Source organism: Hylobates moloch, unplaced genomic scaffold, assembly GCF_009828535.3.
Source record: "Hylobates moloch isolate HMO894 unplaced genomic scaffold, HMol_V3 SCAFFOLD_13, whole genome shotgun sequence".
NCBI lineage: Eukaryota > Metazoa > Chordata > Mammalia > Primates > Hylobatidae > Hylobates > Hylobates moloch.
This window is the reverse complement of record NW_026652288.1, coordinates 96,552,731-96,624,819: the sequence shown is the minus strand read 5'-3', so window position 1 is coordinate 96,624,819 and position 72,089 is coordinate 96,552,731. Positions and strand designations below refer to the sequence as shown.

At 41.3% G+C, this 72,089-nt stretch overlaps 1 protein-coding gene across 2 annotated transcripts; it reads left to right on the top strand.

Moving 5' to 3' along the window:
- The first annotated feature begins 30,816 nt into the window (after window positions 1–30,816).
- RPL39L (ribosomal protein L39 like) lies at window positions 30,817–49,200 on the top strand. 2 transcript variants are annotated; one of them, XM_032171881.2, is made up of 4 exons: window positions 30,817–31,106; window positions 42,149–42,210; window positions 48,506–48,677; window positions 48,824–49,200. In XM_032171881.2, exon 4 carries the CDS (start codon window positions 48,852–48,854, stop codon window positions 49,005–49,007), a length of 156 nt encoding a protein of 51 aa, XP_032027772.1. In that variant the 5' UTR covers window positions 30,817–31,106; window positions 42,149–42,210; window positions 48,506–48,677; window positions 48,824–48,851; the 3' UTR covers window positions 49,008–49,200. The 2 variants fall into 2 exon arrangements, with proteins under 2 accessions (XP_032027772.1, XP_032027770.1); XM_032171879.2 differs by lacking the exon at window positions 48,506–48,677 and having other exon boundaries at window positions 30,818–31,106.
- The last annotated feature ends 22,889 nt before the right edge of the window (window positions 49,201–72,089 follow it).

The following is a 72,089-nucleotide window of genomic DNA, read 5'->3' as shown; positions in this document are numbered from 1 at the left end:
TTGGTGCATAGATGTATACATGTGTTATAGGAGTACCACAAAACAAGCTCTATGGGCCGGGCGTGGTGGCTCACGCTTGTAATCCCAGCACTTTGGGAGGCCGAGGCGGGCGGATCACGAGGTCAGGAGATCGAGACCACGGTGAAACCCCGTCTCTACTAAAAAATACAAAAAAAAATTAGCCGGGCGTGGTGGCGGGAGCCTGTAGTCCCAGCTACTCGGAGAGGCTGAGGCAGGAGAATGGCGTGAACCCGGGAGGCGGAGCTTGCAGTGAGCCGAGATTGCGCCACTGCACTCCAGCCTGGGCGACAGAGCGAGACTCCGTCTCAAAAAAAAAACAAGCTCTATGTTTACAGCTACCAATGTGAGAAGGGAGAGAAAAATAGTGAGAAAGTGCTCAGTACCTATTCAGCAAAAACAAACAAGATTTTTAGGTAGAGCATCATTCTAGTGTTAGGTCCTGAGCAAATCCTCTGCCCTGGATCATCACTTAAAACAAACCCAGGACAGCTGCCCTTTTTAATTTGATTCGCCAAACATTTAAATCCTTTTCTCCATACCCCAGCTACCTGAACTATATAAGACCGAAAGATCCCTCATCATTTAAGAGACATTTGTTGAACTCTACTATATTTCAGTATGTGTGGTAAGAGTAAAGTATTTATTTACAAAGAAGGCAGGCTCTGCTGTCAGCTAACTTAGAGTCTATAGTGATTTGCTGACATTCATATAACCATCAGATCATGCCAAGATAGATAGGTCATGAGAGCGAATAACAAAGATCTCTGGAAGTAGGAAGGATTCCACTTCAAATTCTCAGGACAAGTTAAGGTTTCTTACAGAAACACCGTAACTGTGTGTTGTTAGCACAAGATGGGTTTTGCTAGGGGTGGCATTCCACATAAACCAAAGGCAGGGGTGGTCTACACATCCTTCTGAGGTGCTTAGTAAATGACCTCCCCCCTTATCCAAGGTTTTGCTATCCATAGTTTCAGTTACTCATGGTTTGAAAATAGGTGAACGCACAGCAATAAGATATTTTGAGAAAGGGAGACCACATTTACATAATTTTTATTAGAGTATATTGTAATCATTGTTCTATTTTATTATTGTTGTTAATTTCTTACTGTGTGTAAGTTTTATTTGTTTGTTTGTTTTGTTTTCTGAGATGGAGTCTTGCTCTGTCACCTAGGCTGGAGTGCAGTGGCGCGATCTCGGCTCACTGAAACCTCCACCTCCCAGGTTCAAGCGATTCTTCTGCCTCAGCCTCCTGAGTAACTAGTACTACAGGCATGCACAACCACGCCCAGCTAATTTTTGTATTTTTAGTAGAGATGGGGTTTCACTGTGTTGGTCAGGATGGACTCAAACTCTTGACCTCGTGATCTGCCCGCCTTGGCTTCCCAAAGTGCTGGGATTACAGGCATAAGCCACCACACTCTGCCCACTCTGTGTAATTTATAAATTATCATATATGATATAATTTATCATAGGTATGTATGTATAGGAAAAAACGTAGTATATATAGGTTTCGGTACTATCTGCAGTTTCATGTATCCACTGAGGATCTTGGAATGTATCTCCCACATATAAGCGGGGACCACAGTACAGAGACAAGCATTAAATTCGTGTTTACAATTGACCATCAATCAGAAAAATTACGCAAAAATTTTGGTAGGCTCCCACAGTGGTAGAGATGTTTATAGGGTTCGAGGACCTTTAATGACTATTCTTCTCCTTCAAGTAAAACTGGTAAGTTATTAGTTAGTAAGACAGTAGCAGGAGCTTTAGTTCATTTGGTAGTATTTGTCCAGCTCTTGAGGTGAATATAGTCTCTGTGTTGACTTTTAGAAATATCAGATTTCTACAAAGTCAAGTCTATATAGATTATTTTGTTTATGCGTACATATATAACATGTGAGTTATTTGATTAAATGCATATATGCCTAAAAAGGTATATCCACATGTAAATATGTATTTATATGTATTACACATAAGCACCTAATTTGTGTATACATCCATGGCGTTATTTTTAAAAACTTAATGAGATTGTCTATTCTCAGTGTCTAGAGAATTATTCAATATGAGCTCTGTAGCAACACATAAGTGATAAAGTCTATAATGAAATGGCATCTCTCGAAAGCCAGCCTTGGGCCCTGTCCAGGTAGCTGAAACATTTGGCTGCCCAGTGCTCTGGAGGATTGCTAAAATTAGCTAGAGAGAAAAGAGGCAAATATATCTTAAGGATGGCTGGGAGCTGAGTCTAACTTCACTTCTTTTCCAATAAAGTGACTGTCAAAAACCAAAGATCTGGGCTAAAAAGGGCTTCAGAAAGCCATTTGATTTCAGTTCCAGCTGATGTGTGAATTTCTTGTATGGCACAAAATTAGTTATCTATTGCTACATAAAAAGTTGTCCTAAAACTTGGCTTAATTCACCCAAAGCAGTTATTATCTCATAAAGTTTTTGTGGGTCAGGAATTAACACATGGCTTAACTGAGTCAGTTGGGCTCAGGGTCTCTCATCGGGATGCAGTTAAGATGTTGACCAGGGTCATAATGACCTGAGAGTTTGACTGGAGTTGGAAGATCCATTTCTAAAACAGCTCATTTGCATTGCTGGCTGTTGTTAAGAGGCCTCAGGTTTCTAATCTCATGGGCCTCTTCAAAAAGCTGCTAGAGCATTCTCCTGACATGATGACTGGTTTCTCCAGATTCAATAATCTAAATACCAGGGAGGTAGAAACCATAATGTCTTTTATAACCTAGTACCAGAAGTAACACTGTCATTTCCGCAGTATCTTATTGGTTACATAGCTAATACTATTCACTAAACAAGGTATGAACACCAGGAGGCAAGACTCCCTGGGTGCCATCAGGAAGTCTGGCACACTCACCCACAGGCCTCCCACTGTTGCTTGAATGCTTGCAGTAATGGAACCTCATTCCACAAGGCAGCCTACCTTACCATTAGCCACTCTGATGGAAATTACTCTCTTGCTTTGGGTTGTGATATGGTTTGCTTGTGTCCCCACCCAAATCTCACCTCAAATTGTAATAATCCCCATGTGTCAAGGGTGGGGCAAGGTGGAGATAATCGAATCATGGAGGTGGTTTCCCCCATATTATTCTCTTGTAAATGAATAAGTCTCATGAGAACTGATGGTTTTATAAATGGGAGTTTCCCTGCACACGCTCTCTTGCCTGCTGCCATGAAAGACGTGCCATTGCTTCTCCTTTGCTTTCTGCCATGATTGTGAGGCCTCCCCAGCCATGTGGAACAGTGAGTCTATTCAACCTCTTTCCTTTATAAATTACCCAGTCTTGGGTATGTCTTTACTAGCAGTGTGAGAACAGACTAATACAAGTTGTAAATATTATCCCATATTTTTAATTCTTCTCTGTATTGGGAGGCTGAGAAAACAATGCTAATCCTTCTGTGAAAAAAAAAATAGTCCTTCAGATATTCGAAGATGGTAATTCTGTACCTTCTAGTCATCCTACACTATGCTCCACCCCATTCTCCAGTTCCTTCACTTCTTTTTATCTATGTGGGGAGCTTTAAGACAAGACTCCTTATCCCAAAATATTTATTTAAGAATAGGTGAGGGCACTTGTCCCCTCCCCAACTTTTCCTTTACCTGCTGTCCAGCCATTGTGTCAGTGTCCTCACCTCTCCTAAGCAGGTCATCTACCCTGTGGGAGTGCCCACATGCCATCTTATCAGCAACCAAAGCTCAGTTTTCAACCAGGAGTTTCATCCTTCTTTAAAAAGGTCAACTGAATCCCATACAAATTTTATGTGGTAACAAGAGAAGGAAAAGAGAGCCCTGGCCCAGTAGGGCTTCTCATCAACTTCATGACCCACACTAACTCCAGTGATCACTAACATAAGACACAAAGATCTAAGCAATAAAGAACTCTGTCTTGGGGCAGTCTATATTCTAGGGTGATGGGAATATTTCTGTCTGCAATAATTTTCTATTTTACCATCCTACTTCCCTTTTTGTCACCTAGATTCGTTTTTCTGCCCAGCAGTCAGAATGACAGCTTTGAAATATAATTTAAATCATACTGCTCCCCTGCTCAATTCTCCAATGGATTCACATCACTTTCAGAGTAATATCCAATTTTCTCATCGTACATACAAGGCCCTACCTATCTTTCCATCTCATCTCTTGCTACTTCAGCCTTCCTCACTCTGCTCTTACCATACTGATTTCTTGCTGTTCTTCAAACATACCAGACTCTTTTCACCTCAACACTTTTGCCCTTGCAGTTTCTTTTACCTACACTCTTCCCTGGACCTTCCCATGGCTTGCTGTTACTTCACGTTTCTGCATGTCACCCTCTGAGTGGTTTCCATGAATCACCCTATTACCCTCTATTTATTTACCATTAGTTCATTTTCATGTTAGTACTTATCACTAACTAGCATTATATTGCAGTAGTTGTTTGCCTATTTGCTTATTGTATTTGTTCAGTTTTGTTTTCTAATGCCAAGAACAGTGTCTGGCACTCAGTAACATCAAGTAAATAAAAGAATGAGACATCCATTAAAATGAATTTTCCTAGCCTGCTTTCTGAGTAGCGCTTGGTATCTGAGTTAGTGATATTATAAAATACATCTTTTTTGGTACGTGAGTACCTGCTAACTGTATCTTGGTAAGTCTGTTCATGCCAAATTTCTTTCTGTCCTGATGATTCAAACCTTAGCAGTCAGACAGAGCTGAACTTGGTGCTGGTAACAAAAGCCTTTCCCTTAGGAGAGCTCTTTGCAACTGAGAGATGTGGTCTCCTAAACCCCGAGGTGTGATTTGAACGATCAGGCCAGGTGAAACCCGAGCTGGTAAGAAATAAGAAATAATACAAATGATGATATTGTTATGGCTGTTCTAAGACACAAGGGGGCAGCAAATCCAGCTCTTATTTATTTAACCTGGTAAGAATTTTTTTTTTTTTTTCAACTCTTATTTTAGATTCATGGGGGATATGTGCAGGTTTGTTACCTGGGTATACTGTTTGATGCTGAGGTTTGGAGTACAAATGATCCCGTCATTCAGGTACTGAGCATAGTACCCAATAATTATTCAACCCTTGCCGCTGTCCCTCCCTCCTCGCTCTAGTAGTCCCCACTGGCTATTGTTTCAGCTCTTATTTTTAAAGGTAAAACAGGAATTTTGACAACTATTATTAGTTATCAAAACTGATGGAGATGTTGAATAGATTAGATAAATCTATGGAGATTCAATCGATTAGATAAATCTCAGTATGTCCACACAGTGAGTTTCTTCTGGAGGAATGCAGTAATAATTTTAGCTAAAATTTAAACCGTGGCCTAAGTTATAAAAGGACTGATAGGTCAAGGAGTGAGGGCTTAACTGTCACCAGGGAGACAGCCCATGTGTTCTCTAGGGCCACTGGGAACTTGGTGAGGAGGTGAGCCACAGGAGAACATGCTTTCTGAGCAGGAAGTGGGGCTTCTGTGGAAATCAGGGTTGTCAGACGCTTAAACCTAACTGCCACCCCGTTGGGCCTACGCACTGGGGCAGGAAACTTACCAAGTTGTCCTTGTCAAAACGTGCTTTGGAGCCCACACTCTTAGCTCTTTTTCCACCTAAACTTTATGAAAACATCAAAAAGTTCAAAAATATTGAGTAATCACCTGTAATACCCTGAACAACAAGGAATAGTGTCATGAATGGACCAGAAACTTAAAAACATTTTTTTCAGGAAGTGATCCAGATGGGAAGAGATTGCACAAAGTCTTGACCGACTAGTCACGTGTGAAAAGAGGGCCTGAGAGAAAAGTAAGTGAATAATAAACCCCTTCCCAGAACCTGAGAAAACCATCAACGTAGAGCAGAAACGCTCAGGGTGAGGGCAGGTGTGGGCAGCTGAGGGAATCTGACTGAAGGAAGATGGGATAGAAAGAAAGTTGTCCCATCCCAGCAGGTATAGCTAAAAATAAAAATAAAAAAATAGAAAGTCATGGAAAGCAACAATGTAATCATTGTAAACATAGTTACGAAACAATGTTAGGTTACTATATAATTCTTGAGTGATAAAGTATGCTGCAAAAAAATCAATAATCTATATAACTTAATGCTAGATAAGCTTTATTGAGCAACTGCTATGTAGGGGCACCATGCATGCTAAGTGCTTGACATGCATTATCTCATTTAATCTTAATATAATTACCTACACGGTAAATTCCATGGTTATAGCCACTTAAAGGATAAAGAAACAAACTCAAAGAGAACTTGACCAAACCCACACAGCACCAAAATGCTATGTAGGCTGGTCTGACTCTGAAGCCCACGCTTTTCATGACTATAGGCAAGCCACACCTTGGCATCTCACTCTGCCATCACCATCTTCTCGCTGCAGCCCATTGCGACTAAACAAGCCACAACCTCGCCACGGATTCCTACCTTCCAAGCACCTACAGATTTCTGCCTTCAAGTTATGAGCCCAGAAATTCCCTTGGTACTTCATCCCTACTTCATACTACACACCTATTAATTTCTTTCTTTCTTTCTTTTTTTAAGAGAGGGTCTCACTCTGTTGCCCGGGTTAGAATGCAGTGGCATGATCATGGTTGCCTGCAGCATCAACCTCCTGGATTCAGGCAACCCTCCCACCTCAGCCTCCCAAGAAGCTGGGACCACAGGTGTGCACCGCCATGACTGCTAATATTTTTTATTATTTTTGTAGTGACAATGTCTCCCTATGTGGCCCAGACTGGTCTTGAATTTCTGGGCTCAAGTGGTCCTTCCACTTTAGCCTCTCAAAGTGCTGGGATTACAGGCATGAGCAACTGTGCCTGGCCTATTAATTTCATGGATCAGAATTTTCGTACCCAGCAAAGCATAGGATCTACTGACCAGCTTTAACAAAACCTCCAAGAGACCTCCACTGCTTCTCTCCCCATCTCTAACTGTTAAAGCAAATCCATCTTTCGGGGGTTAGCTCAAAAGCCACCTTTTCCCAGAAGCTTTCTGATTCTCCCAGAAACAATTTTTCTCTCTCAACTCTGACTCCAGGAGTCAATTGTGGCTTTCCCTTGTAGCCTTCATTCATCTAGATAGAGGTGCAGCATCACACAATCCTAGCAGCATGCACAGAGCCTATCAGAGAAAGCACTAGCTATAGGTTCAGGCTCAGCTATAGGTAGATTACTCATATGGTCCCAGACTTTGCCACTGTGTCCATCCTGATGGGCTCACATTAGCAATCATAATTTTTCTGGCTTAATGGGTACCTTACCCAAGAAGCAGCTATATCAGGAAGACCACGTCAGCTGAGACATGGGCAATGTGGGATACACAGCACAGGACCTACCCACAACAGGGCCTCCTCTCAGCCTCAGCTAAATATGTATTCGGAATGGAGAATACTCACTGATCACATACATAGTCACTCCCTAGAAGGAGGTATAAGCAAGAGTATTCAGGAATCATTGCAAAGAGAATGCAAGCAGACTCGAATCTTCTTGTTGCCTATATAAGGCCAAGCTAAAGGGTTCTTAGAGGCTGCCTGATCAATATTAGAGCTGAGTAGCTCAAAGTTCCAGAGGCCTGAGAGAGCATGACCATGGCAGCTGTTCCCTCATAAAATTCACCATTACCAAGATTTTTCAAGGAGGTGCCTTTGCACATGTGCAGGAGGAGAGAGGAGAAGTTAAGGGAAAAACAGTTTGCTCCACATGGACTCCGACTTCATGCAGCAAGCAGGCCCCACTCTGGATGCTCCTCAAGATGATCCCTCTCCCTGGGGGTGGGGTCCTGACTTCTTTGGCCTCTCTCAGCATTGCGAATACGACAGCCAAGGTCATCCCCCTGCAAGCCTGGACCTATTAACACTGCCCAGAGGGGAGCAGCCGAGCGAGAGGCCCCAGAACAGGAAAAAGTCCCAGCATCATAAACCCACAAGCCAAAAAGAAGGAGGTAGCAGCTACAGGACTTCACTGTTTTTCTTGGCTAGGGTGGCTGGAGGAGATGGCAGATCACAGCAGGGGAGAAAGTAAGAAAGGAAAATGGGGAGAGGAAAGTGGATGGAGAGGAAGGAAGAAAATATAATAGTGATAAATGGGCAAAAGGGAAGAAGAAAGGAAGGAGAAAAGGAGGGTCAAAAAAAGGAGCACGAATAAGAGGGAATCTTTAGGAAAAATAAAGCAGAGACTCAGAGAGAGAAACAGAGGGAGAAAGTGTAATAAAAAGAAGAAGAGAAGCCAAGGAACAGTCAGAAACAAGAACAATAGGAAGAAATAAAGGGGAGAGAGAGCCAAAAAAAAAAAAAAAAAAAAGGAAAGGACAGAACTTCACTGTCCTTCTTGGCTAGGGTGGAAAGACCAAGAAACAGAAGAGCAAGAAGAAAGCCACTAGGGGAAGTAGAGGTAGGAAGGGCAGGAATGGAGAAAGAAGAAAGCAAGAGACAGAGTCAGGAAGATTGAGAGACAAAGAGAGACATGGGGAAGGGGGAGGGAGAGTCCTTGAGATAAGTGAGATAGAGTGGAATGAAGAAAGGAGAGAAGAAGAAAGACAGTCTAAAAATACCAAAAAGAACCAAAGGGAGAAAGGAAGAGAAAAGAAAGAGAGAAAAGGGCAGAGAGCGTGAAATAGGAGGAGGGAATTCAGAATGCGGAGACAAAAGGCCAGGGAGAAACAGGAAGCTAGAGAAACAGAAGCACAGAGGGAGAATTTGAAAGGGAAAATTTCTTCCCTTAACTCTCTACCTACACACCTGGACATTATCCCCTCCCAAGGGACCTCTTAGGAGTCAGTTGCCTTGATGAACTAAAGGGGCTTGAAAAAGTGTAGATAACAGGAGTGGGTGTTAAGGAGAAGAAGGAAGCGGAATGGAAATGACAAACAGAAAAAAGAGAAGAGCAAATGAGAAAGGGTTGGGTTAGAAACAAGATGCAGGGGCTTTGTCCACCCATTGTCTAATCGCAATCCTGTCTGAGCTTCAATTTTCTCGCCCATTAAATGAAATGCTTACTTTACTAATTTTTTAGGACAATTAAACTCAAGAATGTACATAAAGCACCTGAAATGCCATACTCTCCTAGTGATTCTTTTTATTTTGTGGGTTGTAGTTCTGATGCCAACAATGAACTAGGTTACAGGAAAACAGGATTTCATTTTACTCACCTTTATATACCCATCACCTAACACACACCCTGTTACTTAGATGTATCTAATGTGTGTCAAATGAATTGAACAAAGACAGAGAAGGGAAGATACAGAACTCTTAGCAGGAAAGAAGAAAAGAGAAATGGAGACAAGAGAGACGAAGAAGAAAAGAATTTTTTTTTTTAATGGAGGAAGAGAAATAATGTAGAAGAAAGAGAAAAAAGACGCAAGGAACTTTGCTTTGGTGACAACCAGGCAGCTCAGTACAGAGCTCCCACTCACAGTGAAATCTGTAGTTCTGTGGATCTCACCCTGATGTAAAGCTGCCAGACTGACATTGAAGCCACTTTTGCAAAATTATGACTGAGACAGTGAAAGAGATCTAACTTAATCGACTCGACTCCATCTTGCTTCTAGCCTCCAAGCTGTCCTTGTTCCTTCTTGGCTGTAGGCTGAACTAACTTTGGAAGAAACTTCGTTTATAATTTATAGTTTAAAACAAAAATGATAACAGCTCTTTCCCAAGGCAGATCTCCTTCTTGCCTGGGGACTAGACTGTCTTTGTAGTACTAACATTAGCCACAAATTAGAAATTATGGTTTGGGAGTCATGCAGCTGGAGGCTACAAGATTCTGACCCTCCCTAAACTGTTCCTAAGATCAGTGCTTGAGATATTTTGCAGACTCTGCACATGATGGATCAGCTGGCACCACCCAGATCAATAAACTGGCTCATCCAATCTTGTGGCCTCCATCCAGGAACTGACTCAGTGCAAGAAGACAGTTTTGACTGCCTATTATTTCATCCCTGATGAATCAGCACTCCTGAATCACTGGCTTCCCCTTACCTCCCAAGTTGCCCTTAAAAACTCTCCTCCCTGAATGTTCTAGGAGACTGATTTGAGTAATAATAAAAATCCAGTCTCCCACATAGCTGGCTCTGTGTGAATTACACTTTCTCTATGGCAATTCCCCTGTCTTGAGAAATTGGCTCTGTCTGGGCAGCAGGCAAGGTGAACCCCTTGGGTGGTTACAACATGTCTGCCTGAGACCTGGATCTGCCATAAGTGCCAAGGCAGGAGGCAACCCTGAGGACAGTCACAGGGATGTGTGGAGAATTGAAGAGTAGCTCACAACCATCTGTCACCTTTTGGGATGAAATTAAAACAAAACCCTCTGCTAGCCTGACTTCTTCAAGCTCCATCTCATTTCACCACCTATTCCCAGGCAGTAAGCTCTGTTTGTCAGAGCCACGCCATCATCCTGCTGAGCACTAGAGAGCTCAGCCCATGGCAACCTTTAGCAGAAGGTGAAGTTACGAAGTTAGTGAGGGCTCAGCAACCATCCCACCAAACAGAGAAGTTTGCTCCAAACTACAGAAGAACTAGATGGGATTGATTAATGAATGAATCAGCCAAACACTTCCCTTAACTCTTTGCCTGCACACCTGGACATTATCCTCTCCCAAGTGACCTCTAAGGAGTCAGTTGCCTTGATGAACTAAAAATGGGGCCTTGGTATCAGAATCTATACTTTGTGTTAGTACATCTCTGGGTAAACAGTGAATTGGTTAAATGAGCTCATTAAAAGCAGTGATAATGAAAAACAGGGGAGAAGTTTGGGCAGAAGAACTTGATAACCCAGTGACATCAGACGGGAAGGGGCCATTCTGAGTATAACATGTTGTTTGTCATGTGTCCTGGGAACAGGGTTGGGATAGAAACTAGAATGAAAATTAAAGAACAATTTTGCTAGATACCATGTGGAACACTGAGGCACAACATCATGGTCATGGTGCCCAGTGGCCAAATATAACACCCAAAAGAGAGGGATGTTCTCTCCCATAGAATGTCAAGGAGTTCTGTCATATGACAGCCCCACTGCATCATGGTCACCAATCCTAGTGGGAGTTGTGGCACCCAGGAGACCAGCAGCAATGCCCAGTAAGGCAAGCTATCCAATGGGAAATGGTAGTTCCTGAGAACTACCACCGACAGCCACAAAAAAGGATTTTTGCAAAGGAGCAATCTCTTCAGGACAGGCAGATTGCAGGGCTTTGCTTCCAATAGCACCATGTAAAGTGTCTCTGTGTGGTTTCATTTCAGGCGTTCCTAGAAGGTAGGAAACATTGAAGTCCATTGTTGGGCAAAGACTCAGGGTACATCAAGTGTGTCTCTGATAACAGGGATTTTTTAGGTGGCTCACAAATGACATGGGATCTAGTGAGACAACAAAAGTTGTGATAATATGCATCACACAGGGAACAGGGAACCCAGGAAAAAGACATCCTTTACCCAGGCTATGAGATAATACCACGTATCTGACTAGAAGTGCTCATTGCTAGGACAAAGGCCAGAGAAGAGTCACCATAGTAGATATTCAACAGGAAATGTGCAGTAAGACAAATATCTACTGCTATAGCTTATATGTTTGTGTCCCCCACTCACCCCCAAAATTATGCTGAAACCTAATCCTCACTGTAAGGATACGAGATGGGGCATTTGGGAGGTGATTAGGTCATGAGGGTAGAGTCCTTATAAATGGGATTAGTGCTCTTATAAAAGAGACTCCAGAGAGCTCATTTGCCCCTCCACCATGTGAGGAGGTAGCAAGAAGATGCCATCTATGAACAAGGAAGTGAGCCCTTTCCAGACACCAAATTTCCTGGTGCCCTGACCTTGGACTTCCAGCCTACAGAACTGTGGAGAATAAATTTTTGTTTTTTATAAGCCTGTCTGTATTAGTCTGTTGTTGCATTGATATTAGGAACTACCTGAGACTGAGTAACTTATGAAGAAAAGAGGTTTAATTGACTCACAGTTCCATGGGCTGTACAGGAAGCATGGCTGGGGAAGCCTCAGGAAACTTACAATCATGGCAGAAGGTGAAGGGAAAACAGGCACAACTTCCCATGGCAGAGCAGGAGAGAGAGAAAGTGAAGGAGGAAGCGCTACATGCTTTGAAACAACCAGATCTTGTGAGAACTCACTATCTCAAGAACAGCGAGGGGGAAGTCTGCCCCATGATCCAATCACCTCCTATGAGGCTCTTCTCTAACACTGAGGATTACAATTCAAAATGAGATTTGAGTGGGGACACAGACCCAAACCATATCATTCCACCCCTGACCCTTCCCATAGCTCATGTCCTTTTCACATTTCAAAACAAAATCATGCCTTCCCAACATTCCCCCAGAATCTTAAGTCATTCCAGCATTAACTCAAAAGTCCAAGTCCAAAGTCTCATCTGAGACAAGGCAAGTCCATTCCGCCTATAAGCCTGTAAAATCAAAAACAGTTGCAGTTCTTTTTGGCGACCCCATTTTTGAATGAGGTGAGGTTTTCCTTCATCAGACATTTATACTGTATATAAGAGACTCTTAAAACAAAGGGGTCAAAAACTTTGAAAGTAAAATGGTGGGCAAACATATATGTACTAGATAAGTGGAGGAAAAAAAGTGAAGAAAGGGATCACTCTCTTACATCAGATAAGATAAATTTAAGGAAAACAGTATCAAATGGGATGTCTCAAGAAGTGCTTTTATAGGCCAGGCACAGTGACTCACACCTGTAATCCCGGCACTTTGGGAGGCCGAGGCGGGCGGATCACCTGAGGTCAGGAGTTTGAGACCAGCCTGACTAACATAGTGAAACCCCGTCTCTACTAAAAATACAAAATTAGATGTGCATGGTGGCGCATGCCTGCAATCCCAGCTACTTGGGAGGCTGAGGCAGGAGAATTGCTTGAACCCGGGAGGCAGAGGTTGCAGTGAGCCGAGATCACGCTACTACACTCCAGCCTGGGTGGCAGAGTGAAAAAAAAAGTGCTTTAGAGTGTTAAAGTATACAAATAACGAAAGTGGTAATTACGAATATTTATGCATCCGTATCAATATCCATAAACAAAAACTGCAAGAGTTATAAGAAAAAACAGATTAAAAATATTTTAGTAGAAAGAGGCTTCATCACTCTTAGTCCAAGAAATTCTAAGTAAACAAAAATGAATAAATAAGGATACAGAGGACCTGAACAGCATAATAACTTGTTGATGCATTTTATACCAAATTACACAGCTTGAGGGGGAATACTCACCTTTCTTCTAAGAAACCACGGAAGGGAACAGTCATGAAACTTGATCACTGCCAGACACAGTTGCCCAAGCCTATAATCCCGGCACTTTGGGAGGCCAGCACAGATGGATCACTTAAGGCCAGGAGTTCAAGACCAGCCTGGCCAACATGGTGAAACCCCGTCCCTACTAAAAATACAAAAATTAGCCAGGAGTGGTGGTGCATGCATGTAGTCCCAGCTACTTGGGAGACTGAGGCAGGAGAATAACTTGAACCCAGAAGGCAGAGGTTGTAGTGAGTTGAGATCGTACCACTGCACTCCAGCCTGGACAGCAGAGTGAGACTCCCTCACACACACACACAAAAAGCTGATCACCTATTAGGCCACAAGAAACCATCAATAATTTTTTTAAACAGAGAAATACTATTAATAGACAACTTTCTCTAATAATAAGTATGAAAACTAGCAATATATAAGTTTTTAAAACAAAATTCTAACACCTGGAATTTTTTTCCCCATAAGTTATGGGGGTACACGTGGTATTTGGTTGCATAACTTCTTTAGTGGTGATTTGTGAGATTTTGGTGCACCCATCACCCGAGCGGTATATACTGCAGCATATTTGTAGTGTTTTGTCCTTCATCCCTCTTCCACTCTTCCCCTCAAGTCCCCAAAGTTCATTGTATCATTCTTATGCCTTTGCATCCTCATAGCTTAGCTCCCACGTATCAGTGAGAACATACAATGTTTGGTTTTCCATTCCTGAGTTACTTCACTTAGAATAATAGTCCCCAATCTCATCTAGGTCACTACAAATGCTGCTAATTCATTCCTTTTATGGCTGCATAGTATTCAATCATATATATATACCACAGTTTCTTTATCCACTCTTTGACTGATGGGCATTTGAGTTGGTTCCATGATTTTGCAATTGTGAATTGTGCTGCTATAAACATGAGTGTTCAAGTATCTTTTTCGAATAATGACTTCTTTTCCTCTGGATAGATACCCAGTAGTGGGATTACTGGATCAAACTGTAGTTCTACTTTTAGTTCTTTAAGGAATCTCCCCACTGTTTTCCATAATGACTCTACTAGTTTACATTCCTACCAGCAGCGTAGAAGTGTTCCCTATTCACTGCATCCACGCCAACATCTACTGTTTTTTTGATTTTTTGATTATGGCCATTCTTGCAGGAGTAAGGTGGTATCATATTGTGGTTTTGATTTGCATTTCCCTGATCATTAGTGATGTTGAGCATTTTTTCTTATGTTTGTTGGATATTTGTACATCTTTTTTGAGAATTGACTATTCATGTCCTTAGCCCACTTTTTGGTGGAATTGTTTGTTTTTTTCTTACTGATTTGTTTGAGTTCATTGTAGATTCTTGTTATTAGTCCTTTGTCAGATGTATAGATTGTGAAGATTTTCTCCCACTCTGTAGGTTGTCCGTTTAATCTGCTGACTGTTCCTTTTGCCATGCAAAACTCTTTAGTTTAATTGGGTCCCAGCTATTTGTTTTTATTGCATTTGCTTTTGGGTTCTTGGTCAGGAAATCCTTGCCTAAGCCAATGTCTAGAAGGGTTTTTCCAATGTTATCGTCTAGAACTTTTATACTTTCAGGTCTTAGGTTTAAGTCCTTAATCCATCTTGAGTTGATTTTTGTAAAAGGTGAGAGATGAGGATCCAGTTTCATTCTCCTACATGCGGCTAACCAATTATCCCAGCATCATTTGTTGCAAAGGGTGTCCTTTCCCCACTTTATATTTTTGTTTGCTTTGTCAAAGATCACTTGGTTGGCTGTAAGTATTTGGGTTTATTTCGGGGTTCTTTATTCTGCTTCATTGGTCTATGTGCCTATTTTTATACCAGTACCATGCTATTGTGGTGACTATGGCCTTATAGTATAGTTTGAAATCAGGTAATGTGATGCCTCCAGATTTGCTCTCTTTGCTTAGTCTTGCTTTGGCTATGCGGACTCTTTTTTGGTTCCATATGAATTTTAGAACTGTTTTTTCTAATTCTGTGAAGAATGATGGTATTTTGATGGTGAGTGCATTGAATTTGTACATTGCTTTTGCAGTATGGTCATTTTCACAATATTGATTCTACCCATCCATGAGCATGGGATATGTTTCCATTTGTTTGTGTCCTCTATGATTTCTTTCAGCAGTGTTTCGTAGTTTTCCTTGTAGAGGTCTTTAAACTCCTTTGTTAGGTATATTCCTAAGTATTTTTTTAATAGCTATTGTAAAAGTGGTTGAGTTCTTGATTTGATTCTCTGCTTGGTTGCTGTTGGTGTATAGAAGAGCTACTGATTTGTGTACATTAATCTTGTATCCAGAAACTTTGCTCAATTCATTTATCAGTTCTAGGAGCTTTCTGGAGGAGTCCTTAGGGTTCTCAATGTAAACCATCATATCATCAGAAAATAATGACAGTTTGACTGCCTCTTTACCGATTTGGATGCCTTTTATTTCTTTCTCGTCTGATTGCTCTGGCTTGAACTTCCAGTACTATGCTGAAGAGGAGTGGTGAGAGTGGACATCCTTGTCTTGTTCCAGTTCTCAGAGGGAGTGCTTTCAACTTTTCCCCATTCAGTATTATGTTTTCTGTGGTTCTGTCATAGATGGCTTTTATTACGTTAAGGTATGTCCTTTGTATGTCGATTTTGGTGAGAGTTTTAATCATAAAGGATGCTGGATTTTGTCAAATACTTTTTCTACATCTATTGAGATAATCACATGATCTTTGTTTTTAATTCTGTTTATGTTGTGTATCACATTTATTGACTTGCATACATTAAACCATCCCTGCATCCCTGGTGTGAAATCCACTTGATCATGGTGGATTATCTTTTTGATATGTTGTTTGCTTTGCTTAGCTAGTATTTTGTTAAGGATTTTAGCATCTATGTTCATCAAGGATATTGGTCTGTAGTTTCTTTTTTGGTTATATTCTTTCCTGGTTTTGTTATTAGGGGTGATGCTGGATTCAGAGAATGAACTAGGGAGGGTTCCTTCTTTCTCTCTCTCCTGGAATAGTTTAAAAGGATTGGTATCAATTCTTTGAATGTCTAGTAGAATTCTACTGTGAATCCATCTGGTTCTAACTTTTTTTGTTGGTAATATTTAAGTTACCATTTCAATTCTCGCTGCTTATTATTGGTCTGTTCTAGGTATCTAATTCTTCCTGATTTAAGCTAGGAAGGTTGTATTTTTCTAGAATTCATCCATCTATTCTAGGTTTTCTAGTTTATGTGCATAAAGGTGTTCATAGTAGCCTTGAATGATCTTTTGTATTTCAGTGGTGTCAGTTGTAATATCTTCTGTTTCATTTCTTAATAAGGTTATTTGGATTTTCTCTCTTCTTTTCTTGGTTAGCTTTGCTAACAGTCTATCTATTTTATTTATGTGTTCAAAGAACCAGCTTTTTGTTTCATTTATCTTTTGTGTTTTCTTTTGTTCCAATTTCATTTAGTTCTGCTCTGATCTTGGTTATTTTCTTTCTTCTGCTGGGTTTGGGTTTGGTTTTTTCTTGTTTCTCTAGTTCCTTGAGGTGTGACCTTAGATTGCCTGTTTGTGCTCTTTCAGACTTTTTGATGTAGGCATTTAGGGCTATGAACTTTCCTCTTAACACCTCCTTTGCTGTATCTTAGAGGTTTTGATAGGTTGTGTCATTATTGTCATTCAGATCAAATAATTTTTTAATTTCCATCTTGATTTCATTTTTGACCCAATGCTCATTCAGGAGCAGGTTATTTACTTTCCACGTATTTGCATGTTTTTAAAGGTTCCTTTTGGAGTTGATTTCAAGTTTTATTCCACTGTGGTGTGAGAGAGTGCTTGATATAATTTCAATTTTCTTACATTTATTGAGGCTCATTTTACGGCCTATCATATGGTCTATCTTGGAGAAAGTTCCATGCGCTGTTGAATAGAATGCGTATTCTGTGGTTGTTCCATATATATCTGTTAAGTCCATTTGTTCCAAGGTATAGTTTAAATCCGTTGTTTCTTTGTTGACTTTCTTGATGACCTGTCTAGTGCTGTCAGTGGAGTATTGAAGTCCCCCACTATTATCGTGTTGCTGTCTATCTCATTTCTTAGGTCTGTTAGTAATCGTTTTATAAATTTGGGAGCTCCAACGTTTGTTAGGTGCATATACATTTAGGATTGTGATATTTTCCTGTTGGACAAGGCCTTTTATCATTATATAATGTCCCTCTTTGTCTCTTTTAATCACTGTTGCTTTAAAATTTATTTCATCTGATATAAGAATAGCTATCCCTGCTCACTTTTGGTGTCCATGTGCATGAAATGCCTTCTTCCACCCCTTTACTTTAAGTTTATGTGAGTCCTTATGTGTTAGGTGAGTCTCCTGAAGGCAGCAGATAGTTGATTGGTGAGTTCTTGTCCACTCTGTGTTTCTGTATTTTTTAAGTGGAGCATTTAGGCCATTTACATTAAATGTTAGTATTGAAACGTGAGGTACCATTGCTTTCAACGTGCTCTTTGTTGCTTGTGTACTTTGGGGCTTTTTGTTTTTTGTTTTTGCTTTTTCACTTGTATTTTTGTCTTACAGGTCTTGTGTGATTTATGCTTTAAAGAGGTCCTGTTTTGATGTGTTTCCAGGATTTGTTTCAAGATTTAGAGCTCCTCTTAAGCAGTTCTTATAATGGTGGCTTGGTAATGGCAAATTCTCCCAGCATTTGTTTATCTGAAAACGACTGTATCTTTCCTTCATATGTGATGCTTCATTTCACCGAATACAAAATTCTTGACTGCTAATTGTTATGTTTGAGGAGGCTGAAGATAGGTCCCCTATCCCTTCTAGCTTGTAGGGTTTCTGCGGAGAAATCTGCTGCTAATCTGATAGGTTTTCCTTTATAGGTTACCTGCTTCTTCTGTCTCACAGTTCCTTCATCTTAAGTTTGGATAACCTGATAACAATGTGCCTAGGCAAAGATCTTTTTTGTGAAGAATTTACCAGGTGTTCTTTGTGCTTCTTGTATTGAGATGTCTAGGTCTCTTGCAAGGCTAGGGAAGTTTTCCTCGATTATCCCTCCCAATATGTTTTCCAGGCTTTTAGAATTCTCTTCTTCCTCAGGAGCACTGATTATTCTTAGGTTTGGTCATTTAACATAATCCCAGACTTCTTGGAGGCTTTGTTCATATTTTCTTATTTTTTTTCTTTGTTGGATTGGGTTAATTTCAAGACTTTGTCCTCAAGCTCTGAATTTCTTTCTTCTATTTGTTCAATTCTATTGCTGAGACTTTCCAGAGCATTTTGCATTTCTAAAAGTGTGACTAAAGTTTCCTGAATTTTTTTATTGTTTTTTCTTTAAGCTATCTATTTCCTTCATTTTTTGTATCACTTTTTGGATTTCCTTGCATTGGGCTTTGCCTTTCTCTGGTCCTTCCCTGATTAGCTTAATAACTAACCTTCTGAATTCTTTTTCAGGTAAATCAGGGATTTCTTCTTGGTTTGGATCCATTGCTGATGAAGTAGTGTGATTTTAGGGGGGTGTTGAAGAGTCTTGTTTGGTCATATTACCTGAGTTGGTTTTCTGGTTCCTTCTCATTTGGATAGGCTCTGTCAGAGGGAAGGTCTAGGGCTGAAGCCTTTTGTTCAGTTTCTTTTGTCCCACAGGGTGTTCCCTTGATTCTCCCCGTTTACCTACAGATGTGGCTTCCTGTGAGCCAAACTGCAGTGATATTTGTCTGGGTCTAGCCACCCAGCTCCAGGCTGATGCAGGGGGTTGTCTGCACAGAGTCCCATGATTTGAACTGTCTATGGTTCTCTCAGCCATGGATACCAGCTCCTGTTCCAGTGGAGGTGGCCGCTGGTGCAATGGACTCCATGAGGGTCTTTAGATTTGGTGGTTTAATGCTCTATTTTTGTGCTGGTTGGCCTCCTGCCAGGAGGTGGCGCTTTCCAGAAAGCATTATTTGTAGCAATGTGGAGAGAGACTGGCAGTGGGAGCGGCCCTAGAACTCTCAAGGTTATATGCCCTTTGTCTTCTGCTACCCAGGTGGGTAGGGAAGGACCATCAGGTGGGGGCGGGGCTAGGCATGTCTGAGCTCAGACTCTCCTTGGGCGGGTCTTGCTGAAGCTGCTGTGGGGAATTGAGATGAGATTCCCAGGTCATTGGAGTTGTGTACCTAGGATTATGGGTGCCTCTGCTGAGTCACGCAGGTTGTCTGGGAAGTGGAGGAAAGCTGGTAGTCACAGGCCTCACCAGGCTCCCACGCAAACCAAAGGGCCAGTCTCTCTCCTGCTGTGCTCCCCTCAACAGCCCTGAGTCTGTTTCCGGGTGGAGGACGAGATGTGCTTGAAAACTTGCTTGAGGCTATCCGTCTCCCAGCTGCAAAAGAAAAGAGCTTCAGTTCTTCCCCCACCTGTGAAGTCTGCACTCCAGATTCCTGCCTTCCCCTGAGTTCTGGCGAGGAGGCTTCTCACCCTGTTCAAGTTGTTACAAAATTCATCTAGAGAATTCCTTCTTCCTGTGGAGTTTTACTCGCTGGTCCTCTGGCCACCCTCCCTATGGTTCCCTGTGGTGCCAGGCAGGAATGGGCTGCTTGGGGACCCAGCAAGCTCCTGGGACCTTTCTGCTGCTTCCTCTACCCCTGTATTTTCACTTGGCTGTCTAACTTGACTCAGCTCCAGGTAAAGTTGGAAATTTCTGCAAACAGATCTTCAGCTTCTCCAGTGGGGGTGTGTGTTCGGGAGAAGAGGGTCTCCCTTTCCCTCTTCCGCAGTATAGTATTTGGGGTGTCTCCCAGGTCCCACAGGAGCAGTTGGCTTTCTTCCGAGGGTCTGTAGGTCCTCTCCGGATTGCTGTTTCTTTCTTGCAGGTCGACCTGGGGCTAAAATTCACAATGCAAGCCTCTGCATGCTGCTCTGTCCAGGACTTCAATCTAGTCTTGCCTCCCATCCGCCATGATCCACTTACCTCCCACCTGGAAATTTTGATTTCACAATCTTTAAATAATTCTTGGATAAAATGGAAATTTATCAGAACTTGTGGGATATAACTGTAGAAGTGTTCAGAGGAAATTTTATGGCCTAAATTCTTACATTAATAAACAAAACTAAAATAATTGAAGTAAGTATCCAATGTTAGAATTTAGAAAAAGAGCAAAAAATAAATAGAAGGAAAGTAGAGGGATGGTATTAATAAAGAAAAAGGCAGATATTGAATAAATCCAAAATTTTTTAAAAAGTCAGTTTTTTGTTTGTTTGTGACAGAGTCTTGCTCTGTTGCCTAGGCTGGAGTGCAATGGTGCTTTCATGTGCGTCCGTGTGAAGAGACCACCAAACAGGCTTTGTTTGAGCAATAAAAGCTTTTAATCATCTGGGTGCAGGCGGGCTGAGTCCAAAAAGAGAGTCAGCAAAGGGTGGTGGATTATCATTAGTTCTTATAGGTTTTGGGATAGGTGGTGAAGTTAAGAGCATTGTTTGCCGGCGGGGGTAGATCTCACAAAGTACATTCTCAAGGGTAGGGAGAATTACAAAGAACCTTCTTAAGGGTGGGGGAGATTACAAAGAACCTTCTTAAGGGTGGGGGAGATTACAAAGTACCTTCTTAAGGGTGGGGGAGATTACAAAGTACATTGATCAGTTAGGGTGGGGCAGAAACAAATCACGATGGTGGAATGTCATCAGTTAAGGCTATTTTTACTTATTTTATGGATCTTCAGTTACTTCAGGCCATCTGGATGTATACGTGCAAGTCACAGGGGATGCAATGGCTTGGCTTGGGCTCAGAGGCCTGACAGGTGCGATCTCGGCTCACTGAAACCTCCACCTCCCAGTTTCAAGTGATTCTCCTGCTTCAGCCTCCAAGTAGGTGGGCTTACAGACACTTGCCACTACACCCAGCTAATTTTTGTATTTTTAGTAGAGATGGGGTTTCACCTTGTTAGTCAGGCTGGTCTCAAACTCCTGACCTCAGGCGATCCACCCACCTTGGCCTCCCAAAATGCTGGGATTACAGGTGTGAGCCACCACACCCGGCCAAAAGTCAGAATATTTTTAAAGGGTCCAAAAGTTGGTTCTTTGCTGGGCAGTGTTCAAAGCAATAAACTTGCTGTTTTTCTAATTTTTTTTCTTTTTTTGACAGAGTCTTGCTCTGTTGCCCAGGCTGGAGTGCAGTGGTGTGATCTTGGCTCACTGCAAGCTCTGCCTCCCGGATTCACGCCATTCTCCTGCCTCAGGCCTCCTGAGTAGCTGGGACTACAGGCACCCACCACCATGCCTGGCTAATTTTTTTCTTTGTATTTTTTAGTAGAGATGGGGTTTTACCCTGTTAGCCAGGATGGTCTCGATCTCCTGACCTCGTGATCTGCCTGCCTCGGCCTCCCAAAGTGCTGGGAGTACAGGTGTGAGCCACCACACCTGGCCTGTTTTTCTAATTTTTAAAGAAAAAATTTAATTATATAAATGAGATATAATAAAGGAAATAATTACAGGTAGAGATTAACTTAACAAAACAATAAAATAATACTTTACTAAACCCTGTGCTACTAAATTTGAAAACCTGGATATAATATATAATGTTCTAATAAAACAATTTTATTAAAATACAACTTCCCAAAATTGGTCTAAATAGCTCAGTTACTATAAACTTACTTAAAACTTTTTAAAGACTTGTCTTCCCCAAAAGACTATGTCAAGACGGTTTCACATGGGACTCTTTTTCCTTTTTTGAGACAGGGTCTCAGTATGTTACCTGGGCTGGAGTGCTGGGGCATGGCATCCCTGCTCACTGCAGCCTCCGACCTCCCAGGCTCAGGTGATCCTCCTGCCTCAGCCTCCCGAGTAGCTGGGACTACAGGTGTGTGCCAACACACGTGGCTAATTTTTGTATTTTTTATAGAGACGAAGTTTTCCCATGTTGCCTAGACTGTTCTCAAACTCCTGGACTCAAGCGATCCACCTGCCTGGGCCCCCCAATGTGCTGGGATTACAGTCATGAGCCACTATGCCCAGCTGGGACTATTTCTAAGCCTATAAAAAACAGATAATCCCAGCGGAGCACTGTAGCTCAGTGTAATCCCAGCACTTTGGGAGACCCAGGCAGGCAGATCACTTAAGTTCGAGACCAGCCTGGCCAACATGGCAAAACTCTGTCTCTACTAAAAATAAAAAAATTAGCCAGGCATGGTGGGCATGCCTGTGGTGCCAGCTACTCTGGAGACTGAGGGAGGAGAATTGCTTAAACCTGGAGGTGGAGGTTGCAGTGAGCCGACATGGCGCCACTGTACCTCAGCCTGGGTGACAGAGCGGCACTCTATCTCAAAAACAAAAAACAAACAAACAAAAAAGACAGGTAGTCCCAATGCTATTTGGACTGTTGAAGAGCAGGTATCTCAAATCCCCAGGCCACCAACCAGTACCCATCAGGGCCTGTTAGGAACTGGGCTGCACAGCAGGAGGTGAGTGGTGGGGTGAGCAAGCATTAAGGCCAGAGATCTGCCTCCTGTCAGATCAGTGGCAGCATTAGATTCTCATAGGAGCATAGACCCTAATGTGAACTGTGCATGCGAGGGATCTACGTTGCCCGCTCCTTATGGTAATCTAATGCCTGGTGATCTGAGGTGGAACAGTTTCATCCTGAAACCGTCCCCCCACCCCCCAGCCTGTCCCCAGTCTGTAGAAAATTTGTTTTCCATGAAACCAGTTCGTGGTGCCAAAAAGGTTAGGGGCTGCTGCTTTAGAGCATAAAAAACAGAGTTTCCATTTTGGAACTACTTTCCCAAGAAAAGATTCTATAGAGAAAAACATATACAGGAAATAGATATAAAATTCTAAAGAAAATATTAGCAAAGAATTATATTCAAAATCAATACTACATGACCAAACATGGTTTATTCTAGGAATAAAAGACTGGTTCAATATCAGGAAATCTGTTCATATAAATTGGTATATTAGATACTGATAGATAAGTATCACCTTATCATTTCCTTAGATACTAAAAAGCCATTAGATAAAATTCAATACTTGTTCTGGATAAAAACCTTGAACTATAAAATATATATAATATATTTTTAACTGTAAAGTGATATATGCTTAATATGATAAAATAGTTTTTTCTCAATCCTCAAACTAGCATTTATATTAAATAAGGGTAGATTAGAAGCATCCTCATTAAAGTCAAGAATAAGACACAAACGTGTATTTCATAGTACCAGATAACATTTCATCTTACAAGCTGCACAAAAGCATATCAGGGTAACAATGGAAAAAATATAAGTTAAACATCTTATTCTATGTGTAATTATGTTTTTAAAAGAAACAATGACAGAGTAAAATGTGTCCAAAAATAAACTGCAATCAAACTAACTTTCATTACTATGCATGAAAGCATCCTGTATGATAATACATGATAATGAAGCTTTGCTGTTCACCTGTTTAAGGTTTTAAGGGATTAAAAGATGTTAGAAGTCTAATTGGTGCTGGAGCAATTGCATATCTGCGGGTGATATGATTTGGCTCTGTGTCCCCACCCAAATCTCATCTTGAATTGTAATCCCCATGTGTCAAGGAAGGGACCTGATGGGAGGTGATTGGATCATGGGCAGTTTCCCCCATGCTGTTCTCGTGGCAGTGAGACAGTTCTCTCGAGATCTGGTTGTTTGATAAGTGTGTGGCAATGTCCCCTGCACTCGCTCTCTCTCTCTCTCCTTCTCTCTCTCTCGCTGTCTCTCACCTGCTGCCATGTAAGACAAGCCTTGCTTCCCCTTCACCTTCCACCATGATTGTAAGTTTCCTGAGGTCCCCGCAGCCATGCAGAATTGCGAGTCAATTAAATCTCCTTTCTTTATAAATTACCTAGTCTCAGGTAATTTACATTTACAGCAGTGTGAGAAAGAACTAATACAGAGAATTGGTACTGGCAGTGGGGCACTGCTATAAAAATAAGCCGAAAATGTGGAAGCAGCTTTGTAACTGGGTGACAGGCAGAGGTTAGAATAGTTTGGAGGTCTCAGAAGAAGACAGGGAAATGAGGGAAAGTTTGGAACTTCCTAGAGACTTGTTGAATGGTTTTGACCAAAATGCTGATAGTGAAATGGACAATGAAGTCCAGGCTGAGGTGGTCTCAGACGGAGATGAGGAGCTTGTTGGGAACTGGAGCAAATGTTACTGTTGCTATGCTTTAGCAAAGAGACTGGTGACATTTTGCTCCTGTCGTAGAGATCTGTGGAACTTTGAACTTGAAAGAGATGATTTAGGGTATCTGACAGAGGAAATTTCTAAGCAGTGAAGCATTCAATAGTTGATCTGTCTTTTCCTGAAAGCATACAGTTATATGTATTCACAAAGAGATGATTTGAAATGGAACTTATGTTTAAAAGGGAAGCAGAGCATAAAAGTTTGGAAAATTTGCAGCCTCACCATGAGGTAGAAAAGAAAAACCCATTCTCTGGGGAGAAATTCAAGCCAGCTGCAGAAATTTGCATAAGTAACCAGGATCTCAATGTTCATAGCCAAGACAGTGGAGCAAATGTCTCCATTTCTGTGTCACAGATCTTCAAGGCAGCCCCTCCCATCACAAGCCCAGAGGCCTAGGAGGGAAAAATTGTTTTGTGGGCCAAGCTCAGGACCCTGCTGCTCTGTGCAGCCTCACAACTTAGTGTCCTGTGTCCCAACCACTCCAGCTCCAGCTGTGACTAAAAGGGAGCAAGGTACAGTTTGGACCATGTTTCAGAGGGTGTAGGCCCCAAGCCTTGCCAGCTTCCATGTGGTGTTGGGCCTGCGGGTGCACAGAAGACAAGAGTAGAGGCTTGGCAGCCTCTGCCTAGATTTCAGAGGATATATGGAAACACCTGCATGTCCAGGCAGAAGCCTGCTTCAGGGGTGGAGCCCTCATGGAGAACCTCTACTAGGGCAATGCAGAGGGGAAATGTGGGGTTGGAGCCCCCACACAGAGTCCCCACTGGTGCACTGCCTAGTGCAGCTGTGAGAAGAGGGCCACCATCCTCAGACCCCAGAATGATAGAGCCATCCACAGCTTGCACCTTGTGCCTGGAATAGCTGCAGACACTTAACACCAGCCCGTGAAAGCAGCCATGGGGGCTGTATCCTACAGTGTCACAGAGGTGGAGCTGCCGAAGGCCTCGGGAGCCTATATTTTGCATCAGCATGATCTGGATGTGAAATATGGAGTTAAAGGAGATCATTTTGAAGCTTTAAAATTTAATGACTATGCTGTTTGGATTTTGGACTTGCATGGGGCCTGTAGCCCCTTTGTTTTGGACAATTTCTCCCATTTGGAATGGGAACATTTATTAAATACCTGTACCCCCATGTATCTTGGAAGTACTAACTTGCCTTTGATTTTACAGGCTCATTGGTGGAAGGGAGTTGCCTTGTCTCAGATGAGAGTTTGGACTTGGACTTTTGAGTTAATGATTGAATGAGTTAAGAATTTGGGGAACTGTTGGGAAGGCATGACTGGTTTTGAAATATAAAAAGAACATGAGATTTGGGAGGGGCCGGGGTGGAACGATACAGTCTGGATCTGTGTCCCCACCCAAATCTCATCTTGAATTGTAATCCCCACATGTTGAGGGAGGGACCTGGTGGGAGGTGATTGGGTCATGGGGACAGTTTCCTCTATGCTCTTCTCATGATAGTGAGTGATTTCTCATGGGAGTGGTTTCTCCAATGCTGTTCTCATGATAGTAAGTGTTTTCACCTGAGATCTGGTTGTTTGCTAAGTCTGGCAATTTCCCTGAGCTCTCTCTCTTTCTCTCTCTCTCGCCTGTCTTCACCTTGTGAAGAAGGTACTTGCTTCCCCTTTGCCCTCTGTTATGATTGTAAGTTTCCTGAGGCCTCCTCAGCCATGTGGAACTGTGAGTCAGTTAAACCTCCTTTCTTTATAAATTACCCAGTCTCAGGTAGTATCTTCAGAGCAGTGTGAGAATAGACTAATACAGCAGGCAAAAAAGTACTCATACCTTATATAACAATTAATTAAAAATGGATCACAGACTTAAATGTAAAATGTCAAACTATAATACTTTTAGAAAAAAAAAGAGAAAATCTTTAAGAGCTAGGGCTAGACAAAGAGTCTTAACACTAAAAACATCACTCGTAAGAGAAAAGTTGATAAATGTAACTTCACCCGTTAAAAACTTTTGCTCTGTGACAGACCCTGTTAAGAGAATGAAAAGACAAGCTACAGAATGGGAGAAAATATTTGTAAAACACATATCTGACAAAGGCCTAGCATTTTGAATATATAAAGAGCTCTCAAAATTCAATAGTAAAAGGAAACAAACATGGTAATGAAAAGAGATTTTACTGAAGAGAATACACAAGATTGCAAATTGGCAAATGAAAAAAGATGTTCTATATCATTAGCCATTAGGGAAATACAAATTAAAACTACAATGAGATATTGATATATACCTAGCAAAATTACTAAAAGAAGTGACAACATCAAATTCTGGTGAGGATGCAAAGAATCACTCATAGTTTACTAGTGGGAAAAAAATGATATGGCCATTCTGGAAATCAGTTTGTCAGATTCTGAAAAATTAAGCATGCAACTGCCATATGGCTTAGGAATTGCACTTCTGGGCATTTGTCTCAAAGAAATAAAGACTCATGTTCACACAAAAACCTAGATACAAATTTTATAGCAACCTTATTCATAATTAGCCCAGATGTTCTTCAACTGATAAGGGTTAAATATACTGTGGATATTATGGAATATTATTGAGCAATAAAAAGACACAAACTACTGATACAGGCAATAAACTGGATGAATCCCCAGAGCATTATGCTGAGCAAAAAAAATGCCAATCCCAAAAGGTTACATGCTATAGTTCTCCTTTATATTGCAATCTTGAAAGGACAAGGTTATAAAAATGGAGAACTAATGGCATATAGGAGGGGTGGAAGCAGGTGGAAAGTTGCCGTGCCTATTAAAGAACACCATGAGGGATTCTTATGGTGATGGAAGTGTTCTGTATCTTGACTGTACCAATGCCAATATCCTGATAGTAATATTATTGTAGAGTTTTGCAAGATTTTACCTTTTGGAGAAACTGGGCAAAGGGCACAGAGAATCTCTGAACTATTTCTCTTTCTTTCTTTTTTTAGAGACAGGGTCTCACTCTGCCAACCAAGCTGGAGTGCAGTGATGTGATTGTAGCTCACTGCTGCCTCGAATTCCTGGACTCAAACCACCCTACCGCCTCAGCCTCCCAAGTAGCTGGATTACAGATGCACATCACCATGCCTGGTTAACTTTCAATTTTTTGTAGAGACAGGGTCTTGCTGTATTACCCAGACTGTCTTAAACTCCTGGGCTCAAGAGATCCTCCCACCTTGGCCTCCCAAAACACTGGGATTATAAGTGTAAGCCACCACACTCAGCCCCTATACTACTTACAACTGCAGGTAAATCTGCAATTATCTCAAAATGAAAAGGGTAAGTTTTAAAAGGCTGATTGCTATGTTTTGGATGTTTGTCCTCCAAACCACATATTGAAATTTGATCCCTAATGTTAGAGGTGGGGCCTGATGGGAAATATTTGGGTCCTGAGGTTTAAGGTGGATCCCTCGTGAATACATTAATGCCCTCTCTGGGGGATGGTGACTTCACACTCTTAGTTCTTTCGTGATATGGTTTGGCTGTGCCCAACTCAAATCTCATCTTGAATTGTAGTTCCCATAATCCCCATGTTGTGGGAGGGACCCAGCGGGAGATAATTTAATCATGGGGCAGTTAACCCTCATGCAGTTCTTGTTATAGCGATTGAGTTCTCACGAGGTCTGATAGATTTATATGGGGTTTTTCCCCCTTTTGCTCAGCGCTTCTTGCTGCCACCATGTGAAGAAGGGCATGTTTGCTCCCTCTTCCACCATGATTGTAAATTTCGTGTGGCCTCCCTAGCCATGGAGAACTGTGAGTCAACTAAACTGCTTTCCTTTACAAATTACCCAGTCTCCAGTATGTCTTTATTAGCAGTGTAAAAATGGACTAATACACCTTGAGTGCTGGTATTTAAAAAGATCCTCCCTCTCCACTCTCTCTTGCCTCTTTTGCCATGTGATCTCTGCATAAGCTGCTCCCCTTTCCCTTGCACCATGAGTGAAAGCAGTTTGAGGCTCTCACTAGATGCAGATGTGGGCATCATGCTTCTTATACAGCCTGTGGAACATGAGCCAGATAAATCTTTCTTCATAAATTATCCAGCCTCAAGTGTTCCTTTATAGCAATGCAAATAGGCCAAAACAGTGATATAAAGAGAAGGAGGTTTTTTGTTCTTGTTGCCTTCAAAATTACTGAGAAGGAATATGATGGGGTGTTAAGATTTGACACACACATTATTTCAGGAGAATAAATTTTAAAATCATACCCCAATGTCATTATTTGAGCATCAGCTATAGTTGGATAGTAAAGTGTAACATCAGGCTTTTGGCAACTAGTTGCATTGTTCATCAACATTAAGTCACCAAGCTTAAAACATCACAACAATGAATTTAATCAATGAACAATGAAATGTTATCAAGTCCATTCACACAATTAAAAGCAGGCCTGGTGTAGCGGCTCACCCTGTAATCCCAACACTTTGGGAGGCTGAGGCAGGCGGATGACCAAAGGTCAGGAGTTCAAGACGAGCCTGGCCAACATGGTGAAACCTTGTATCTACTAAAAATACAAAAATTAGCCAAGCATGTTGGCATGCACCTGTAATCCCAGCTACTTAGGAAGCTAAAGCATGAGAATTACTTGAACCTGGGAGGCGGAGGTTGCAGTGAGATCGCACCATTGCACTCCAGCATGGGCGATAGAGACAGACTCCTTCTCAAAGAAAAAAAAAACAACTATATGAATTAAATCTTACATTAACAACAAATAAGAGTTTGAATGTGTTACCCTGCATATGGAAATCAGATAGGTCTTTGAAGAAAAACTGCAACCTCCGCCTCCCAGGTTCAAGCGCTTCTCCTGCCTCAGCTTTCCGAGTAACTGGGACTACAGGCGCGTGCCACCACGTTTGACTAATTTTTGTATTTTTAGTAGAAACAGGGTTTCATCATGTTGGCCAGGATAGTCTCGATCTCCTGACCTGGTGAGCCACCCACCTCGGCCTCCCAAAGTGCTGGGATTACAGGTGTGAGCCACTGCATCCGGCCAGAAAAACATTTTAAAATACTTTGTACACTATTTGAAATGACTATGGAATGCTTGCTTCAATCAATAAAAAAAAAGAAATGTGAAATTGGCTTATCTTTTAGATACATTTAAAATGTCAAAGTCCTCCTTAAGCTTCAAGAAAATAAAATCAATCTCCTTAAAATGAACAAATTATGATGAATTCGTCAAAAACATTTATATTTTGTTAACCTCATTTACCAAGACATTTCAAATTTACATCTTTGCATCTGTTAAAGACAGATTTAGAAATACACTGATTTTATTCAAATACAGTTTTTAAAGTTATGATGATTAGATTTAAAGATACGTGTGATCAATCAGTTTATGATTATGTAGAATAACATGTCAATATTTACAGGATAATGTAGGTAGGTAAGACACCTGTTCTACTATTGCATGATTTCATGATTTAACTGGTGTAATTAGGAAAGGTTTTAGATCTAATTCGAACTGTCATATCCACTTTTTTTTTTTTTTTTTTAGATGCAGTCTCACTCTGTTGCCCAGGCTGGAGTACAGCTCACTGCAACCTCTGCCTCCAGGGTTCAAGCGATTCTCGTGCCTCAGCCTCTCCAGCAGCTGGGATTACAGGCACCTGCCACCACGCCCGGCTAATTTTGGTGTTTTTGAGAAGACAGGGTTTCATCATGTTGGCCAGGCTGGTCTCAAACTCCTGACCTGAAGGAAACCACCCACCTTGGCCTCCCAAAATGCTGGGAAGATACACCTCTACTAACAGCATTTCCAACTACATATTTGGTTGAAACAGTTGAAACTGCCATTGCAGTTACAGTAAAGGTAACAAGAGGTAAACTTCTAATATGTAACAGGAGATTTGACTTTTCATCTAGAGTTAGAACCAAAATCGTTAAATTTGTATAGATATTTGCATTAGCAGAAATCCCATTTTGTTCATGCTGTTTTTAAATACAGTGACTCATTTAAAATTTAATTGCATTTTAAAAATCTGTGTTATGGGAGTGGTAATACTGACTCCAGGCAGGGAGATGAGACAATTAGAGAGGCAGGGATGGAGCTGAGAGGTCCTCCTGGTCTCCAATGGCCCGGCGGTGGCTCGATGGGAGGGAGAGCGCCTCCTGGAGGCGTTGGCAGTTCCTGGCTCGTGTGCTCGCGGGAACACAAGCTGTGAGCCTCTGGCCCCGCCAGGGCGTACGAATCCTTTCCTCCTTTATCCAGTATTAAGTCACGCTGTGTGCTAAGTACCGTGGCCAGGCAGCAGCTAGACAACGCGCTGAGGTAAAATAGAGAACTAAGGAAGAATGGGGGACCCCAAAGCCAACTTGGTGACATCACACGCAGGAGTCGGACCCACGACCCCCGGGCCACAGCTCAAAGGAGCGGGACCGCCCGTGCCTGGGCGGGGCCGGGGCGGGGTCTGTCAACGGGGAAATCGCCGCCCTAGCATCCGGGGAACGCGCCGCCCTAGCATCCGGCGCGCGGCGGTTGAACTGCTGCGCCCAGCTAGGCAACCGCCTCCGAGCGCCGGTTGCGGGCGAGGCCTCTCGGAGACTCAGAGACACGAAGGCCCGTGCGACAAGGTGGCTGCAGCTTGGCCGGGGGCGTCAGGACGACGGAGCGGGTTCGGGTCGGTGACACGCAGACCTGAGGGAGCTGGGCCCGCCTTTTCCGCCCGCGCCCCAGGCCCTTGCAGATCGAGATTTGCGTCCTAGAGTGGGAAAACAGCAGAGGCCAGGGCGGCGGTAAGTAAAGGTCCCTCCTCACCCGCCGCCTGGGCCGGGTCCGCCCAGCGAGCAGGGCGGCGTGAGGGTCACGGGCTGGAAACAGTGCCACAGCTCAAGCCGACTCCAACAGTAGTAGCGTTTTTGTTTGTTTGTTTTTTGAGACAGGGTCTCCCTCCGTCGCCCAGGCTGGAGTGCAGTGGTGTGATCTCGGCTCACTGCAACCTCCGCCTCCGGATTCAAGCGATTCTCCCGCCTTAGCCTCCTGAGTGGCTGGGTTTACAGGCGCGCGCCACCACACCCAGCTAATTTTTGTATTTTTAGTAAAGACGGGTTTCACCATATTGGTCAGACCGGTCTCGAACTCCCGACCTCAGGTGATCCGCCCGACTCGGCCTCCCAAAGTGCTGGGATTACAGGCGTGAGGCACTGCTCTTGGCCTACAGTAGTGGCTTCTGGAGGCCACTCAGGCACTGCCTGTTTCTAGCTTAGAGAAGGAGGAAATCGACAATAAAGTAGCCTTAAATGGATCCATGTTCCGCCCTGCCACCTCTTCAGATGTCAGTGTTGTCCAACTAGTGTCCCTAGAATTACCCAGGGTGTGAGTGGCACTGATTCATCAGTGGTTTAATCAGCAAAACCAAGTGTCTTACCTGTCTGCCTCATCTTCGCACTGCCTCTTTCCAAGGCGTTCTCACAGGCGCAAACACTTTCTCCTCCTCCCTTAATTCCAGTAGGTCAGATTTTGGAGTCTCCTTTAAGGTCCCGGTTTCCCAAAGATAGCCCAAGGAATCTCGCCATTTCCTTGCCTTTTACACATCTGGATTCATCCAGAGACATAAACCTTGACCAGGACTAGCTTCAAAGGGGTCCGACCCGTGCAGTCACATAGGGCTCAGAAGGGCCCTGTACTTATTTTCGTGCTCTGCTATGGCAATGTTGAAATTCTTAATTTTTAAACCAGCACTCGCCTCCGCTCCCCACCCCCCACCCCCAACATTTTCATTTTGCGCTGGGCCTAGCCTTAATTCTCAGTTTTCTCAAAGGCTGCCATGTAACTATATAAAAATATAATTAAAAGAGATTCTTCTTTAGACATGTCATTGGTCACTAGGGCATCAAGAGACAGGACGGATGCGTCTATTAACTAGCTAAGAGTTGTTGGAATCATAAAGGCTTTGTAATCCTCCACTCCTTCTCAATTTCAGAACCTAAGAGAGTTTGCTTAGAGAACCTGAGAGGTTGTAAAGCTGAGCTGTTCAGTACCGAAGCTCATTGGACCGCATGTAGCTGTTCAGCACTTGAAATGTGGCTAGTCTGAAAAAAGATGTGCTACAAATGTTAAAACGCACACCAGCTTTTAAAGTCTGTTTTTTTCCTTTTTTTTTTTTTTTTTTTTTTTTGAGACAGAGTATCCCTCTGTCGCTGGAGTGCAGTGGCACAATCCTGGCTCACTGCAACTTCTGCCGCCCGGGTTCAAGTGATTCTCCCGTCTCAGCCTCCCAAATAGCTGGGATTATGGTAGCTGTGCCCGCCACCACACCCGGCTAATTTTTGTATTTTTAGTAAAGATAGGGTTTCACCATGTTGGCCATGGTTGGCCAGGCTGGTCTCGAATTCCTGACCTCAGGTGATCCGCCCGCATCAGCCTCCCAAAGTGCTGGGATTGCAGGCGTGAGCCACCACCCCCGGCCAATTTTTCTTTTTCTTTTTTGGAGACAAGAGTCTTACTCTGTTGCCCAGGCTGGAGTGCAGTGGTGCGACGTCGGCTCACTGCAACCTCTGCCTCCTTCCCACTGCAACCTCCTGCCTCACCTTCCCAAGTAGCTGGGACTACAGGCATGTGCCACCATGCTGGCTAATTATTTTGTATTTTTAGTACAGATGGGGTTTCACCATGTTGGCCAGGCTGGTCTCGAACTCCTGACCTCAGGTGATCCACCTGCCTTGGCCTCCCAAAATGCTGGGATTACAGGTGTGAGGCACTGCGCCTGAACTTTTTTTTTTTTTTTGAGAAAGAGTGTTGTTCTGTTGCCCAAGCTGGAGTGCATTGACTCAGTCATGACTCACTACAACCTCAACCTCCTCGGCTCAAGCCATCCTCTTGCCGCCTCAGCCTCCCTATCACAGGCATGCACCACCATGCCCAGCTAATTTTTAAATGTTTTGTAGAGATGAGGTCTCACTATGAGAAACATACTCGGGCTGATCTCAAACTCCTGAGCTGAAGCAATCCTCCCGCCTCCCAAAATGTTAGGATTACTTACAGGTGTGAGCCACTGCACTCAGCCTAAAGTCTCCTTTTTAATTTAAAATATTGTATCCACCTTTATATTAATTACATGCTTAAATGATGTTTTAAATAAATCAGATTAAATAAAATATATTCAAATTAATTTTACCTGTTCCTATTTAACATGACTCCTAGAAAATTTTAAATTGTAACTATATATGGGGCTCACCTTATATTTCTTTGGGAAAACACTATTTTAAAGTTTTGAGATATTGGAAACTTCTTGTAATGTTCAGAAAAACTGCCTTCCCCGCCCCCCCCAAAAAAAACTCATATTGACCCTATTATCTCCCAGAAAATACCACTACCTACTCTTATCCTATGTGATCCATATCAAACAACCTTACGAACCTAGCTTAACTCAAAGGCCTTGGCAGTTAAAGAGCCACAGCCTAACTACAGATGGTCTAGGACTGCAGAATTATAGTCACTTTTAAGAGAAAGGCTCAAACTTCCCTCAGCTGTTGCATTAGAAACAATTCAGTTGCTGGCAGACCTATCTCTACTGCTTTGGCTGTTTGATTGTCCAGTTTTGCATAAGTGAACTGTAAAGAAGCTATAGAGAAAGGAAGAAAGATGTCATCAAGGAGGGTGGTCACCTCACCAACTTTCACTCCTAATTGTTACAAACTCTGGCATTGCAGCATCCTTGGCCTGACTTCTTTTTGTCAGTCACACCACTTTAAAAAGTAATTAGCTTTGGTGAAGAAATTGCCGATGCTCTAGTCTGAACTATAGATAGGGACAGAAAATTATCTGTAAATTTAAGCTTTTATTTGAGCAGTCTGCATTAGTTATGGAATGTAAAATGGGTGGACTCCAATATCTCGATCTTCAGTGTTTTGAATGGCTCTCAAAAGCAGTGTGATGAGGGAAGATGTTAGCTCTACATCAGTGTGTACTGGATGCAGTCCTAATCCAGTCCTCCTAGAGCCTCTAGTTCCATGGAAAGAGTTCTTACTGTTAGTTCACATGAATACCAGTTGTTCAAAAGAACGTGGCATCTCTCTCTTGCTCCGTCTCTCGCCATGAGGCATGCCTGCTCCTCCTTCACCTTCTACGAAGAGTTAAAGCGTCAGAAGCCTAGCAGATGCTGGTGCCATGCTTGTACCGCCTGCAAAACAAGAAGCCAAATAAAACTCGTAACTTCCCCAGCCTCAGGTATTCCTTTATAGCAATGCAAAATGGGTCAAAACACTTGGTTTATGTCTTCCTCTGGAACGATATGGCTCTGTTTGTGAGCTACCTCACCCACGAGTGTGTTTTGCCTATTCACTGCTTACCCATCTGTATTAGTCTTTCACGCTGCTGATAAAGACGTACCTGAGACTGGGCAATTTACAAAAGAAAGAGGTTTATTGTGCTTACAGTACCACATGGCTGGGGAGGCCTCACAATCATGGCAGAAGGCAAGGAGGAAGGAGCAAGTCACATCTTACGTGGATGACAGCAGGCAAACAGAGAGCTTGTGCAGGGAGACTTCCGTTTTTAAAGCCATCAGAGCTCATGAGACTTATTCACTATCACAAGAACAGCATGGGAAAGACCTGCCCCCATGATTCAATTACCTCCCACCGGGTTCCTCCCATGACACATGGGAATTGTGGGAGTTACAATTCCAGATGAGATTTAGGTGGGGACACAGCCAAACCATATTACCGTCCCATCATGAGGCTCAGTCTCAGCTATGCTTCTGAACTGCTTTGCCTCAGGAGCCACAGTATTTGATAAAGCCTTAGAAGCTGGATCTCCACCCCAGTAGACACCTGCAGGTGACTGAAATGAGATTGCCCCATCAGGGTGGGATGGATCTGCAATCATACAGTCATGTAATTTCTTAAGAAATTAAGAAAGCTTTAAGCGAAAAAGCCTTGGCAAGTTGAGTTGGGAAAGAATGTCTACCACTGGCTCAAGTTACTGCCTTTCTGAGGCTTCCTTTTCACCCAACATGCAAAGGTCAATCTTATGTGCAACAGCACCTTTCAACCATGATCAGGTCAGCACTCTGAGATAGAATTGAGGTGTGTACACATGTGCAAAATATTTGGGAATCTCTGGAAGCGTAACAGAGGTGGGAACTGGAAGTTGAAGCTCAAGCATTCCTCCTGGCACTGAGAAAGGCTTGGTCTTGTCCTGATCTCTGGCTTTTGGTAGTGAAACCATTTGGGCCTGTAGTTTTGTTACAAGATTTTTAACTACAGAATTCAACATCTTTAATAGACATAGAACTACTTAGGTTATGCACTTACATGAGCTTTGGTGGTACCCATTTCGTAAGGAATTTGTCCATTTCCTTACAAGACTTTGATGACTAAGTTGGCTTTATGGGCATACAATAATTTGTGATATTATTCTATCTGTTTAATGTCCTGAGACCTGTCGCATTCTCCCCTTTTTCATTGCAGATGTTGGCAATTTGTGTCTTCTCTCTCTCTCTTTTTTTTTTTAATCTGTCAGGCTAAAGTAGTTTGGGCACTACTGACATTTTGGGCTGGATAATTCTTTGTTGTATGGGGCTCACTTGTGCATTGTAGGATGTTCAGCAGCATCCCTGGCTTCCACCCACTAGAGCTAGCAGCACTCTTCCAGTGGTGACAACCAAAAATATCTCCAGATATTGCCAAATGTCTCCAGAAAGGCAGAATTGCCCCTAGTTGAATACCACTGCTTTAGAGTACTTTATCTCTGTTACCGTGTTTTCTGTTTCAAGCATTTTCATTTACTGTATACATTTTTTTTCTCTGCTGAAATTCCCCTCTCGTCATTGCTGTCTATTTTTTTCCACTAGAACCTTCAATATATATGATTAATATATTAATCAAATATATTTTAAGTTCCCTCTTAGTTCTAACACAGGTTATCTGAGAATGTGGTTCTGTTGATTACTTTCCGTCTTCACAATGAGTTGTTTTTTTCTTTTTCATGCTCATAATATTTTATCAAATGCCAAGCATCTTGTGTAGGACAGTAGGGGTTGAGATAATCTATGCCCCAAAATAAGCATGCCTTTTCTGCTAGGTCAGTAATGTGGAGTCTTGAATCAGCCTACTCAGTAGTTAAGCTGGGTTTGGGTTTTATTGGTCCATCTTCAGTACACTACCAAGTTCGATTTCCTCTAATATTATGCTTAGGGTAGCGTGCTAGAGGGATTTTCTCAATATCCTATTTCAGTCTCAGCTTCCAGCCTTCCCAATGAGCCTATACAACACAGGAGTCTCTCTCCATGCTTTTGCCTTTCACCCTGCTTGTTACTTGGTGCTTGCTATCTTGGTAGAGGAGGCCAGAAGACTATTGGCCATCCTGGTCCAACCTCAGTCTTGGGTAAGGAATGGTCTGGGCAGATTTTTTGTCTTTTCCACAGTAAGAGCTACTTCCCTGTATCAGTCTGTTTTCACACTGCTATAAAGAACTACCCAAGACTGGGTAATTTATAAATTACCAGTTCTACATGGCTGGGGAGGCCTCAGGAAACTTACAGTGTGGCAGAAGGCAAAGGGGAAGCAAAGCACATCTTAGATGGTGGCAGGAAAGAGAGAGAGTGAAGGAGGAAGTGCCACTTTTAAACCATCAGATCTCATGAGAACTCCCTCACTGTCACAAGAGCAGCACTGGGGAAACCACCCACATGATCCAATCACCTCCCACCAGGTCCGTCCCTTGACAAGTGGAGATTACAATTTGAGATGAGATTTGGGTGGGGACACAAAGCCAAACCATGTCTTCCCCTAATAGATCTTCACCACCAAGGGAGGCTCTAGTCTCCTGCCTTTTCCCAAGTCTTTTTCATCAGTACCCAGTAGAGATCATGGAAGAGAGACTGAAAGTGGAAGCAAACTGTCTTTATGTCTGAGGCTCCCAGGGGTTTTATACTCTTATGCTAGTCCACACTTGACCTTTAGCAATTCATTAACAATTTTGGCTGAATTCTTATCAGCATATGAGGTACTTGATGTCTCTTCTTCAGTGCTCATGTCCCTTTGCTCCTTTGCCAGGCCAGTCTTTCCTTGGATTTCAAGCTACTTTATTGGTCTGTGACCTTAGGTGGGGTGACCAGTTGTTCCAGTTTGCCTGGATCTGAGGAATTTCCCAGGATATGGGACTTTTAGTTCTCATATTGGGAAAGTCCAGTTGGTCTTCCTAACCTCAGTCCTCTGAGTTTCAGGAAAAATTATTTCGTAGTTTTTCTGGTTGTTGGCATAGGAGCGATGCTCTTTCTAGGTTTCTACATCCTAGGCAGAAGACAAATTACTGAAATATTTATGCATGTTGAATATGGACAAAAGTGGCTCTTGAGATAGTGAGAAACCATACGGGGGAAACATCTGTTTCTTACTAAAGCAGGGAAGTTCTTGTGAAATCTTCCCAAAAATAGAGAATAAGGAAAATCATTTCAGCATCTGCCATTCTTTTGTCTGTCAGCATCAGATTTATCTGATTAGCTAAATGAACTCTCATTGAAGAAGTGGGTCCACAGCTATTCCTTCTACACCTGTAGTCAGCATTCAACCAGCACTAGACTTGTACTTTACGCCCAGCAACTGAGCATCTTTCATAGATTTTTGAGCAAAACTTTTTTCAAAAAAAAAATCTGTATTCTCTCTTGTCAAAGGAAGATGGCTGAGTGTAGCAGTAATCTTTGAACATTAACATTGACCATCTCTGGGTGAATAAGCCCGTGTGTGTACACATGCATGTATAATCTTGCCATCAGCTGCCTGGGGGCATATTTGGTTTATGTTGCCGTGGGCAGTACCTTTGGTATTGTGTTTTTTTATTGCAGATATTGTGGGAACCAAGCGTGTTTGTGACCCCTGCAACCATCACTAATGGTTATGTGGTTGAGGCAGCCTCAAGGAAATGCTCTGTATCTGGTGTGATGACGAAAGCTTTATCATGTGCTCAATTACTCTTTTGAGCATCCTTGAGTATCCAAGAAAAATATAACCTCTTGAGGAGCTTATAGTCTGTGTATGTGATATCTTCCTATTAAATAGTCAAGATAGTGAAATTAGTACAGTAGAATCAACACAGAAATCTTAAAACTGGGAACATTTATAATTTCAACAACTGTAGGCTTTATACAGCTGTAGATATAAAAATAACAGCTAAGACCTATATTGTGTTTATTGTGTGCCAAGCATTGTCCTAAATATTTTACACTCATTACTACACTAAATCTTCACCTACATAAGCTTCATAACAACCCTATGGTGTTAGATGTTATTAACCACATATTACAGATTAGAAAAATAAGGAACAACATGGCTAAGAAATGTGTTCAAGGTGACACTAATAGCAAGTGGTGGCAGTGAGACTTGAGCCTGTGCAGTTTGTTTCCACAGTTCTTTTTTTTTTTTTTTTTTAATGAGAAGGAGTCTCGCTCTGTCTCCCAGGCTGGAGTACAGTGGCATGATCTTGGCTCACTGCAACCTCCACCTCCTGAGTTCAAGCAATTCTCCTGCCTCAGCCTCCCAAGTAGCTGGGATTACAGGCAGCTGCCACCACGCCTGGCTAATTCTTGTATTTTTAGTAGAGACAGGGTTTTACCATGTTGGTCAGGCTGGTCTTGAACTCCTGACCTCAGATGGTCTGTCTGCCTCGGCCTCCCAAAATGCTGGGATTACAGGCATGAGCCACTGTGCCTGGCCCTCCAGAGTTCTTTTAACCACTGTGACAGTGGTCGCAAATATAGAAGAGATAAAATATTTCAACTTGCAGGATGATGTAGAAAAAGTGAGAGTTGTATATGTGAAAAAAGCCTTTTAAATACCACTTTGATTTTAGGTCATGTGCCAACCAAGGATGTACAGAAAGCTGAAAGAGGACATGCTAAGGAAAATAGGTTAGCAAGTGGTATAGTGATGCCTTGGGCTCACAAGTCAACAAATAGCATGAAATACACAGACAGTTGTGCCCATTTGATACAAATGTCATGTGATGCAGATGACTCAGTAACAGTGGAAGTGCTACAAAAAGAAAAAAAACTTGTAAGAACAGCCCTACCTCTGCATATAAAATACTTGAGTACTTTCACTTTCAAAATGAAAGATTGCTCAGAAACCACCTGCCATACAGAAGAAATTTAGGATGAAAATTTTTGTCAAGTGATTGAGAATGTGTTAGGCCATTCTTACATTGCTATAAGGAAATACCTGAGACTGGGTAATTTATAAAGAAGAGGTTTAATTGGCTTATGTTTCTACAGACTGTATAGGAAGCATAGCACTAACATCTGCTCTGCTTCTGAGAAGGCCTCAGGGAGCTTTTACTCATGGCAGAAGGTGAAGTGGGAGCAGGCACGTCACATGGCAAAAGCAAGAGTGAGAGAGAGAGTTGAAGAAAGGGAAGTACCACACACTTTTAAATGACCAGACTCACAAGAGCTCACTGTCACGACGGCAGCACCAAGCCACAAAGGATCCATTCCCACGACTCAAACACCTCCCACTAGGCCCCACCTCCAGCATTGGGGATTACAATTCAACATGAGATTTGGGCGGGGACAGATATCCACACTATTAGATTGGTGCAAAAGCAATTGTGGTTTAATACATCAGAGAATAAAACCAATGAATGGAAAGTACAAAGGACTTTGCCCTGAAGGTGACATCATGGATGTTATCAACTCATGTGAAGCAAAGTAGATTCACAAATGACTAGAATATCTCACAAACCCCGAGACTGATTCTTGTAAGAGGATACATAGGAAAGACAGGACAGTCAACAAGAATATTCAAAGCATTTGGCAAGGGCTGTCTTGAAGGAGTAGGATGCTTTGAGTGTTCTATGATTGGTTTTATAAGCCAACTGATTATTATAACAAAGTATATTAAAACTATATATAAGATTAAGTATTTTAGCCTAGCCCAAGGGAAATCACTAATATCCTCTCTATACCTACTGGGTGACCTAGATGATACAATACAGCTCTTATTAAGTGGCACTTACCTATATGTGAGCCTGATACTCTCACAGAGGCAAAAATAAATAAATAAGGTGGAGGGGAGGGTATAGTGGTGACCTGGGAGTAGGGAGGAAAACTCAGATTGTGTTGAAAAATATAATGCAGCAATTTTATAGGTTGGTTTCTTAAGGTTAACTTTATAGTCCAAAAAGTATAGAGGGTTGATAATCCAGTACAATTTGTAGACATTAATGAAAAGATACTATGTATTTTGTGCTTTACTGTAGCACATTTTATCCTTAGGACCAGGTAAACAACCATTTAATATAACAAGCTCAGCTAAGTCTTGGATAATTTAGAATTTTCTACTCAAAAGAACTGAGTGAAGATGTCCTTTTGTAGAATGAATTATGTGTTTAAGGTATTGTTGTCAATGAGGAGGAGGAGGAGGAGGAGCACTGCTCTCCTAAGATCAGCTCTATTCCGAGGCCATGGTTATGCTTTTGTTTAAAAATTATTACTTTCTAAATTGAAGTGATCCCAGAGAAGACTGGATTTGAGGCTTGGTGAAGGTTACATTATGAGTAAAGGACACAGAGGACATTGGATTGGCAGTGTTCAGTGTGTGTGGCTTTTCACGTCTCCCCAAATCCGCCTAGGAGATGTATTTAGACTATTAAAAGCCATTGTTCTACCTGCTCAGGAAGCGAGCTTATCAAACCTCTTTTATCCTCAACTATATTATCTTGAAATTGCAGTGTATTAACTCACATGGTTGCAAAAACTGCCTTTCACTTGTCTGACCATCTGGATCTAACATTCAGTATTCAGGAACAATCCTTGCTAAGCTATCATCACTGTCTTGCCACATTGCCTGCAGTTGATATGATAATGATTAGGCATCATAACATACAGTCATTTTGCAACAGTGGAAGGAGAGGACGTTGTAAGGGATGTGTGCATACAGCTCTCTGCAAGCAAGAGGTATAATAGTGCTGAGCAAAGCAAGAAGTATAATAGGGTCTGGCTAGGTGTTACCACATAAATGGATGTTGGATGTGTCATGATGTTTATAGGCATAACGAAACCCAACTGCATATGTTTTTGCCATAGCCTCGGTCAATAGCTTGCCACAGGGAGGCATTACACACAGACCTTGCTGTGGGAACTATTTGGTTGTTCAGATGCCTGTCTGGTACATCACAAGGCATAGACAGCTACTGCCTAGCTGCCAGAATCAGTAACTATAATTGTTATAGGCCAGGCGTGCTGGCACATGCCTGTAGTCCCAGCTACTCAGGAGACTGAGGCAGGAGGATCGCTTGAGGCCAGGCATTTGAGGCTGCAGTGAACTAGGATCATGCTACTCTGCTCCAGCATGGACAACAGAATAAGACCCTGTCTCAAAAAAGAGAGAAAGAAGTGTATATTAAAAAACTGTTATAATGGTTTCCTCACAGAGGAAAGGTGAGGAGGGCTTGTATAATAACTATATTGATACCATGAATCAAAAAAGTGGCAAATATTACTGTTTTTTGAAGTTTTTGGAAGAATCTAATCTTCCCAAAGAGCTTATTTTTCATAAACACAAGAAACAGGTGTACACATCCCAGATTTTATTAATGTTGTTTGAGGATTTGTGAGTGGGAATTCAAAAGCAAGCACAGGCTGCACTGATCTGTTTAATATTACATGTCTCAATTTTGTTGTCATTGCCTGCCTTTCTGCAAAAAGACTTCCTATATTTTCTCTTAAGGTTTTCATAAATTTCAGGCCAATTGATGAACATTACTTTCACCCATAGGTAAGTTTTAACTGAAAATAGTAGGATCTGTTACCATTACACACTGGATTTTTTCTTTTCAGATTTTATTTGGAGAAGCAAGCATCTTTGCCTCTTTGGAGTAAGACATTCAGACTTGAAAAAGGTAGGATTTTCTTCCTCTTTCTTTCAACTTGTGAAAATAATTAAAGTGTAATTTTTAAAATTGGACACTTTGTTAAAAATTTAAGATAGTTTCTTTTTAGTTTTGTAGATATTTTTAAATTGGGGATGAAGGCTGTAGATATATCTGATTTTAAACAATGTTTTAAATATGGTTTTCAGAAACTTAGACTAAACTTTTTTCATCTTAATTTTCAAAGCCATTTAATTTTTTGAAAAATTACATTGCAAACTAAAGTGAAAGGAGTTATGTCTTGGAACTTAACAAACTTTTACATTTTATACTTTAGGCACTGATTATAAATAAAGGTGGTGGGATGATGGTAGACAGGATTTACGCCATGGCATTTGAACTATGTGATTGAATGGGAAAGGGAAACCAGTTATCTCATGCATTAAAATAGGCACTAAAGTGTAAATGTGTAGTTTAATAATGACACCTGTGTAATAACTACCCAGGCTAAGAAATAGAAAATTACCAGCATTCTAGGAAATATACGCATATTGCTTCTAAGTAGTAGCCCTTCTCCTCCACACAGGTGACCACTCTCTTTGCCTGTATACTAAAATTCCTTTTTTCATACGAGTGGTTCTCAAAGTGTGGTCTGGCATCAGCATCATATGGGAATTTGTTAGAAATGCAAATTCTTGGGTCCATTCTCTGATCTATTACATTTATGTATTTTTTATGGGATGTATATTTATATGATAAAGATGTAAAGCAATGATTCTCCAACTTTAACATGCATCAGAATGACCTGGATGGGCTTTTAAACACAGATGCTGGGTCCTACCTAGAGTTTCTAATGATCTCTTTCTATTGTCTGTTTTAATCATTGATTACAATTTTCTTATATGCTGGATATGTTTGACCCTCTGCTAGTCATTGCACTTGAAATGCCATTTTGTGGAAATAATTGTCTGGCCTATAATTAAGAAACTTTGCCCCAAAGATCACACGTATTTGCTTTTGTTGGGTACCTGCAGGTACCACAAGTTTGGGCCCACCTGTTCAAAGTTTGATATTTCCTGGACAACTCAGAGGAGTCTCATTGCATTCAGATTATTACAATTCTTGTTCACCTTCACTCTGAGATTTTGGATCCCAGATTGCTGTAGGAGAAGGTCTCCTAACAGACTCCCCAACTTATATGAACCCAGGGTTTTGTTTTCAATCTCCTCTGTACTCTGAAAGGCTGTCAAAATGGAGGTCCTAATGTTCTGGGATTAGCAGTGCTTTCAGTGAAAAAGTGGATTCAGGCTTGTTTACTTCTCTTGATTCTTTGCTTCTCTTAACTTTTGGCCTGATAATTCCTTACTATTTTGTAATCTCTTTGAGGGTTTTTAAAATATTATTTGAAATATATTTTACCCAGTTTTTTAGTTGGTTTTTCAGCTGGCAAACTGACCTAAATAACCTGGGCCACCATTACTAGAAATGGAAAATAAATTAATAAAGCACAGTATTTTTCAAAATACTGTGGTTTTTCAAAACATTAAAAAGCAATAGATGGGCCGGGCGTGGTGGCTCAAGCCTGTAATCCCAGCACTTTGGGAGGCCGAGGCGGGCAGATTGCCTGAGGTCAGGAGTTTGAGACCAGCCTGGCCAACATGGTGAAACCCCATCTCTACTAAAAATATAAAAAAATTAGCCGGGTGTAGTGGCAGACGCCTGTAATCCCAGATACTCGGGAGGCTGAGGCAGGAGAATTGCTTGAACCCAGGAGGCAGAGGTTGCAGTGAGCCGAGATGGCGCCATTGCACTCCAGCCTGGGCAACAAGAGTGAAACTCCATCTCAAAAAAAAAGAAACCAATAGATGTTTATATTTTTGGGAACAGAAAGTTCTTATTTTTAGTCTACAAGTTTAATCAGACATGGGACACACAAGATGGTTTGCATACAAAAACTTTTTTGTTAAAAGATTCCCGGAGTTCCATATTTAAAAATATTTTATGACCTTTAACCTTATGACCTTAAATAGTAATATAACCTTTAACCACTCCGGAGTGCTCTGATATTTACTCAGTGGGTTCCAAGAAATGCTTCCCACAACTTCAGAAAGCCTCACAAAGTGCAGAGGTGTGCCTAATACAAGATCCACTTCACGATTTGTGATAGTGATATCAAACACTTGGGGCTCAGTCTAGGTCCCATTGCTTACCGCACAAAAAGAAGCAAGTATTGCCAGGGAAGACTTATTATTTTACAGTTGATGTCAACCAGAGAGACCAGAGCCAAACCTCAAATCCATCTCCTCGCTCCAACTAAAGTTAGGGGTTTATATAGTGGGGAAGGAAAACAGGAGAGGCAAGGAAGAGGAGTTGATCAACAGGCAGCAGGTGGTCGAATGGGGGATCTAGTATCTCACTGTAACCACATGCAGAAAGACAGTGATTAGGGATGGGTAAGGAAGAGGTAGTGGTCAACAGGCAGCAGGTGCTTCTTATTGTCTGAGTGCAGCGATTCAGAAAGCCACAAGATGCAGGAACTCTCCAGTTCCGAGCTACAAATAACAGAGGGTGCTTTTCACATCACATAGAGGCTTTCCAGCCATGACACTTCTTAAGTTACAAGGCAAGTTAGGGCCAACCTCCATCCAACCCTTAGTTGATAACTTTTATTTAAAACAACATATTGACCTTTAAACCAATATGATGCCACCATTATTTTCACACAACTCATCACTTAAAAATCAAAATATTGCTCTCACAAGTATAAAATTTCTTAGTATAAATTTCCATTTCTTATTATAAAATCCTACTTTATGAAAAGTTGTGGACAGCCAGGACCACCATGAAGCCCACTCAGTTTAACCACTTCCTTATAGACATATCTTATTGCATCCCATGTGTTTTGTTGTCTGGGATATAGGTATTTGCCTTATATAGTAGCATATGCTCCTCCTCCCTTCCCAGCTAGAATATGATCTAAAGACATGTGGTTTTAGACCACATTTATTATGGCTACCATTTCTTTGGCATTACTTTTACATAGCTGGTCATATATAATAGCTGTATCGCTGATTGCTGAGGTTGCCCAGTCAACTGAACTTTGGAAATTATATAACAAATTCTGTTTCTGAGCCTAATAAGAATTTTGAGGAACCATTTAATGGCCCCCGTGGTCTAGTTATGCCCAAATAGCTGCCACTGCTGTATTCCTCAGGCAGCCATTGGTGTGCACATGACCCCTATATCCAGTAAGTAGAAGAATGAGGAGTGGGCCTATACTTTTTGCCAAAATACAGAGTCCAATTTTTGATATTCAATATAGATGTTAAAGAATGGGACCCTTATGAGCACCTTGATTTTACAAGCACTAGTGCCTTGAACTCTCAGAATCATCTAGATATGGTTGAAGACTATGCTTAGGACAGCAAGGGCCAGGAGATGTATGTCTCGGGGTTTAGGGATATATCGTCTTTCTTGAAGCGCCAGTTAAATGGCCAAGTATGATTGCATCTGATAGAGATCTAATAAATCTCATGAGCCTCCATCTCCACATGTGCTTTCTTTCAACTGCAGCAGGCCTTCCATTTATGATCACTTAATAAACTTCGCCTTTGCATAGGCTATCCACGTTCTAGAATTTGCCCAGTTTTTTTTACTTGGTACCATGATTTCCCATCTCTCAATTTTCTGGAATGAAGTGTGTATCTCCAGTACTTGGGATCTATATTATACTGTATTTGCAGCCTCTAGACTAATTAGATAACTTGGCATATAGCCAGAGGTATGTAATTCAATATTTTCTTGAGAAAATTTAACTCCTAGAGGTCCTCTGAATCACCTGAGATGTGTAGGGCAATAAGTGTAATCATTCCTTTTAAGGTAAAACTGCCCTCATAACCATTACTATTGTACTAGAATGAGGACTACTGACTTACTGGCTATAAGCTTATTTCAGTTGGCATTATAGCCAGTGCTTTCTGTTCTTTCACTGTTTCCAATGCAGATAGCAGATATCTGTTTGAGTTTCTTTTTAAAAGTTTCCATGAGAGTTAGTTCTAGCTAAGAGCTGTATGTCACTGTCATTGAGCTTTCAGGAAATACCTGGTCAGAGCTCCTAGCCCAAAGTGTCTCCAGAGGTGAGCACCCTATCATCCTCTTCATTGGAAACAAATACTTGGATTAGTACAGTAAACTCTTTGTCCTACTGTAGTTCTTTATCTTACTACAGTAAATTTTTCTTAGAGAAGACTTTCAAACAAGATTGACTTCAAGAACCATAACCAGTACAACCAGGGTTCCCAAGGGAGAGGGTGTTAAGACTCTGTGTTTGTTGGCAACCCAGTCTAGTTCTTTCCCTGTATTCTTGAAGACTTTTTTTCTGAAGTGGTTGGAGCCAAATAGTCACTGATAGAGACTGTATAGAGGGAATTAATATACAAAGGGTAGAACAGGGTCTGCTAGATAGCTAGCTAAAGTCAGCATGTGGTCAATTTAAGATGAACTGTGATCAGTAGCTAAAGGTTCTTTGCTGCTAATGTATGGGAAGAAAATAAAAGGATTGGACGGAAATAGTAGTGTACTTTCCCTATCTTTATCACCCATTCGGCATTTTCAGGCCTATTTGTTATTCTCTTAACCTGTAGACTCCTACAAGGATACTTGTGGCTTAGTTTTCAATGTTTTTATATTTCATGAAACATTTGTATCTCAACCACACCCCACCCTATACCCCAACTTAGTTGCCTACTCGTCTGTTACTTGCACATAAAGTCGCCTGCTCCTGAGAGTTCCCAGTGGGAAGGTGTACAAATCTGGGGACGTTGGCCTCCCCATGAGGGCAGTTGTCTCAGAAGTGTCTGAAGTTTGGATGTTAGGGTTGAAGGGCAGGCAGTGTAATTAGCACTCATTTCTTCTGGTATTTCCTTACCATGACATTTATGAGTTGCCCATCAATTTGGGCTTTTTTTCCACCCTATTTTTCAATACCTAGACTAATAGGTATTTCTATTGAGAACTTCCTTTTTCTCTTTTTTAAATTTTCCTCTATTTTCTTTTGGTTATTTTGAGAGCTGAAATTCACAGAAGTATCCTAAATTATCTTTTCCAAAATTGTTATAGGAAAGACTGCTAGTTATCTACTCTGCTATTCATTCTTCTTCCTTTTTCTTTAGCAGAACCTGATTTGTGTGGGGTTGGGGGCATCATGTGCTCAGCTAAAAAACTATAGTGCCAATCCTTCATTACTGCTAAGGATGGCAGTGGAACACAGTTCTTGCCAATAAGGTGTAATCAAAGGTATTGAGAGAGATACCTAGTAAAGCTCCTTAAAAGCCGGTAGCCTCACAGCATGTACTCTTCTGCCTTTCTTTCTTTTTTTCTCTTCTTCCTGCCTGCATGTTAGGGGAGATGCCAGACATAGAATAAACATCTCACAACAGTGAGCCATAAGACAGAAGCCAAGATAATAGCTTGGGTCACATCTGAAAAGACTGGGTTAGACACTATGTGTGAACTCAGACAGTCAGAAACAGTCATACTTTTTGCACCATACCACTATCCCCATTATCTTAGGGTTAGAAAAAAATGCCTCTGTCATGACAGATCCATACTGTTTGTATATCTCCAACACTGTTGGCAGTAGGACTTTACTGCCGTCATGTAATTACTCTCACAATCTGAGATGTAGACATTATTTTGCTCCTGAATCATTAAAAATAACTACTGTGTCTCTGGCCCCAGGTTGGTGTTCGTTAATTATGGAGGACCCAAGATCTTTAAACGGAGTGGTAGCATGCAATTCAGTAGATGGCAATGTGGTCAATTTTGATAATTAGATAAAAATATTAGTATGCACAGCCAGTGGCTTTTAAAATAGTAGTAACATGAAAGTACCATGAGGTAGTGTTACAGCATATCGCATGTTTTAAATGTATACATTCATATTTTAAGTGTTGTGGGGATGAATTACTTGTTTTATAGGTTTCTATTTTCAACCATATTTTCCTGTTCTGTACTATTTGCCATAGCAGAACACTGGAAAAGATTTAAGACCTCCAAATGTAAAGGGTTATTGAGAAAGTTGCCAAAAAAGGGTCACATATTAGTTAGATAAGTTGTAGTTACAAAATAATATCTACACTATCTCAATTTATAGAAAGACAATATTCTGCATGTACATCTGTCTTAACTGGAAGGCTCTTATAATATCAAGTTGTTAATATTGGGGCTTTTTCTAGCTAGATGGGATAATAGTTTTTTTTTAGTGTTCTGTTGCTTTAATTTTTTTGTAATGAACTGGCATCACCTGTTTGTAACTTTTTTAAAGTTGAAAATAATTCCTCTTGATGGACATTTAACAAGAGAAGCAGAAGTATGTTGCTGAGAAATGAGTAGCATCAAGTCAGGAACAGGAGGAACAAAGGGACTCCTGCCTTTGCTGCTGATCCACCAGAACAGCCATCAGACTCCTCAGACCGCAGCTGGCTCCTGAGCTGCTGGTGAGCTGCCTGTGGGATCCTGAGTGGCAGTGAGCCCTCGCTGTGGCACCAAAGATCTTCTTTCTTGTCTTGTTATTTCTTCATGTTACCTTATCCTAGCCTATGGTAATATCGTCTCTGTCTCTCTCTCTCTTTCTCTGCCATAGTGGTGTATGGTTGACTCTGTTTCTCGCCATGTCTTCTCACAAGACTTTCACCATTAAGCGATTCCTGGCCAAGAAACAAAAGCAAAATCGTCCCATCCCCCAGTGGATTCAGATGAAACCTGGTAATAAAATCAGGTACAACTGCAAAAGGAGGCATTGGAGAAGAACCAAGCTGGGTCTATAAGGAATTACACATGAGATGGCACACATATTTATGCTGTATCAGGGTCACGATCATCTTACGATATCACGCTGAAACTGTCACCACTATCTGGACAGTTGCACGTTTTACTGGGAATATTTTTTTCTGTTTTTCTATATGCTCTGTGCTAGTAGGGTGGATTCAGTAATAAATATGTGAAAGCTTTTGTTTCAAATATGTCTCTGTCATCTTTAAAAACTGTCCCTTCATTCATTCAGTAAACATCAGGATCTGTGCTATGTGCCAAATCCCTGGGTAATGCTGAGGATAAATGCTGAGCCAAATAGACCTTCAGCCTGTGGTGAGAGGGATAGCTGCTACTCAGATCATGCAGATGTATAAATGGGACAAAATGAGCTCAGGACTACAGAGGAAAATAAGATACAGAGGAGGTGGAGTTCCTGGCAAGTGGGGAGACCCACTTTATGCCTTCAGTATGTGTTCAGAACTCAATAGAAGTTAAGACCTATAGGAGGCACGAGTCAAGTAAGTGAAGATTGTCATGGGGAGAACAAGTATAGGCAGAGGAAACAGCGTGTTTGAAGGCCTTGAGCAGCAATGAGCATTATGTCTTTAGGGAAGTGAAAGGAGCATAGAAAGGAGCTGGCTAGAGCATAGAAAGCAGAGGGAATGACTCTAGGTGAGTTTGCAGAGCTAAATAAAGGCCAAATCACAGAGGGCTTTATAAATCATAAGAACTTTGTGCCTTTTTCTCCTAAGCAATCAGCAACCATTGAAAGGTTTTGAACTGAAACCATACTTCACTCAGGTCAGTTTTCACACTGGCCGTATTATGGAAAATGGATTTGAAAAAGAGACAAGAATGGTATTGGATGGAACAGGAGGCCATTGATAAAGTGCAAATATCAGTGACCAGTAAAGGGCCAGTCACAGATTTTTGTCATTTATATTGCTACTCTATTTAAATAGGACATTATGCAGAAGCAGTAGTAGGCCATGGTCTAGAATTTGTGACATTTCTAGCTAGCAGTCTCTGCCTGTCTTCTTCACTCTTCTCTATATGTGGGTTCTTGTGTTTGCCATAAACTTCTGAACAGCGGTCATGTCTGAGAGTTATGAACTAAGAGTTATGAGATAATCTTTTTGCTCTTCCCAAAGTATTGCAGCCACAGCTATTAAGAGAATTGAACAAGTAATGAGTGCTTATGATGTGCCAGGCACTATAGTGGGCACTGGCATATGGAGTGAGTGAAGACAGAGTCCCTACTTTCATGGAAAGTAGGGAGCAGATTAAACTGGGAGCAGATATTAAGTCTTGCAAATAAGTAATTACAAACTGTGAAGTGACTGTGTCTACTTGCCTTGTCAGTTACTAAAAAAAATCTTAAGGAAATAATCTTCATGGATCCCAGTCCCACGGCTACCTTGTATGATCATGCAGTTTGGCTATTAGACAAAGATGGCTGGCCAAGGGAGTTAATCAGGACTACAACTCTGCTAGAATTCCACTTGCCAAGCCGCACCATTGTGCAAAGCTACATCTGCCCAGAGAGAAGGATACATTTTTCTTTGTGCTAAGGTGTCATGTAGGTCAGCTTCACCTCTCCCTGTGATATCAGGAGTGAATTCCCTATTCTCAAAATTGAATGGGAGGCTCTACCTCATAAATAGGTAGTTGCCCTGAGCACAGAAGTGTATAGGAGGTGAAGGTCTAGGAATGAGTGTAATTTTATGCTTATAAAAAAATGGAGTACACTCAATTCTCCATATTTATTGTCCCGCATCTGCAAATTCAACTCACCACAGATTCAAAATGTCCAAAAATTATAATACAGTAATAAATAATCCACATAAAAATACAGTATAACAATGATTTATATACCATTTATATTTTATTAGGTCTTATAAGTAATCTAGAAATGATTTTAAATATACAGAAGAAATGAATAGGTTATATGCAAATAACTATGGCCATTTCATATAAAGGACTTGAGCATCTGTGATTTTAGTATCTGTGGAAGTCCTAGAACCAATCCCTGGCAGATAACAAGTGATGACAGTACAAAGAAGGCCTCAGACATAGATACATTTTTAGTACATAGATAATTTTTTTAAGTGAGCCCTTCATCTTCAGGGATTAGATCAATGTTGTGTAGACCTAAGACAACGTGTCCCAGTGGTGGAACAGTGGAGGAAAAATCTGGTCTGTGCATCACAAGATGGTTGTACTAGGGTTAAGAAAATTACGGGCATCATACTGGGAAAGCTATGATGGAAGAGGAAGGAGGAGCCCGTATATAAAATCAAGTACTGATTTCTATTCTTTTCTTTTTTTTTTTTTTTTTTTTTTTTTTGACACAGAGTCTTGCTCTGTCGCCCAGGTTGGAGTGCAGTGATGCGATCCTAGCTCACTGCGGCCTTGAACTTCTGGGCTCAAATGATCCTCCCACCTCATCCTCCTGAGTAGCTAGGATAACAGGTGTGCACCACCATGCCTAGCTAATTTTTTACTTTTTATAGAGACAGGGCCTCACTATGTTGCCCAGGCTGGTCTCCAACTCCTAGCCTCAAGCAGTCTTTCCACCTGGGCCTCTCAAAGTGCTGGAATTCCAGGCATGAGCCACCACACCCAGCTTGGTTTCTGTATCTTGAGTCTAGTTAATTGAACAAGGCTTTACTTCCATAATCTTAAGATTTCTGACTCAATTTTGAAATAATGGAATCTCGGCTTGTGGGAGTGATCCTGCTTCTGGGAATTCTGCCACAATAGAAACAGAAAACAAAGGAGTAGGATTCGGGTAGCTTGAAGTTATGGCTCTTCCCAACAGTTTTATAATGTTGGACAACTAGTAGAGAACCTCTCTGGGCCTTAATTATTGTATTTCACCTGAATATATCAGACAGCCGACTTCCTCACTGAGTTACAAGGCTTGAATGAGATTGAAAACAGCTTCATAAACTGAGTCAATAAAACAAGGTTTTCATAAAATGCTGCTTTAGAGTGTCAGAGGTCTGACTCTGAGCTGAGTTGAGCTGGCTGGGTTGGCTGAACCTCTCTACCTTGGTATGGTCTGTTTCTGAGTGGGGGTCTGGGCTCATCTGTCTTTAGGCTGCACCAAGGACTGTGACTACACGCTAGCATTGATGATTGAAAACATTTAAATTTGCCATAAATAACCAAGACTATAGGTGGTTTTCTGATTCTAATAGATTATGTTCTGAGCATAGGCCATCTGTCACCTAATGAAATCTGAGGTCAATTATAGAGAATTTTTCCTCCATTTGATGGGACCCATAAAATTTATGTCACTCTCAAGCACCAGCACCAACCTTAACAGAGAGCACATATCAAAAGATACAGATGTCTTTTGTTTGCCACATATCATATGAGAAAATATACTTGAAATTGTAGGATGATGTAAATGGGTATGTTCAGTATAGGTCTACATTTGATACAGCAATCCCACTACTGGGTATCTACCCAGAGGAAAAAAAGTCATTATGTGAAAAAGATACTTGCACACACATGTTTATAGCAGCACATTTTGCAGTTGCAAAAATGTGGAACCAACCCAAATGCCCATCAATCAATGAGTGGATGAAGAAACTGTGGTGTGTGTATATATATATATATATATAAAACGGAATACTACTCAGCCATAAAAAGGAATTAATTAATGGCATTCGCAGAAACCTGGATGAGATTGGAGACTATTATTCTAAGTGAAGTAACTCAGGAATGGAAAATCAAACACTGTATGTTCTCACTCATAAGTGGGAGCTAAGCTATGAGGATGCAAAGGCATAAGAATGACACAATGGACTTTGGGACTCAGGGGGAAAGGGTGGGAAGGGGGTGAGGAATAAAAGACTACAAACTGAGTGCAGTGTATACTGCTTGGGTGATGGGTGAACCGAAAATCTCACAAATTACCACTAAAGAACTTAACTTATGTGACCAAACACCACCTGTTTCCCCAATAACCTATGGAATTAGAAAAATTTTAAAAAATTATTAAATCCACTCTTTGGAACTCAGATAACATCTCTAGAACACCCCAGTGCTTTGTTCCCAACATCCTAAGTCTGCACCAAACAGCACAGGCACTCTCTTCTTCTCACGTATCTTCCTTGATCATCACTGAAACTTATGTAGAAGGATGAACTGGAGAGCCGAGTGCTGAAAACCCCTCACAGCTGTCTTCTCACAGCCTTTCATCAGAATGGCATCACTATCTAATTTTCCCCATCTGATAGGTGAGAAACGGTATCTCAGTATAGTCTTAATTTGCATTCATTTGTCTGAGTGAGGTTGAACACCTTTTCATATGTGTAAGGGCCGTTTTTATATCGTGTGTGTGTCTGTGTGTGTGTGTGTGGTCTGTTCATGTTTTAAACCCATTTTCATGTCATATTTTTGGACTTTTTCCTCTCCATTTTTAAGAGTTCTTTATATATTAGGGATATTAGCCCTTTATGATGTATGTTGCAAATTTTTTCTTCAAATTTCTCAGTTGTGTTTTTACTTTGTTTATGGTATTTTCCCACACAAAAGGTTTTTTATGCAACAAAATTTATCAAATTGTTTTTACTATATCTAGATTCTGAGTCATAATTAGAAATCCTTTCTCTATACCCATTTTTTAAATGAATTTGCCTCACCTTTTCTTCCAGTATTTGTTTCTATGCATTAATGAAATTATTGTCTGGATACAAAAATCCAAAATATTCTATAAAATAGATCCTAGAACTAATAGGTGAGGTTAGCAAGTCACAATATATATGGCTAATATTGAAAACACAATTGAATTTCAGTATTATAAAAATGATTGGAAATTAAAAATTTTTAAATACTACCATAGTACCATTTACAATACATCAAAAAAAAATAAGAATAAATCTAACAAAAATATGCAAAAGATTGTATGCTGAAAATTGCAAAACACTGTTGAAAGAAAGCAAAGCCTTAAATAAATGGAGAGATATACCGTATTCATAGATTGGAGAACTCAGCAGTGGTAAAATGTCATTTTTCTTCAAATTGACCTATAGATTTAACACAATTCCAATCAAACATAATAGGCTTTCCTGTAGAAATAAGTTGATTCTAAAATTTATGTGGAAATGCAAAGAATGTAGAATACCCGAAATAATTTTGAAAACAACAGATTTGGAGGGTTCATACTGATTTTAGTTTTTTTAATTTTTAAAATTTTTTGTATAGATGAGGTCTCCCTATGTTGCCCAGGTGGATCTCAGACTCCTGGGCTCAAGTGATCCTTCTGCCTTGGCCTCCCAAAATGCTAGAATTACAGACATGAGCCACCACACTGGGCCCTAACTGATTTTAACACTTATAGTAAAGCTATAGTAATTGAGCTAATGTAGGCTTGGTGAAGTAAGATAGACAAGTAGAATGAAGAAACAAGACAGGAAATTTAAAAAATAGATCAATGCATAGAGGATCAATTAACTTTTGACAAAGGTGCAAAGGCAATTCAGTGGACAAAGGATAGTCTTTACAACAAATGATGCACATCTACATGTTAAAAAAAAAACCCACCTTGATCCATATCTTGTACCATATACAAAAATAAACTCTAATGGGATCATAGACCTAAATGTAAAATCTAAGGGTATAAAGCTTCTAGAAGACAGCATAAGAGAAATCTTCTTAAGTTTGGGTGAAGCAGAGGTGTCTTAAATATGACAACAAAAACAATTCATAAAATTAAAAACTTGATAAGTTAGACTTTATTAAATTTAAAATCATTTCCCTTTAAGACATTAAGAGAATGAAAAGTAACATCAGAAGCAGAATATTTGCTCTCTCTAGATATCTCCATATACTACATATATCAAATAAGAGCCTTATATCCAGATTATAAAAAGAACTATCAAAGCTCAATAATAAGGAAACAACACAATTTATAAAACGGGCAAAGAATTTGAACAGACGCTTCATCATAGATGATAAGTAGTTGGCAAATAAGCACATTAGAAGACGTTCATAGTGATACGCAATTAACATCATTATTAGGATATACAAAATAAAGCTACAGTAAAATACTACTATTGACCTATAAGAATGGATAAACATTAAAAAAAAAAAAAGCAAAAGAATACAGTTGACAATACCAAGTGCTGCCAAGGATGCAAAGCAACTGAAATTCTCATACATTGCTAGTGGGAATATAAAACAGGGAAAAGTTTGGGCATTTTTAAAGTTAAACCTGTATTTACTCCTGGAAGGTTTTCTTCTTCTATTACAGTTCTGCTTTTGTTTTTTAGGGACAGGGTCTCACCCTGTCACCCAGTTCAACAGTTCAATTATAGTTTTAAATGATAGTTACATTGTTTTCTATTTCTTCTTCATGTACTCCAGTTATACCAGTGTTGCTTTGGACTGTCTTCTCTGTCAATCACTTTCTTCCTGACCCATTTCACTTATTTATTTCATATTTTCTTGCTTGTTTGCCTTTCTTTCTTCAGTGCCCATATTAAATTTCCATCTGAGTACATTCTCCTTTGGGTGCTATAGCGAGGTGATGATGACCATGCCCACCCCCACACCCCAAAAATGTCTACTCAGAACCTGAGAATATGACCTTATTTGGAAAAAGGGTCTTTGCAGGTGTAATTAAGCATCTCAAGATAAAATCATCCTAGGTTTTCTGGGTGAGCCCTAATTCCAATTGCAAGTATCCTTAGAAGAGCAGGAGAGAAGACACATAGAAAAGATGGTAATGTGGGAAGGAAGGTGGGGATTAGAGTGACGCATCTACAAACCAAAGAACGACAAGGATTGCTGGCAGCCCCCAGAAGCTATGAAGGAGAGATAGAGCAGACCCTTCCCTCAGAGCCTTGGGAAGAAACAAGCCCTGCCAGCCCCTTGATTTCAGACCTCTGGCCTCCAGAACTGTGAGAGAATAAATTCCTGTTGTTTAAGCTCTCAGTTTATAGTAATGTTAAGACAGCCCTAGGAAACCAATATAAGTGCACTCTTAAAATTTATGTTTCAATCCTAAGATCAATTTTCTTTAATTTTCTTTCTGAGTTCAAGCAACACGCTGTTCATTACTTCCCATTTTTTTCTAAATCCATTTATATTTTAATTTCTAATTAAAGATAGTTTTTCAGGCCAGGCGCAGTGGCTCACGCCTGTAATCCCAGCACTCTGGGAGGCCGAGACGGGTGGATCACTTGAGGTTAGGAGTTTGAAACCAGTCTGATCAACATGGTGAAACCCTGTCTCTACTAAAAATACAAAAATTCCCTGGGTGTGATGGAGCCCACCTGTAATTCCAGCTACTTGGGAGGCTGAGGCAGGAGAATCCCTTGAACCTGGGAGTTTCAATAAATAAATAAATACAGTTTTTAAATTTATTGGTTGAACCTGGGAGGTTCAAATATATATATATAGTGAACCAATCAAATATATATATTCAATGAAATTGAAAATGAAATTGAATATATATATATTCAAAATATATATTCAATTATATATATATATATGTGTGTGTGTATGTATATATATATGGCTTTTCACATGTCTGTATACTTGTTTGAGGTTATTTGAGTTTGGAGTGTAGCATTGCAGTTTTCCTCTGCGTCATGGTCATTTTTGTATTTACCTCCCTTGGAGTGGTGGAAAATTTTTATCACTTGAGGTGTGTTGAGTCTTTCTTTAAGTAGCTTTGCATAGATTTATTCCATTTTTTTGTAATTCTTTTTGTGGATGTGGGCTAATTTACAAGATTCTTCGTTTAATGGTGCCCTCCTCTGTCAATGTGGTGAAGTACAGCTTCTTTAATGATTGTGATTTGGTACTTGGGGGAGGAATAGTGTGTCTTCCAGGAGATATCCAAGCCCGTTATGCACACTAAAAAATATAAAGCTCTATCTTAAAGGCTTTACCTTTCCAATTCAGTATAGTTGAAACTTACTGTCTCTGAAGGAAGAACCTCCAAGAGCACACAACACGGTGTCCTTGCATTACCGTCAGGTGATAACTCCACATTTCCTTATATGGGATGTTTCCTCTGAGCTATCCATTCCCACCTTCACCCTGCTGCCTCCTCCCATGTGCCCGCTCTCTCTAAAAACCACTGTTTTGGTATGCCCCACAAAAGCAAGGAGGTGTAAACCAAGAAAGAAGCAATGTGAGGGGAAAAGGAACAAGATTCACAGAGGAGCAAAGGAAATTCCTGAGATGATGATGAAATGAATTTCTAGGAGAACACTTGTTTAATGTAGAGTTAGAGATCACCAGTTCAGGAGGGACAGCGCCCCCACAGACTCCCCTCAAAAATGAAGCTTATAGGCCAGGCATGGGGTGGCTCACGCCTGAAATCCCAGCACTTTGGGAGGCCGAAGCGGGTGGATCGCTGGAGGTCAGGAGTTCAAGACCAGCCCGGCCAATATGACAGAACCCCGTCTCTACTGAAAATACAAAAATTATCTGGGTGTGGTGGCACACGCCCATAGTCCCAGCGACTTAGGAGGCGGAGTTGGGAGAATCGCTTGAGGTCGGGAGGCGGAGGTTACGGTGAGCCGAGACCGTTCCACTGCACTCCAGCCTGTGCGATAGAGTGCAACTCTGTCTCGAAAGAAAGAGAGAGAGAAAGGGAGAGGGAGGGAGGGAAGGAAGGAAGGAAGGAAGGAAGGAAGGAAGGAAAAAAGAAAGAAAAAATAAAAGAGAAAGAGGAAGGAAGGAAGGAAGAATTAAAAAGAAGCTTATAGAATATTTAATATTTATAAATGATTGCACCAACGTAAGTTTGACAGCTGTGTCAGAATTTGGGGATAAACTGGTGATATTACAAAAGAATACTAAGCAAACAAAAAATGCAATCATTAACTCCAGGGTAGGGGGGGTGGTTAAAGAAAAGGAAAGAGGCCAGGCGCAATGGCTCACACCTGTAATCCTAGCACTTTGGGGGGCCTAGACGGGCGGATCATCTGAGGTCAGGAGTTCGAGACCAGCCTGACCAACATGGAGAAACCCTGTCTCTACTAAAAACACAAAATTAGCCGGGCATGGTGGCACATGCCTGTAATCCCAGCTCCTCGGGAGGCTGAGGCAAGAGAATTGCTTGAACCACGGAGGCGGAGGTTGCGGTGAGCTGAGATCACGTCATTGCACTCCAGCCTGGGCAACAAGAGGGAAACGCTGCCTCAAAAAAAAAAAAAAAAGGCAGGGGGGCGGGGAAAGAAAATGTAACCATGAAACCCATACATAGCTCAGCTATAAATAACATTTACGTAGTCAAAACATATAATCTTTGAATATTGACTTAACCAAATATGATGCCGTTATAACTACATTAGGAGTGGGATATAGAAGAATTGTGTGTGGATGAGGGGTGAATTGTAAGATGGCTAAATCTTTATCTTCCATTGTAGTAAATAATATTTAAAGTCAAAAAACAAAAACATGGCAGTATATTCATATCCTTTAGGAAAATGAAAGTAAATACTATAGTAAATGGCTGAAGATTTGAAAGTGGTTGCCTCTGGGAACAGGAATGTATAGGTGAATGGGAGAGAAGAAATGGAGAATGGGTGCTTTCCTTATGATACTGAGGTGATGGTCTGAGGATCATGCAGAAGAAGTATTAATGTAGCATTCTCCTGACTCTTCCATATCAAATACGGCGCTCCTCAAGGTGGGATTAAGTCTGAACAAACTGATATTTTCAACTTATAATTGGTTTATCCTGATGTAACCCCATTGTAAATTGAGAAGCATACTGAATGCGTATCACTTTTGCACCATCCTAACATCAAAACCTCTGAAGTTGAACCATAGTAAACCGGGGACCATCTGCGTCTTCACTCACGCACACTACAGCTCCTTTGTAGGCCAATTCCCCTCCACCGTCTCTACATCTTATATTGTAAGACTCAAATCAGGTCCCATATTCTCTTGAAAGTCTTCCCTTGAACAAAACTGGTCTCTGAGCACTCATATTCATAATCTATTACACTTCTTTGGGCAACTTATCATATTCTCTTTCATAGTATTAGGTAACTTGCAGCAAATGCTAAGCCCTTAGAGGAGGCAGGGAAATCATAAATGCTTGTTCAATTAAGACAAACACATCCTGAGAGAGGATGCAGTGTCTTCAGAGCCCTTGCTGGTGACCAGCACCAATTACATAGAAGAGAGGAAGAGATGGGAAGGAAAGAGTGGGGAATGGGATGGGGAGCAGGAAAATTAGGTAAAGATGGTCAGCACTCACCCCTCCAGAAGACATTTCTTAGAGGAGGACTTGAAACAAATATGCGGAAGAGATTAGTGAGAAAGGGTAGATAGTTTGGATTTGTGTTTTTGTTCTATGTTTTCTCTCCAGCCTAGGAAGGGTGCTAAGGAAAGTGTCAAAGAATCTCAATAGGAAGTACTGTGGTGATCAAATCCTGTTCCTCACACCCTTTTATGTTCTAGCCACTATTGACAGCCCCACTAAACACTAACTGTGATGCCGTTGGTAATAATTGGAGTCAAGCGTCCACTGACTCTAGATTAATCTACCTCAAGTCTGACCTCCTCCGGGAAGCCCTCTTTGACCACTCCATCTGATACAGGATTGCTTGATTCCCTGAACTCAGCACATTTCTTCCTGTATCACTTTGGAGTAGGCATAAGAGTGCCCTGGCCAGATCCCCTGAGATCCCTCTTCCCAGTTCTGTGCCTCCATCCTCTAGCTTCTACATGATCTGCAGCAGCAGCCAACACCTGTGACCTTCAGAGACCTCCCAGGCACTAGGGCTGCCTCCCCCAGCTGACAGTAGGAGATGCCTGGGTGCTCTGTATCTAATTGTACCCCCTCTCCCCAGCTCCTTTGCTGTGAAACTAAATGAGGAGTCAATCATTACTCTCTACAAATTTGGGTTGAAACTGAGACTTCACCAAAAGTTGTTGCCTTATTTAGTCTCTTTTCCTCTCCTCTGCTGCTTCTCCCACTTCCTTACTGTTTTTTCCCTTAATAAATCACTAGCACCTGAATCCTTGACTCGGGATCTGATTCCAGGAGAGCCTATTTTAAGACAGTTGGCCCCAAAAGTGGTCTTAGGATGCACACTTTATGGATGAGATTCTGACCAGATGAAAATGACTTCATGTCTTGTGTTAATAGGCCCTGGCAGGCCGTAGCAGTGCCATTCCTAGAACTTTCACCTGTGGTTAACTAAGACAGGAAACAGAAAGGAATGCTCTGACTTGTTCAATATCTTCAGTGATCGAGAGATACAAAGGAAATCATTTATAGCTACTGCAGAACAATTTGACGACTATTGCTGAGTGTCCTCAATACACTGAAGAGAGAAAGGCCATGCCGTTCAAGCATAAAATTATATACTATATGAAAAGCAGTTCCTGGTGAGGTAGGTATTAAGCTCTCATAGAGAGAGCGTCTCATCAAGTGACTCTAGGATCCAAGCTGCTTATCTTGAGCTGAGAACTTTCAGAACTACCAAGTCATAACGTTGGGCAGGCTCAGCAGCAATCTATCATGTGATAGAAGTGGTAGGTTCTAGATGCAGCTGCAGCAGATCCAGAGGGCACAGTAATCTGCATGAACAGGTGGCTGGAATCCCCATCACTCATCACCAATACAATGATACTTCTCCTTTGCTAACCCTTTGGCCTCGTGTGGGAGTTTCCTTTGACCAGCTATCGGGAGGAAAATTACCAGGTCTGATTCGTGAATACGTTATTGAATATCTTGGTATGAACCAAAAATTGACTATTACTGAACTGTATCACCACTCCTGGGTGGCCCTAAAAGACAATGGTGAGAGAAGTTCTCTAAGTGGACAAAGTTTGGATGTTGCATCTGGTCACCTACATTGTGTACAGTGGGAAGTGCTATATGGTAATGATATGTGTACAGGAGGCCCTCTATATCCACTGGTTCTACTCTGAAGATTCAACCAACTGCAGATATCAGAAATATTTGGAAAAAATGCAACAATAAATAAAACAAATTTTAAAAAATATATAGTATAAGAACTATTTGCATAGCATTTACATTGTGTTGAGTATTACCAGCAATCTAGAGATGATTTACTGTATACGGGATTGTGTGCGTAGGTTATATGTAAATACCATGTCATTTTATATAAGGGACTTAAACATCCATAGATTTTGGTATCCAAGGGGGATCCTGGCAACAATCCCCAGTGGATACCAAGGAATGACTGTATGTAGCCTCATCGATAGTAGTGAATGGCTTGGCTGATTAACCAGGGGCCTAGAGGAAGAAAAATTGGAAAATCAGGAATAGTCTAGGGATGAACATGTGGATTAACCTATGGAAGTGGTCTCAAAGTGTGAGCATCTTTATAGCACATATTTAAGGCCCACAAGTAAGCGTCTACCCAGAAGAGACATTACTAGCTGAACAGAGTAGCTCTTCCAATGGATGTGAGCTCACCTTGGTTCTTGGCCATCCCAATGTTTGTGCAATAGGCCCACGAACAGAGAAGCCAGGATACCAGAAACAAAGACACTATGTACAGACCCATGGGCTCCCTCTTACCAAGGCAGATCTAACTACTGGCATTGCTGAATGTCTGAGCTGTCAGAAACAGAAGCCAACACTGGAGGCCAAATATGGTACTAACCCTCAAGTAAAACAACCAGTCACTTGGCAGGAAGTTGATTACATTGGACTCCATTCACTCTGGAAAGCCAAACATTTTCTTCCCATTGGGATTGTCACGTATTCCAGGAATGGGCTTGCCTTTCCTGCCCACAGACCTCAAACAACATCACGATCTGATGAAGGGTTAAAGAGCATCTGATTAACCAGCAGGGCATACTATGTGACAATGCCTTGGATGTCTGGCCATGGGCACAAGACTGTGGAATCCACTCATCCTACCACGTACTATATCATCCAGAGGCTGCTGGCCTAACAGTGTTAGGCAGAGTTGAGGTGCCAGCTTGGAGATGATAATCCTCTGAAAGTGGGGTCCTATGTTGTCAATAGATAGAATAATTGATTCCAGAATTCAAGTGGTGAGAGTAGAAAGTGGACCTACCTACCATCATTCCCACTTGGGGAATTTGTACTTCTTGTCTCCCCAAACTCAGCCACTGTGGGTCTCAAGTCCTGTTTCACAGAGGAGGTGTACTTCCACCAGGGGACACATTAAGAATTTTATTTTAAAAGCTATGACTGCTAACTGATTGCTGCCACTATACCAGAAATAAAAGTCACCACACTAGCAGGAGAGTTGGCCCTGACATCATGAGGAGGTAGAATTTTGATACCTAATGAAGGTGTGGAGGAATATGTTCAGAATTCAGGTAGTTCTCTGGGACATTTCTTGATATTCTCATGGCCAGCATTAAGTGAGAATGGATAGTTAACAGCAACCATGGCCTGATAAAAGCATGGTAGCCAGGGGCTCAGGCCTTTAAGGGTTGAAGGTCAGGGTCGGGTCACCAAGAAAGCCACCTAAACTAGCAGAAGTGGTAGCCAAGGGCAAGGGAAATCTAAAAAGGGTGGTAGAAGAAGAAAAGGACAAATAGATGGTACAACCTCAAGACAAACTGCAGTAGTGAGCACTCTAGCTTATTCCATTAACCTATTTCTTAGAAGTTTCCCCCAGCATCTTTAACCAACCAGAATTTTGAAGATGCTGTGATGAGATGGAGTGAGAGAAGCAAGCTCATCTGTGAAATACAAGAGGCGAACTATAGCAGATACGTTGATACTCACCCTCCAGATCCTCTCAGACCTCTTCTATCAATTCCGTGTACCCCAGCTTCTACATGCTTTGTTGCAAATGGCTTAAACCCAAGATAATAAAAGGACTGATCTTGGGCATTGGAGCTGCCTACCCTGGTCCACCATTTCCACCACTTGACTGACATACCTAATATGCATGGGATTTTTACGTTTTTCCCAACCACAGGGAGACTCATGAGCCAATTATTGACTGGAGGAGCATTCAAGTGCTCAGTTCCCTTGCTTCTAGGCAGGTAATCTGTATTAGTCAGGGTTCTCTAGAGGGACAGAACTAATAGGATAGATGTATATATAAGGGGAGTTTATTAAGGAGTATTAACTCTCACAATCACAAGGTCCCACAATAGGCCGTCTGCAAGCTAAAGAGCAAGGAAGCCTGTCCGAGTCCCAAAGCTGAAGAACTTGAAGTCCAATGTTCGAAGGCAGGAAGCATCTAGCATGGGAGAAAGATGTAGGCTGGGAGGCTAAGCAAGTCTAATCTCTCCATGTTCTTCTGCCTGTTTTTTTTTTTTTTATTTTTGGAGACGGAGTTTCGCTCTTGTTGCCCAGGCTGGAGTGCAATGGCACGATCTCGGCTCACCGCAACCTCCGCCTCCCAGGTTCAAGCAATTCTCCTACCTCAGCCTCCCGAGTAGCTGGGATTACAGGCATGCACCACCACGCCTGGCTAATTTTGTATTTTTAGTAGAGATGGGGTTTCTCCATGTTGAGGCTGGTCTCAAACTCCTGACCTCAGGTGATCTGCCCACCTCGGCCTCCCAAAGTGCTGGGATTACAGGCGTGAGCCACTGCGCCCGGCCTGCCTGGTTTTATTCTGGCCAAGCTGGCAGCTGATTAGATAGTGCCCATCCAGATTGAGATTGGGTCTGCCTTTCCCAGTCCACTGAATCAAATGTTAATCTCCTTTGGCAACACCCTCACAGACACACCCAGGAACAATATTTTTCATCCTTCAATCAAGTTGACACTCAGTATTAACCATCACAACATGCAAGGTATAATTTATACTCCAGTATTCTCCATGGAATGGGGCTGAAGCTAGACCTTCCCCTGAAAGTACCCTTGTGCTGGCTTCTTTCTCTTTCCTATCTTTTTTCCATTCCTTACTGATTCCTCTAGAGAGCAATTTCCTAATCAATCATGACCATCCAAATCCTTAACTCAGTGTCTGCTTTTGGGAGAACCTGATGTAAGACACACTCGCTTGTACTGTATGAAACTATCCTATGCCATTAATTTTGCAAGCTTGTGTTGATACTTAGAACCAACGATGTTAACTTCACTCTTTTATGCACATATAATTTGACTTCTTACTACTCTGTAAACTCCTTTGAAAGCAGACTATGTCTCATTAATCTTAGTTTCCTCATCTGCACATGGTAATAATGGTATCGCCTCATAGTTCAACAGCTAACAACTTCTCAATAGTTGTTACAAGGATTAACAGTTAATATGTTAAGAGCATAGAAGTGTTCCTGGCAAGTGGCAAGTGATATATACGAGTCTATCACTAATGTTGTCATTGTTATTTTTGTAACTCCCTCACATGGCACCAAGACTAGGCACAATGTATTTATGCTAATATATCTCAGTCGAATGAACAAGTGAATGGGTGGATGGATGGATGACAGAACGAATGTAGTAATTTTTAAAAGTTTTAAAAGAGGAGGGTGCAAAGAGATAGCTGCAAGATTAGGGGCACTATATTAAAATACTTTAAAATGTACTTTTTGTCTAGACTAGAGAATCTATTATAACTGAAAGTTGCTGAATTAGGCAATAGTAAAGAACACTTCAACATAAGGACAAATTTGGAAAGTGTTACACTTCATAAATTCCACAAAGAGGTGTGTTTCAAACTTGCTGAATCAAAACACAGGTTCCACTGTGTTATATAAAATAGCACATAACAAAGCATTTTCACTGATAGCTTGTTTCTAGTTTTTAGGGCTGGATATTCATATGTTAATACAAGGTCTCAACAGACTCGGAAATGTCACTGCTTAGATTCTACAAAAAGTGCATTTGGGACCTGTTTCCTCAAAACGCAGGTTCAATTCTGTCCACTCCTGAGTAGTGGGCTGGTGTTGGTGTCCTTCCCAACGACAAGCACTGCTATGAGGCTCCTAGTGGAATTTACCGTGGTCTGGTGAGAAATAACTCACACAAGTGAAACTGACGGAAAAAGAGGTGGAGATTACTAACTGCTGGCCAAGCGCAGCAGACAGTGAAGTCAGCTTCATTACCACAGGCCAAACCACTAACCCTTTTCTCTTCGTGAATACTGCCTGGGACATTATAATCTACCACAGTTGTATTATTTGATTGAAAAAGCAGCTACTCAGGGTTTCTCTATATTTTGGCTTGCTCCTAGAATTCTCAGTGGAATACTACTTTATAACTCAGTGCTTCCCAGGGCCACACACTTTCCCTGTGCAATGTGTTCCAAGAATGGGATGTTCCACATTTGGAAAAGAAATACTCTATATGAGAAAAGTCCTCACAGACATTTCTCTTTTGATTTCCTTCTACCATGATTTATGAAGCGGTCACAGCATTTTTCTCAACCTGAGCCGCAGAGTTGAACAGATTTTCAGCATTTTCAGAGGAGTATGCCTGTGCCTACAGACCAATCCTTTTCCATTCATGTAACCGGGTCTCTAGATATGCCTTGGCCAAGCGGTTTTCCGAGCTTCCTGATGAAGAACTTTATGGAACTTCTCCCCACCTGTTTTAAGGCTCCTTCAATCTCTCTTTGGCAAAATGGTAAAATAAACATCTGAGGAAGCACCAGTGAGTGCTTGGATCATGCCCGGCCCTGAGCCTTCAGTCCTGGCCCCTGTTTATTCAGCTGGGCAGGCTCACCCGTAGGCTTCTGCAGAGCAGAGATGTGGCCAGCAGTGACAAACATAAGACCTCATCACCACAGAAAGACAGGCCAGATCTCATGTCCGGGGGGAAAAAAGTCACTTTTGTCACTAATGACTTTAAAAATTCACTTATTCGAGCAAGCACACTACACTACAGCTCCCACTATCATCCTGACCGGCCTGTGTATGTGCGTGCACAAGGACTTCCTGGTCACAGGACATTTTTGCTTCCCGAGGCATTGCTTTGACCTAGATCCTTTAGTTGGGGATCTAGACCCCTGAAATGCCTACCCAAAAAGGACAGAGAGGGCTGGGCGTGGTGGCTCACGCCTGTAATCCCAGCACTTTGGGAGGCCGAGGAGGGTGGATCATGAGGTCAGGAAATTGAGACCAGCCTGGCTAACACGGTGAAACCCCGTCTCTACTAAAAATACAAAAAATTAGCCGGGCGTGGTGGCAGGCGCCTATAGTCCCAGCTACTTGGGAGGCTGAGGCAGGAGAATGGCGTGAACCTGGGAGGCGGAGCTTGAGTGAGCCAAGATTGCACCACTGCACTCCAGCCTGGGCGACAGAGCGAGACTCCGTCTCGAAAAAGAAAAAGAAAAGGACAGAAAGGCACTGAACCTGTCATTATAACAGCCATCACTTTCCTCCTTTTCTGTCTTTCTTCTATGAGCCCTAATGCCAGACACCAACCATTCTTGTGGCCTCTTCTAGTACCACGATGCTGCCACTGAAGCTGCAGACTTCTCATGCCACACTGAGATTTCAATATTTCATAGGTATTGCAGATAATCTGAACTCATGGGGTCTTCTCATATTTTCACTGTAGTCCTCTCTTCCTAGCCCACAAGACAGGGCCATAGAACAATCAGTGTTCCTATTCCCTTCTATTGTGGCCTCTTGAACTTAGGCCTCAGGTTCACCTAAGCTCTGTCCCCTCCCCTATGGATGATCAGGGAGCTCCTTACCAGTGGGGCCTGGGGGACGGAAGGCTGGAGGCAGTGAGGGATACAAGACTACATATTTGGTACAGTGTACACTGCTCAGGTGCTGGGTGGGGCACGGGCAGGCCCGTAGGGTCCCTATTTCCGGTCTCTGAGAGAGAGCCACATGTTTGAACGAACCCAGATTCTGCTGAAGTAAAACTCCTGTAACATATTTATTTCAAGTTTTAATGAAGAGATATTTAAATTTCTGGCCAAGACTGAGTAAAAGAGACTGGATTTACCCTCTTACATGAAACAAATAAAGAACATGAAAAAAATAACAATATTTAAGACACTGGAAATCAGGTAATAATGAACAGTGGATTCCTGAGGAACAGGAAACAAACAAGCTTAGAAGTGGTATCCAAAGGGAACAAATTGTTGCCAGGAAACTTAATTGCATCCCAGAACAAAGCTCAAGATATTGATCAAAATACAAAAATATCTAGCACCCCAAAAGAAAATATTTGCATGTCTGGCATCCAATAAAAGATTACCAGTCATGCAAAGAAGCAGGAAAACATTATCCATAGTTAGGAGTAAAATCAACTAGAACTGACCCATAGATGATACACTTGATATGAAGACATAAAAATAGTTGTTAAAACTGTATTTTACATATTCAAGAAGCCAAAGGAAAGATCAAAACTATAATATCTCAGATAAAAACACTCTGGATGGGATTAATGGCAGATTTGATATTGCGGAAGAAAATATAAGTGAACTTGAAGACATGGCACTAGACACTACCCAAAATAAAATAGAAGCAAGAATAATTTAAACAATTTAGAAAGGATCAATGAGCTATGGAACAGCCTTAAGCAACCTAACATTCATGTTATTTGGTTCTCCAAAGGAGGGCGGGCATGGGGGCCCATACCTATAATCCCAGCACATTGGGAGGCTGAGGCAGGGGCATCACTTGAGCCCAGAGGTTTGAGACCAGCCTGAGCAATAAAATAAAAATTTTCTTTGACAAGACAGGGTCTTTCTATGTTGAGGGAGCCAGGTATGGTAGCATGCACCTGTGGTCCCAGCTACTCAGGAGACTGAGATCGGAGGATCGCTTGAGCCCAGGGGACTGAGGCTGCAGTGAGCTATGATCACACCACTGCACTCCAGCCTGGGCAACAGGAGAAGACTCTGTCTCAGAAAAAAAAAAAAAGATTTTCCAAATCTGATTAAAACTATAAACACGGATCCAAATAGCTCAAATAACCCTAAGCAGAAAAAAAAAAAAACCCACAAAGAAAACTACATGAAGGCATATCATAGTCACATTACTTAAAACTACTGATAAAGATTAAAAAATCTTAAAAGCAGTAAAAAAGACATTGAGAATGACATCAGGAAAATGACAGAATAGGAATTTTCCAGCTCCATCTCTCCTCCCCCACCACACATACATACACAAATCCATTGGCAACTATTCACAGACAAAAACACCCTTGTGAATATTCCAGAGCTTGAGAGTGAAGCTAAGACACCCCCTTGCACTGCAGAACTGAGAACAGCCACATGCCAAGAATAAGAGGAGTAGTTTCACTTTGGCCACATTGCTCCTCCCCCAATCTGGCAACATGCCACACGCAGAGGATTCTCTGGGACCCATGGTTGTTATACAGGGAGGAGAGAGTTGGAGGTGAACATTCAGCTTTGCCACCATTCTGGGACCCTTCACAGGAAGCGTTCTCTTGTCTCATCACACAGGAAGCACTGGGAGTATCAGCTGAGCTAGACATCTGAGATCACTTGGAGATAAAGAACAGATGTGGGGCTCACATCAGCTAGTGCAGGAATTTTGGCAGCTGTCCTGCATTCAGGCCAGTGGAGGTGCACCACCAGAGAGGTTAGCCGTCAGCGCTGCTCTGCACGAAGCACAGTCAACTGGTCTCTCAAGTTCAGGTACCTGGCCAGCTTCCACAGCCAGTCCTGTTACTCTCCTTGAAATTTAACCAGGCTGGGAGATAGGGGCAGGGCAGTGATTATCTGTAAAGGGAGTATCTGGCCCCACCCAGCTCCATCAGCCAAAGAGCTAAAACACCAAGCCTCAGTGCTCTGCTTAAGGTTACCCTGGGATGAGAAGCAAGCTCAAGTTCACACATATCTGTGAAGCATCACCTCTGGCCCCGTCCCCCCGGAGTAGTTAAGTAGTGATCCGAGAAGCCTTGCTCAGCCTCAGAGCCCAGCATGCAGTCCTGCCCAACTACAGATTCAAAACTGCAGTACTGGCCAACCAGAGAAGACAGCCTACAATACCGCCTGTCCAGGAGCAATCAAACAGCTCCGCCTTACTGCAGAGTCCAGCCACTGGTCTCATCAGACTGCGGAGCACAGCCAGCAGTTCGGGTTTTTTTTTTTTTTTAAAGGAGAACATTTTATTAATATTAGCTATTTTCAATAAATTCTTTGAATTCATATAATATTATCTTTCTCTGTACTTGATGCCCTTAATATTATAGTCATTTCTTTTATATATATGGTAAATTTAATTTCTAATTTCTTAAAATTATTATTTTATTTCAGTAGCTTTTGAGGGTACAAGTGGTTTTGGGTTACATGGATGAATTCCATAGCGGAATTCATAGCGTCTGAGATTTTAGTGCATCTGTCACCCGAGTTGTGTACACTGTATCAAATATGTAGTCTTTTATCCCTCACTGCCCCCAACCTTCCCTGCCCCATGTCTCCAAAGTCCATTATATCACTCTGTATATCTTTGTATCCTCATAGCTTAGCTACCACTTGTGAGAACATATGGTATTTGATTTTCCGTTCCTGAGTAATTTCACTTAGAATAATGGCCTCTGGCCCCATCCAAGTTGCTTCAAAAGACATTATTTCATTCCTTTTTATGGCTGGGTAGTATTCCATATACCACATTTTCTTTATCCACTCATTGGTTGATGGGCACTTAGGCTGGTTCCATATCTTCACAATTGTGAATCGTGCTGCTATAAATATGTGTGTGTATGTGTCCGTTTCATATAATGGCTTCTTTTCCTTTGTGTAGACACCCAGTAGTGGGATTGCTGGATTGAATGGTGAATCTGCTTTCAGTTTTTTAAAGGGATCGCCATAGACGTTGTGCTAATTTACATTCCCACCAGCAGTGTAAACGTGTTCCCTTTTCATCACATCCTTGTGAACATCTGTTTTTTTTTAATTTTTTTTTTATTTTTTAATTATGGCCGTTCTTGCAGGAGTGAAGTTGTATCTCATTGTGGTTTTAATTTGCATTTCCCTGATGATTAGTGACGTTGAGCATTTTTCATATGTTTGTATACTTCTTTTGAGAATTATCTATTCCTGCCCTTTTCCCACTTTTTGAAGGGATTGTTTGGTTTTTTACTTATGGATTTGTTTGAATTCCTTGTAGATTCTGGCTACTAGTTCTTCATTGAATATGTAGTTTGAAATATTTTCTCCCACTCTGTGGGTTGTCTGTTTGCTGATTATTTATTTTGCTGTGCAAAAGCTTTTTAGTTTAATCAGGTCCCATTTATTTATTTTTGTTTTTGTTGCATTTGCTTTTGGGGTCTCAGTCATGAATTATTTGTGTAGGCCAATGTCCAGAAGAGTTTGTCTAATGTTATTTTCTAGAATTGTTATGGTTTCAGGTCTTAGATTTAGGCCTTTGATCCATCTTGTGTTGGTTTTTGTATAAGGGAGAGATGCAGATGGTTTCTTGCCAGTTTTCCTAGCACCATTTATTGAATAGGATGTCCTTTCCCCAATTTATGTTTTTGTATGCTTTGCTGAAGATTCGCTGGCTATAAATATGTGGTTTATTTCTGGGTTCTCTGCCCTGTTCTATTGATCTACCTGCCTATTTTTTTTACTAGTACCATGCTGTTTTGGTAAGTATAGCCTTGTAGTATAATTTCAAGTTGGAATGTAATGCCTCCAGATTTTTGTTTTTTGTTTCTTGTTTGTTTTTTGCTTCGTATTGCTTTGGCTTTGTGGGCTCTTTTTTGGTTGCATGTGAATTTTAGGATTGCTTTTTCCTAGTTCTGTGAAAAGTGATTATGGCATTTTGATGGGAATTCCATTGAATCTATAGATTGCTTTGGGCAGTGTGGTCATTTTCACATTATTAATTCTTTCCATCCACAAACTAGGGGTGTGTTCTTATTTGTTTGTGCCATCTGTGATTTCTTTCAGCAGGGTTTTGTAGTTTTCCTTGCAGAGATTTTTCACCTCCTTGGTTAACTATATTCCTAGGTATTTTACTTTTTTTTGCAGTTGTTGTAAAAGGGATTGAGCTCTTAATTTGATTCTCAGTTTGGTCATTGTTGGTGTATAGCAGTGGTACTGATTTGTGTACACTGATTTTGTAACCTGAGGCTTTACTGCATTTGTTGATCAGATCTAGGAGCCTTTTGGATGAGTCATTAGGGTTTTGTATGTATACCATCATATCATCAGCAAACAGTGATAGTTTAACTTCCTCTTTTCCATATTGGATACCTTTATTTCTTTCTCTTGCCTGATTGCTCTGGCTAGAACTTCCAGTACTATGTTGAACAGAAGTGATTAAAGTGGGCATCCTTGTCTTGTTCCAGTACTCAGGGGGAATGCTTTCAGCTTTCCCCCATTCAGTATGATGTTGGCTGTGGCTTCGTCATAGATGGTTTTTATTATTTTGAGGTAAGTCCCTTCTATGCCTAGTGTGTAGAGGGTTTTTATCATAAAATAATGCTGGATTTTATCAAATGCTTTTTCTGCATCTATTGAGATGATCATATAGCTTTTGCTTTTAATTCTGTTTACGTGATTTATCGCACTTATTGGCTTGTGTATGTTAAACCATCCCTGCATCCTTGGGATGAAACCCACTTGATCATGATGCATTATCTGTTTGATGCGCTGTTGGATTCAGTTGACTAGTGTTTTGTTGAGGATTTTTGCATCTTTTTTCATCAGGGATATTGGTTTGTAGTTTTCTTTATTTGTTATGTCCTTTTCTAGTTTGGGTATTAGGGTGATACTGGCTTGATAGAATGATTTGGGGAGGATTCCCTCTTTCCCTATCTTTTGGAATAGTTTCAGTAGGATTGGTACCAATTCTTTGAATGTCTGGTGGAATTCAGCTGTGAAACTGTGTGGTCCTGGACCTTTTTTTGTGTTGGCAATTTTTTTATTACTGATTCAGTCCACTGCTTGTTATTGGTCTGTTCAGGATTTCTATTTCCTCCTGATTTAATCCAGGAAGGTTATATGTTTCCAGGAATTTATCCATTTCTTCTAGATTTTCTAGTTTGTGCACATAAAGCTGTTCATAGTTGTCTTGAATGATCTTTTGTATTTCTGTGGTATTCTGTGTAATGTCTCCAGTTTCATTTCTAATTGAGCTTATTTGGATCTTCTCTCTTCTTTTATTGGTTAATCTCACTAAAAGTCTACCAACTTTATCTTTTCAAAGAACCAGCTTTTTGTTTCATTTGTCTTTTATATTTTTTTTATTGTTGTTGTTGTTTCAAT

What these genes read in the sequence shown, in the direction of transcription:
- RPL39L (XM_032171881.2), top strand. Translation starts at nt 48,852, where the DNA reads ATGTCTTCTCACAAGACTTTCACCATTAAGCGATTCCTGGCCAAGAAA.